At 39.8% G+C, this 72089-nt stretch overlaps 2 protein-coding genes across 3 annotated transcripts; both read left to right on the plus strand.

Moving 5' to 3' along the window:
* Nucleotides 1-11811: 11811 nt before the first annotated feature.
* On the plus strand, nt 11812-51031 carry LOC117382700 (receptor-type tyrosine-protein phosphatase epsilon-like). 2 transcript variants are annotated; one of them, XM_033979930.2, is made up of 21 exons: nt 11812-11863; nt 19574-19802; nt 34414-34485; nt 35098-35194; nt 36184-36257; nt 36669-36805; nt 37987-38077; nt 38227-38303; nt 39307-39343; nt 39428-39525; nt 40494-40613; nt 41905-42068; nt 44094-44229; nt 45085-45234; nt 46316-46409; nt 46737-46813; nt 46936-47070; nt 47769-47894; nt 48078-48229; nt 49383-49518; nt 49601-51031. In XM_033979930.2, the coding sequence occupies exons 3-21, from the start codon at nt 34419-34421 to the stop codon at nt 49673-49675; spliced, it is 2043 nt and encodes a 680-aa protein (XP_033835821.1). In that variant the 5' UTR covers nt 11812-11863; nt 19574-19802; nt 34414-34418; the 3' UTR covers nt 49676-51031. The 2 variants fall into 2 exon arrangements, with proteins under 2 accessions (XP_033835821.1, XP_055083376.1); XM_055227401.1 differs by lacking the exons at nt 11812-11863; nt 19574-19802; nt 34414-34485; nt 35098-35194 and adding an exon at nt 36058-36109 and having other exon boundaries at nt 49601-49885.
* A 147-nt stretch (nt 51032-51178) lies between these two features.
* On the plus strand, nt 51179-52343 carry gnrh3 (gonadotropin-releasing hormone 3). The gene is made up of 4 exons (XM_033979931.2): nt 51179-51313; nt 51513-51661; nt 51828-51908; nt 52206-52343. Exons 2-4 carry the CDS (start codon nt 51518-51520, stop codon nt 52257-52259), a joined length of 279 nt encoding a protein of 92 aa, XP_033835822.1. The 5' UTR covers nt 51179-51313; nt 51513-51517; the 3' UTR covers nt 52260-52343.
* The last annotated feature ends 19746 nt before the right edge of the window (nt 52344-72089 follow it).

Here is a 72089-nt window from a genome sequence, read left to right on the forward strand (position 1 = left end):
TCTCTTGGTGTGTTTATATTCAACGTCCCCGTAGAGCTAGCCTGGGATTTGGAGATGCAAATTATTTTTAGACATTTTCATCTACAGTTCACTAAAAGTTGCATACTTGACCTTGCAAGACAATTTGAGGTCGCAATTTTAAGGGTTGAATATATTACTGAGAATCTGTTTGTTTCAAAGACTCAAAAGACTGATTTATTTATTAATAGAGGACTAAAGCTGGACTGATCCAGGACTGGACCAGGACTAAACCAGGACTTGACCAGAACCAAGCAAGGACTGAACTAGCTTTTATTATTTATTTAAAGCCAATATGGTGGCTCATTTAAGAATTTATCAGGAATGACTAAGGCAAATCAGACGTCAGATCACAGAGAATATTTTAAACACAGCCAAGAGCTTAAACATGTGACATGTGAGAAGATGAACTAATACAAAGATATGCATTTCAGAGCATGTTTGTAGAGATAAATTGTGTGTGGACACATGATACTGATAAAGGATCAAAAAGTACTTTCTTTCATCATACAACACATTGATAGTCTATTTTTCTTTAATATTTTTAATAACTGCTTTATAATGAAAACAATGACAGGTAGGTACCATTTATGTTGTATGTTTCAGTACAGTTTAATATAAAACACACTGGTCTCAGTATTGAAACGATATCACATGCCATCTTACAAAAGTGGTATCGGATCATTCTTAAAATGACTAGCATTGCTCTTATTGTTTGTAGAGGACATTTCATTTATATATATATATATATGATAACTGCTTTAATTAAAATAGTGATTTTAATTAGACTGTGATTAACTGTATAGCCCTACTTTGTGCCAAAACAAAAGACACTTTCTATGCCAAAGACATGTTCATATCAAAAAGCTTGTCTTATGCAAGCTTGAATAATAATAGAACTATTTGTCATTGTCAGTATTTTTCATTTAGTTATGGTGAGATTCAAGCAAAAAACAGTCGTCAGTATAAAAACAAATGCAACAGATTTGATTTTCACAAAGACAAATGCCACGCTTTCTGTTTCAAATGACTTTTATTTTTATTACCACACCAGCATTTAGATATTGGAAAAACACCAACTCTCCGGTCTCAACCAGATGGCCTCCAGTTTTGACAGCGTTAGCCATCCTCACCTATCTCCTTACAACATGCACCTGTAGTTGTGCCGAAAGGTGATCTGCTGAAATAAACGATCGCTAGAGGAGCCTCTATCCCAACCCCTCAAGCACAAATGCCTTTATGATAATATCAAATCACACTGAACACTGGAATGGGACCCCAATAGCTTTGTAGCAGTAGAAGCACTTTATGTCATATATATATAAAATGTTATAGCAATCTCGACAATAGAACAATGCAGCCAGTCGTCACTGTGTCATTATAAAGCACCAGCCTGTTACATGAAGTGGTCCAAAGCTCATTCTCAGAGGAGGAGATAAGCTAGTGATGGATGCTACCAGATTGTATAGAGATTTCTTTGCCCCAAACAATACTCTGACTAACCTTTAGCTATCTAGTGTATTTATATTAGCCATAGACCAATCAGGGTCTACATTTTGACTAACGGAATCGTATCGCAGCTGATAAAGTTAAATGTTAAGTCCAGGCTGGTGTAGAATGCTTTTTGACAGCTTGCTATCTGAAGAGGCAGTACATTTTTATAGTCATTTGAGATATAGCTATAGCCTTTGGTGCACACATACACCAGTACTCATTCATTTCATCATGTTTATACTGTAGTACTAAACAGGACAGACTTGCAGATTTCATATAGAATCCTTTCAAACTTGATTCTATTATACGCTGATGTATAAATGTATAAATTGAAGACTTCTGATTCTGAAAGTTCTTGATACTTTGTGTACTTGTAACAACAGAACAATCCAGTGTCACTTGTGCGTACAGATACATGTCTCTGCACACAGCCCCTATATGTGTGCACTGTGCCTATATTGTGCATGTTAAATACCACATCAGTGCTTTGGGATAGAAAAGCTGTCATATTGGGAAGGGGATGTTCCAATTGGAAAGGTCACAACTGTCTATAGAGAACAAATGAGGCCGCTAATGGTTTTCGCTGCCAGCCTGCTCCTGCCACAGAAAACGAGCAGGTGCTGTGTGAATCCTGATCATCCTGTCTAAGTGAAATCCCTGACGCACATCCAGGACAATTAAGCAGCCTCTACATAAGAGCGAGAGGATAGTATTTAGTGGAATATGTCGAACTTCAGGCAAATTTGGCCTCCAGAGTTAGAGGGATGAAAATTTGGAAGGAGATAAACAGTTACCTTGAACATAGAAATTTGGATTAAAATGAGACTGACTGAAAAAACAGTGATTTATGTATTTATTTTGCTTTCTGCCATGTTATAATATTGTTCCCTCATCAAAAATATGCATGAAGAGGCTTTAAATGTCATCTATGCATGTTTGAGTAATTTAGTGATCTCTCCTGGGCCCTTGCTCAGCTCAGTCGGCAAACCTACGTCACCCATGCTCCCACACGATAGTTCTCCATAAATTTACAAAAGTATCACACAAAATTGTACACAACAACTTTTAAAGTTTCTAGCTGTATGCTCACTGATTGTGTTAATAATAACAAAAGGAAAAATAACAAAAGGAAACATGGTGATCTAAATATGTTTTGTATTGGCAGTTCATACCCCACAGAAGTAAAATAACCCCTCTTTAATAAGTGATATTCATTTGTCAAGCTATTATTCTGACATTTCATAACACGGCACTGTCCTAAACTTGCTGAAGAATAACATTTTTTTTGGACAGTACACACCTTCACCAAGGAATTACACATCCAATTTGTATGCAAATTATGGACTACTTTTAATAACTGTCTCCCTGCTTTAAAGGTGCTGTACCCAATTTCTTTCATGAAGTAAAGTCAAATTTGTTTTGGCCCAATAGAGATAAATTGTAAAAGCTGCTCATGGGGTCAATATGAGACCGCTATGCACTGTCTGTTATTATCGTCTGTAAACCAGGAAGCAACCTTGGCACGCTGTTAGCATACTAGTTGTTGTTAGCAGTGGCATGACGCCCAAACTATTCTCTGCCCTCTGAAAGTTATGAAATGCATTTGTAAAATCACCACCGTGAAGAGGATGGTAGGACATTTTAAAATGAACTAGTCAAGTTTTCTGTTTTTAAGACAGTAAGAATATGGCACCGCGCCTTTAAAGAAAATGCTGTTGTTAAAATTAGCCGTGCTGTGAAATTGATTGTGGAATGAGCATGCATATTTTTAGGTATACAGGGAGCTCTCAACATTGACTTCCCAAAAAAGCATCTTGCATAAGGCTCCCACAAACTTTTTAAAAAATGTCCCTTTGTGTAACAATGACACTTATATCTGGATAGTTATGTGGCTACTAGATTACACACATCCAATGTATACATAATACCTTTTACTTACTGACTGCATAATTTTATAAAGCAGATTTTTTATTTGTTAACCAAATATTATTTCTGATTTTGAAATATTTCTACTTGCCCTCATCATCGCAGAACATCCCCAAAGAGATTTCAGTGAAAGAATGGAGATGTGCACCAGGTCTACACAGGTTTGTATATATCCTTATATATCATTATGAAAGTATACTGTGACCACTGTCATTATGCAATGGATTTATAAACTGCCTTTCAAGGCATCCAAACTTTTGACAATGTATTATTCATTCACTCTATACTCGTCGTGGTCACCCTGGGGCAGACTGATGGAAGTGAGGCTGCAAATTTGCACCATCGTCCCCTCTGATCATCACCAACACTCACGCACACACAACACATTCATACTTGGCAATGTAACTGAATTTGGACATAATAACAGTTTTTTAAATACTTTATTTATTCATTTAACCTTGATTTAACCAGGGAAGTCCCATTCAACGATCTCTTTTTTAAGTCCTGGCCAAGAGGCATCAACAACACCCACAAACAAAGCATTTCATATAAACAAACAATATAAGACAATATAAAAGTTTGAAACAGTGACAGGTCAATGATTGCATTTCCAGGTCTTTCAAGAGGCCGTCAAAGTGATGACCGTTTTCTGTAGGGAGTTCCAATTACCAGGAGCATATTTTCCCCTCTTTGTCCTGACACTAGGGACAGTGTGTAGACATCCTAAAAATGCAAAGTGTGAGGTCCATGATGCCTGCGCTGAAGATACATACTTGGGTATGGAGGAGGAAGACCCACAAGTCCATTATAAATAATCCTGTACCAGTGTGTGAGCTGCTAGTTGCTAAAGCTAGCCATACAACACAGGAGAACAGTTCACAATGGTGGGTCCATGCCCTGCAGCCTGTTATAAAGCACAAGGAGGCATGAAAGATTGAATCCAGTGAACATAGTGCTTGTGCTGGGGTATGCATATATTAAAGGCCCTTGTAGTCCAACACAGGAAGGAAGGTTGCAGCAACAAGTCTCTGCCTGCCATTGAAAGAAAAAGACAACTTATTTCTTAAGAAAATTCAATCAATTAAAGGCACATCTTTTTGACAAGGGAGTCTATATAGGTTTAAAAGACAGTGAAACATCCATTATGACACCCAAGTATTTAAAAGAGTTTACAACTTCACTTACAGAGCCATCAGGTGTTTGCTTTTACTTGTACAGAAAGGCATCAGTTAGTTTTGTTTGCACTGAAAGTTTCAGTTCAGGAAAGCTGTAGCAAACAACAGTCAAATCATTTTGTAGATTCTCACTGACTTCTGTAAGTGAAGATGTGAATATATGAATATATAAAGAATATATGATCATGTCATCAGTGTAAAAATGACAACTTGCATTTTTAAAGTTCTGTCCTACAATATAAATTGTAAAAAGAAGTGGGCCTGGTAGAGACCCTTGTGGCACACCTGGAGTAACTGGTAACTCATCTGAAGACCCTGTGAAATCTGAAATAGTGAAAGAAAAATGTAATTCTGTCAACCTGACAAAAAGTATTTTGAGTCCAAGTCACTTCTTCAGTTCTGGTCAGATTGCAGGTGGACATTGCCTTTTTTCTGTCTGAATTAAGGAGGTTGTTTATTAGACTTCATAAAATCTTGGACAGGTTTGACAATTTAGAAATTGGTCTGTAATTATTTAAGACATTTGGGTCACTTTCTGTGAAACTGCAGAATATAAAGGCAGATTTCAAAATGTTTCCAAGGTCAGATTCAAAATGTGCAGGGAGGTTCTCTTATAAAATTAGCTGCTATTTTCGTAAAATAGGGATCCACTCGATCTGGGCTGTGTGACTTTTTTTGTGTGTCAAGAAGTTTGAACTCTTTATGCACCTCCTCGACTGTAAAGGGTGCCTCGATGCTGGGAAAAAGTTTTCACCATTTGGAGCTGCATTAACATTTGGGTTTTCTGACGATGCAGAAGAAATAAAATACTCGTTAAAGCAATTTAACATTTCATGTTTATTTCAAATAAAGGTTGATTAAGTAACAATGAAAGCTGGCAAGGACTGAGTTTTATCATTTGCAGAAAGAGATTAGATTGTTTTCCAAAAACATTTCAGGTCATTCAGGCTGTCAGCAGTATTTGATAACTTATATACTGCTTTAGCATTTTTGATTAAGAAAGTACATTCATTTCTTAACTGACTAAAGGTGAGCGAATCATGATCAAAACAGGATTTTCTTGCTTCTACCCCACTGTGGCACCTGGTGTTCCCATCAGTCTCCCATCCAAATACTAACCAGGCCCAGTCTTGCTTAGCTTCAGAAATTTGACAAGATCATCCTTGACAAGCCGGTGTAGTCATGAATAATATCTATACCTTAATACAATTCCAAAACTTGTAACTTTCTGAAAAAAGGGTGACTGCTTATTAGAATGACCATTTTCCATTTTTAGAGGGATTCACACCAGAATAGATCGAGAGCAAATATTATGGGTAAAATCCACATGTTTACAGTGCAACTCACCTATTATACTAGGTGATGTCTGATACTCTAGTATCAAACCAAACCTTTTGACCATTAACCAAATCTAACTGCATCATCACTTTTCAACAGAAAAATAATAAAATAACGTTTTTGAAAAATCTCTGCCTACAGTGAAAGGGTAGCACATTAAGATAAATAGATAAAGATAAATAAGGCTTCAAATAGGTCCATCAGGAAAAACATCTTTATAGAAAAAGTACTTGACAGAAAAAATACATGACTTTAAAACAAAAGTATAGAATCAATCAGTTGAGTGAATCACATTCTTTACCATAGACCATTTACAGCCCTGTTCTGGACCACTTCACTACTACTGTATATTTATGTTTGGACTGTGTGTGGAACCGCTTCTGAGTCAGCATTTTTCTCCTGAGCCCAAATGCGAATTGAATTTCAATGAAAAGTGTGATATCATTCATCATTTTCTTATCAGAGGTGGCTGTCTTATCTGCAGAGGCTGTCAGGCGCCGTTAAGGAATGACCCCAAGAGGAAGAAGAGGAGGAGGAGAAGAGGAGAAGAAAGAGGACACTACTGCAACCTGTCTCCTGTCCCCTCACCTACTCGTAGCGTGGCCGAGCTCAAATCCCTATGATACCCACTCTATGAAGGTTAATGAGGGATAAAGCATTTTGTAATACAGCTAGCTCTTCTGTCCACTGTGCTGTGAAAGCCAGCAGGCAAGAGAGAGGAAGAGAGATTGATACTCTAGCCAGCGGTCAGTACGCACCAAGCAACCTGTCATCAAATAAGGCGACTTCAGAAGGATACTACGACAGAGGGCAGGCTGCTTCATGGTCAAGGGTGGTCGATGATGAGTGTTGGACAGAGCTGTCATTGTACAAACATACATTATATCTATTTCGCTGTGGCCTTTGAATTCAAGTATTCTAGTATGATGCTCAGTGGCTGGTGGTACGGATGGAGCATAAAGGCACTGGCCCCATCTTGTGACTGAAAAGGGGATGTTGTAGATTGGGAAAATCTACAACATCACTGTAATTTATCTGCGAGTAAGTCTCATATATCCCATAAACAGCATATCCTTATTTGACCAGTTACTAAAAAACAATATCCCTCTCCCCAATTTTTTTTTTTCTTTGTATTTGGGTGAATGTGTCTTGCCCCAGTACAGCTATAGTGTATAAGCAGCTCTTAAGATCAAAATAAGTTTGCTTTGTACTGTCTGCATCTAATTAAACAGTGTTTTACTGTTCAATAATCAGGAAGTCCGTGGTTAGCATGTTGTTGTTGCTTTAAAGTGATGGAAAAACTCTGCTCCGGTCTCTGAAAGTTGTGAAAAGCGCTTATAAACTCATCACAGTGAATAATTAGGATGCTTGGAATGCATAATGTTAGTGAGTATGCAATAACTTTGGACCAATGCAAAACTTTTGCAAATGAACTAGGTCTGTTTTCCATGTTTTAAAGACTGAACAGTGTGTAAATCATTAGCGTTTGCCAGTGTTTTAATCTGCAGATAGAGACACATATAAGTTTTCTCAGTATATGGAACAGCCATGCTTCATGTGAAAGCTCAGAATCTCAGAATTCAGTCAGAGGCTACAGTAGCAACTGAATTTCAATTGGATTTCAACATTGAAACTGGCAACCCAAATGTGATGCCCATTCCACTTTCTGATTGGACTGAGAATAAATCAGCACTACAGTCGTTATCAGTAAAAGAACATTTTTACCTTGTATCTGGGGACATAGATAGGGCAAGTTTATAAACTGAAAATGTAAATAAAATGTAAATCTTACATTCAGCTCTTTAAATTCAGAGTAGCTCGTTTTGTTTTATTTTATTGCATTGCTGATTGGTTCCTTCTTTTTTTTAAGATGTGCCAGACTATCAGATTTATTTCTCAGCCTAAACATATACAAAGAGTTTACTCCTGCACGTGCATGCTCAAGTTGTCAATAGACTTGTGTCACCTTTTGTGGCCTTACCGCATACCGTCTGATCTAAACTCACCAGATGACCACCAGATGACCCTTGCCTACTATGTGGTTTGTGAGTGGTTGGTGGTAGTCGGAGGGGCCAGTGGAGCAGATCTATGACTACAATAGTACCTTAACACCATCATATTGAATGAATGAATAATGCACAACATTTTTAAGTGTTTTGGGGAGATCTGGAAAAGCTCTCTATATATATTAATGTAATGTTATAATCATTATTATTATTATCCACTGCTTCTAATGAGTAACTTAAGCATTACTGATGTAAGTATAATCATAGACCGTATGAAGAAGTGGTTTAAGTGAGTGTGACGTCACCACAGCGTTCGGCTCCAGTCAAATGAAACTCTTTAAGGCTGGCGGTTATAGGGGCCACATTGGAGCTGAGTTCTGGAATTCTGACGGTGAGTATCATAGCAACCAAAGAGCCAATCCAGAGCAAGGCTGTTAAAGGTAACGCCCCTTCCCGCCCGCACTGCTGGTTTAGCAGAAAGCAGGCGCTGTCAATCAAACCTGTTGCTAACGCAGCGAACACGAGGAAAGAAGGCGCTTCATTGATCTGTTATTAATGTTCATATCTTGATTTAGAGACACAATAACCAAATAAAAACTCCAGCATCATGTAGAGCGGGATAATGCGAATATTTTAAGAGCAAATGACGAATATGACAGCAGCAGTTACAGAGAGGGGGGTGACAGGTTTTACAGAAAAAGTGAATTGGAGCTAGAGTTGATAGAGCCGGAAGTTCAATTCAATTCATTTTATTTTTGTAACGCCCAAAATCACAACAACAGTTGTCTCGAAGTGCGCCCATGTACTTCCTACTTGGAACGCAGTGGCTAGCAGGTTGGCTATGTCCATTTATATATATATATATATATATATATATATATATATATATATATATATATATATATATATATATATATATATATATATATATATATATATATATATATATATATATATATATATATATATATATATATATATATATATATATATATATATATATATATATATATATGTATATATATATATATATGTATATATATATGTATATATATATATATATATATATATATATGTATATATATATGTATATATATATGTATATATATATGTATATATATATATATATATATATATATATATATATATATATATATATATATATATATATATATATATATATATATATATATATATATATATATATATAGTGTATGGGTCAAATGCAGGGAACAAATATTCTGAACCTTGATCTTAAGGATGAACTACACTTGTCACTCATTTGTCTGTGTCTATTTCAGTCACTCCTGGGTAAAATCCAATGGCACACTGAAGTTAACTTTCAACCAAACTTCTTGAGCCTAATGAGTCATTAGTAAAAGGACAAGTCAACAGCCCGCTGACAGAGTAATGCCTGAAGAAAAACAATTGTGTTGAGAGCCCATTAGAACGGCAGCCGGCTCACACCTTCCATTTATTTTGTCTGATAAAATAAAGATATGAAGGCCAGATTGGGGAGTTTTCAGGGTTGTTTTGGGACAGGAGTCACTTTTATATTCAGGTGCAAACATCCTCCTCCATAAAGGTCTCATCAGCCTTGAACAGCCAAATGGGTGTAGCTAATGCATGTGGCAGCTTAGCCCATTCTGCACGCTAATGGACACATGGGTTATTTTTGTCATTTCTTTAGAACTACTTATCAGGGACGTAACAGCACTGTAATATATGGTATCATAGTATCAGAGGTTTTATATGATAAGGTCCTGGGACTATATATATATGTAGTCCCAGGAGTTTATATTTATATTTATTATTATTATTATTATTATTATTATTATTATTATTATTATTATTATTATTATTATTATTATTATTATTATTATTATTCTTTTGGAATCAATCATGATTAAAAACTATTTTTGTCTATCCAAAATTTCACTGAACTACATAGGCCTACTCATTAATATAAGTGTAATGACAATTGTACAGTTTTGTTTAGGTTTATGTTACCTACTTATAAAACTAACTGTTGAAAAAATATGTCATTTTACAATAATACCATTTTGGGTTTCTTTTTCCATTGGTAAGTAATAATAAATAAAAACCTAATGTAAACAGGTGGATATGGCAGTTCTGATTGAAAGTATGGGAGTATTTATATATCTATAACCAGGTAAATGGACCAGGTCAGTCCAACACTGTGGCCATGTCTGGGACAGTGACTGCGTTGGAGCAGGATCAAAACTAATTGGTACAACACTGCCCTCAGGTGGCAGGTACAGTGTGCTACTGCTCCTCTTCAAAGTCAAATGCATTTCTCTATATTTAGCTCAGTATTTAGTGCACTGAATCCATTAAAACAAACGTTCACTGGCTTTATATTGTTATATCATTATGGACAAATGTGCATATTGTTTGAATCCTTGTTCACTTAGACTTGTAGGTTTTATTGGGTAGTGAAGGGAGATCTAATTTTCAATTCCATTTAATCATTTATTTTGAACACTGCAGAAACACATACAAGAAATACTTAACATTTTAATCATGAGCAGATTTTGTCAAATCAACTGTTTGCAAATTTGTGAGCATTAGAATCAGTCCTGCTTTTTTTCTGCATTCTGAGAATGTAATGCTAAATTTGATGGCAACTTATTCACTAAAACATAACACAGAAACAATTACTGTGACTAATGACAAATATTAAAAAAATAATAATATAACCAAGATAACATGTTGTTCCATGCAACTGCTGGTTACATCACAACAAACTCAGTATAAAAACTTAAAGTGTCTTAAGTGTGTCTGTGGCATAAAATAATAAATAAATTCAAAGAAATCTTTTTGTATGAGGGAAGTGGCCTGCGCTGTGGCAAACTTGAAATATGCATGAGTTGTTTGTGAGAAGAGAGGCTTTTAAACCATGTCCTACCACACTGCCCCCAGCTTCTGTTATTTTTAACCTTACAAAAAGCACAAAGGGCTGCCCAATGTTTGCACAATAATAAATCTTATATGAGCTGCAATGGCCATCCGATTCATGTCTATATTACAGTATCCTACCACAGAATACAAGGCATTATTATTAATAGCCTAATAATTAGCTTGTTTGGTTTGACGCTTTAGCCTACTTTGTCCAGCAGGGGGCGTTATTCAATATTATGCGAAATCCTTGAATGGCCTTTTTACCCTGAGGGGATTTCTCACTACCTTTTGTGTTTCTTTTAAAACACAAAAGGTTGTCTCTTCGAAAGTACAAGATAACTGTAATATTTTATAGCTGATATAAACATAGGTTATGATCTTAAAATGCCATGAAAATATGAACTTACATTTAGGCATATGGATAAAGCAACGTCTCTGGTGGGAATACTTTAAGGTCAACGTGAATTCAACGTAAAAACCCTTGAGGAACACCAGTGTCAGAGAATTAAAGCCCTATTGAACACGTCACATCCGAAAATGTCAGACAGTGTAAGAAAAAGAAACCACAGGGGATGAAAAAACGCACAAAAGGACCAAAGCTCCTCTCCTTTCCTCTGCGCGTGGACCTGGCCTTTATAATGTGTCCGGTGGGCTATGAAGGAATGCGATGCTGCTGTGGTTAGTGTGTCCACCTGATCCATCCAGCTGTCCGCCCCGGGGGGAGGGTCCGTGTCCGCAGCCTCCACCGTCACTTCTCCACACCGCTCCACTCACGCGCACACGGAGGCGAGTGCAAACACATCCTCTGAGAATTCACCGGGAAACGTGAACCGTAAGGGGCACACAGGCTTGACGCACTCCGGACGCACGCTCTTGACAACTTGTCTTGTTTTTTCCACCCCCTCCATCCGTCTCCGCGCGCGCTGTGCTGCGAGGCGCCGGCATCTTGGGCTCGATGCGAGGCGAGGTCAGCGCTGTAGGACGGTAAGATGCGGCACTCATGGAACGTGCTTTTATGTGATTTATTACTGTACATTTAGCTTCATTATATGCACTGCGTATTTGCCTCTATCTTTGCTATAAATGTGTTTATGTGCGAGGCTTCGCTTGTGCCATTCCTCAGCACAGTCAGCATCATCACTGGCGTAAATATGGGTTAGTAGAGCACATCCTCACGCCTTTTCGACCACCAATAAAGAGCATGGCCTTTTTCGTTCTAGCTTGTGTTTAGAGTCGTGACAGCCACAGTGGCAGACAGTGCGTAATGGACAAATGCTGTTTGAACATTTACATTCTAAGCATGTGCTGTGTGGGCGAATAAAAAGAGAAAGGTTTGGTGCAGGGGGCTGAGGATGTGCAGGCCTGCTACTGTACTATAGTAAACTGCAATAGATCACGTGTGGAGAGTAGCAGTGCAAGGCTAGCATCCTAATATTGATTATCACATGCCTGAAGCACGTTCAAGCTAATGTACCAGCCAGCAGTGCCCTGTGGGTACAGGCTACACTGTGGATCATTCTGTAGGCCTTTAGCCTCATTTAGAACTGTTCACACCACTGCTAATTTTAGAATGAGCCTCATTTATGAACTGGTCTAATTAAAGAGTTACACAACCTACATTTAGGCCTAATTGCAAGGAGAATACAAACTGGAGCTGATCAACAGACTAGTCCACAGTGGACTGAAATAGTTCTAGTTTAGATCTGGTTTAGTAGGCATAACCTGGATCAGTTCGAGTTTGGTGGTTTATCCTGGTATTGTGATTAGATCTGGTGTACTCCCAGTTAGATCTTCTCTTTCACAAATTTAGCCCTGGCTTGGTAATGAATGGTTCAGGGTTATTTTATTTAAATAAATAATTTCAGAAATATTAGCTTCTTTTGGATAATACATATTTGGTGAATGACATCCCCAGAAGGTATTATAAAGCACATTTTATCAGGAATGCCCAAGGTTATGACTTTTCAATCTGACTGGGTAGAATTTCTCAGTTGTAGAGGCTCTATTGATGCCACAGAAAAGCCAAAGTGATCCCAATAGTGTTTGACACTTGACTAATAGCTGTTGCTCAAGGTGTGACAAAAGCAATAGTTGTGCCAAAAACTGTCAACATGATTCACCTCACCTGGGCAGTGCTGTCCATTATAGCCATGTGTGCAAGTGACAAAGATCAGAGGCGGCTGGGAAGAGTATAGCCCAAATTTGTACTCAAACTGGTAAGAGTTAGGCTACATTACTATTTGGACATAACTACAGATTAACTAAGAACAAGAAAAAAAGTTATTCCAAATAATATTGTTCAAGTAAAAAGTATTAGATATTAAAACTACATAGTATTGAACTGCAATAGAAAATGTAAAATGTCTTTGTGCAAATTTGCACTATAATAAACATCATCACATTTACAGTAATGGTTACTCAAAATACAGTACATTATCATGTTCTTGTTTAAATATTATTCATCTTTCAGCAAAGACCAACTCCTCTATTTCACCACTCCTCTGTCAAACTTAAAAACAGGGATTCCATATGTAACACCTTACAAGCTTTTAATTGAAGAGTATTGACTTTCCACTTAACGCTTCAGTGCACAAAATAGTCCAACCTTCCCTATCCTTAATCAATAGCAAAGTAATTGTGTACCAACTACTCGGCATTACCTACAGAAGTATTCAGAACAGAGACATATAGGTTATTATCAAATTTAAAGAGCTTTTATAGACAATACAATAGCGCACATTGCACCATATGCATTAGATCCATGCAGGTTTAACATTGTATTGTCCTTGTCACACTTTGCTGGAGAATTAGCATTTCTATCAAGAATTAGCATATGTGCCTCACTGCAGCTGGCAAAGCATGTTATTGTTGTGAGATACTTTGGAGAGGAGATCATTCAGGTCATTCTACCACACTTTATACAAAGTACCAATTGTGCAGGCAACATCTACTTTGAAAACCACACTCACACATGTTACTTTTTATTCCTGTGCTACATGCGGGTGAGAGGCAAAGATGTAATGACTATGATTCAGGATTGACCCTTGATTCACCTTTATATGTGTCATTTTCAGTTTCAGTTGGAGACTTTCTATCTGTTAATATTCATATGTAGCAAGGTGGGTGAAGTGTCTTGCCCAGGGACACAAGGACGGAATGTACCAATCAGAGCTGGATTTGAATCACTGACCTTTGTTACTGCAGCCCTTATAATGTTTTGTTGGTTACTATGCTAATAGTCTGTACCGACATAACGTTGTGTTGAAGCCATGTACTGTGTATCATCCAGTTCCCAGTGATTCCCATTTCTTCTAGCAGATGAGATATGTGTGCATCCTATTTCTGCACAGACCTAGATTTGCCTTTATATATAAAAACTCATCCTCCCCTAGACGCCCGTGTGCCCCTGGGGTTAAAGACGTCACCGCTGGATTGGACGCTGTTAGGCCGAGTCCACACGCTTGGCTAAAATTAGACACTAAAATGTGGTGAGAAGATGACACACTGATTTATAAACAACTTCACATTAACACAATTCTTTACTAATACTTTACTATGACATGAAAGGAACTGACTTCAGCTATGTCTGTTTTGGTCTAAATTCAAGATTGAACCATAGAGTGCGCGGTGATGATGATGGCACTCCTCATAAAACATGAATGACTTCCATGTTTCCTGTTTTAGTCAATGGAAGAAAGCCACAGAATGGAAGTGCATTTGCTGGCAGTAATCACAGGCACATCTTTGCAGCCAATTTTGATAGAAGAATAATAAGATGAATATAGTTTCATTAAATATTCCCCAGAGAATTCAAGGAGAAATACATTATGAAATGAAATTAACATGGTTCATACATGTCTTTATAGATATTATGATTGTTGTTCCATCATCAGCTCTTACCATTTCAAACATTTAACCCAAATCTGAATTTAATCGATGTCCCACATTTGATTTGTACCTTTTTTGTAACAAAACTTATCATGAGAATTTATCTTTTAGCATTATGTTGCTAATGGTAGTGCTAAAATGTCATTTAAAGAACTGTTGTGGAATTTCTAATAGGAAAAAAACGTAACAATATAAAAATAAACAGAGAAGTTGTCTTGAATCAGAGAGTCTAGTCTGAAAGAGTCTAGTTTATTGAATCAATTGTGCACAATTGTCAAAGAGCTGTTGTCTCTGATAGTGTCGTCTCGCCCTCAGCTCACAAATGATCATACATACAGTATATGTACCATCAAAACAATTGTACCCGTTTAGTCTAGTCCAAGTGGCTCGAGGCTGCTGGATGCATCTTCCCATAGGAATGCAGGGACTAACAAACAAGAGATACACCCATGTATAACAACAGATGGTATTATGAAGGTTGGGTTAAAGAGATCCATAATAATACAAGTAAAGATTTAGGATAAAGAAGGACATAACAGAACACATACATGCATTCTTGTGACTTGAATTCCTTTTTAAACATGCGCTTGGTCCTTAGTATAAGTATTTCACATTTTCTAAAATAATGTCTACATTCGGAAGATATACTATCTAAACTTCAGCACGTCCATTTCCAATGAGGCATTTAGGCGTTGGTGCTCCCTCTGTTGTCAGCAATGGGAATCAGAGATGAAACAATAATGTCCTTATCCTTATGAATGCTATGCTAATGGAACCATGTGAACAGAATTTGACTGTAGAATGAGTGTGGCGATGGTTATGGGCTTAAAACTGGGTTGAAGTCCGGATTTTTACCAGTGACGCGACTAAATAGGCCAAATACAAATGGAGCATTTTTAAGTGCTCAGAGAAGAAGACTTTGGAATGGATTAATGAAACAAATGTAAATGTACAAAATGTACACTACAATTCCAGGAATGTTTTTGATGAGAGGACAACAATATAACGTGGTTAAAAGCACACACAAAAAAAAAAAGTCAGATTTGCCTAATATGTGTTCTTTAAGGCTCTGTCAAGTGTACCAGTAAAAAGCATGTGAGAAATAGTTTGGCATTATAAACTGTGAAATGTCAAACATATTGAAAACATGTGCACTTGAATCCATTCTCCAAACATAGTCTAAATGTGGTGTAGTTAGACGAGGGTACCTAAGGGAAATGTGTCATGTTCATATGATTATTTTCTCCTCAGAGATTTGGTGAGTCAGCGTGAGTTTTTCAGATGTGATCGGTGTCTGCGCTCCAGGTCAAAAGTCACATGGTACTGACGCCAAGCATTGACTAACTGTAATAATTTTCTTACAAATACATTTGTATGAGATGGAATAAAACCAGACATGTTTATAAATGGAAGAAAAGCACATTGGGGCCTTATTTTACTAAGTATCAAATCTGTATTTTTCTCACACTCCATTCAGTCCATTTGAAAAATCATTTGGAAAATTGGTTCCCTCTAGGTCTGTTCATATATCTCCACTGAGATAGATAATGAATAATCATAATCAGTTGCTGAACAGACCAGTACTTATGCACTGTTTTGGCAGTACTGTACTGATCTGACAGATGGATCGTCTGCATGCTGAGTAGAAAAGTAAACACGTGTTGAATGAGTTTATTTTGTGTCCAGTTGCATATCAGTTTAACTTCATTTGTTACTTACTATCAGGAGCGGCACCACACATTTTTGGTCGGAGGAGCTCATTTTTTTTTTCAGTGGGGGTGCCCACTTAACATATTAATTCAGAGTCTTATATGAATGTGAGCGCACTAACACCATGTTTGCTTTGCTGTTTTAAACCGGTTTAAATAAGCTCCTGTAGTGATTTATGAAAACAAATTTTGAATTCTCTTTTTATTGTAGTCTCATTTTGAACTGTTGCCATTGCAACAGTTTTAGTTGGGACTGGATGTGTTATGAAAGCTGTGGGGGAGCATTGGCCACTAGGGGAGGCTAGGGCTCCCTCAAGCCCCCATCCCCTGGCATCACCCCTGCTTACTATTGCATATAGCACCCACATTCAACATATGCACAAAATCAGAAACATTTACACATCTGAAATCTACCAGAATACAATCGAATCGAATATTAAAAATGATATTGCACTTTTGACTTTTGTATTTGTGCATATGTTTTTTTTCATTTATTATGTGAACAGCTACATTATACATTTATACTACTAATTTACAAGATGACCTGGCATGAAGTATTACTATATAAACCCTGCTATATTGAAACTTCCAACATTAAACCTTTTGAGGAAACAGTGAGTGCCCATGTTTAACCTCTTGCCTCTTTTTATGTTTAATTTCCTTGTTATTGACAGACTGCTCCAGCTGGGCTTTCTGACTAATTCACTTCTATTACTAACTTCTCTGTCAACTCTCCCTGGCCGACAGTTAACAATATGGCTTTGTGCATCACACCTGTGGGCTGTGGGAGCGGAGGAGCGAGTGGGCTGCCTCTCAAAAGTCGATATAGAATAACAGAACAGTCTTTGTGTAACTAGTGCAGATTACAACTTCATGTAAGCCGTGTGTTTTGGTGGATGGATTCATTACTGTTTGCACAAGAGGGGCACGTAAAGTGGTCATATAAAACATTATTAGACCAGGTGTTGATGCTGACTCAATGTGACATTTATGAAGATGAGGTGCAAGCTTGGAATAGCAGCCCACGTGCTAAGTTAACAGTGAAAATGCTTTATTACTGTGGATAGTCTGTGATTAGCTTGGAGATTGTTTTTTTACAGTAGGAGCGGAGAAAGGAAATTGCAAATAAACAGACTGAGAGTTTGCAGACAAGCTGATGTTTTGGAATAGCCTTATGATGTTTAATATGGCAGTGCTTAAGTGGTTGGTTTGTTATAAGTAAATTGTAAGAAATGGACAAAGTAACAGTAGAGCTGTGGGTTGAGTTGTGTCCAGAAACTGCAGCCATGTTCAAATCCCAATAGTGTTATTGTGTCATTGAGCAAGACATTTCAAATTGTGTATGTGTGTGTGTGTGTGTGTTTGTTTGTGAGTGCGTGTATGTGAGTGTGTGCGTGTGTGTAGCATCTGGTATAAGAATCCGCTAAAATGTGACTGAAAGGCCAAAGTATCAGTAATAATAATATAACAGTAAAAATAAATAAAATATCACAAACTCTGCATTTCTTTCACGTGAAGTACAAAGGTTTCACTTGCCTTGTTTTGGCTCTGGTTTGATCTGGATTTGGTTTAGTCCCGTTCCAGTCTTGGCTTAGTCCTTTACTCCTAGGTTTAGTCCTTGTTTATTTGTGTATGTGTCCACGTCTGAACGCAGCCGAAATAAAACACAAAATGTGGCATACTATTACCTAAATTACATGATTAACTATTCACATCAGACCGCTTGTATCTTGTCCTTCCGGTCATTACCCAAAGATTATGACCATAGGTGAGGGTAGGAATGTAAATTTCCCAGTAAAGCTCAGTCACACAAGAGAAGCTTGGAGTAGAGTTGCTGCTCCTCCACGTCAAGAGCAACTGAGGTGGCTCGGGCATCTGTTCTGTATGGCTCCTGGACGGCTCCCTGGGGAGGTGTTCCGGGCATGTCCCACCAGGAGGAGGCCTTGGGGTCCCACCGGAGGAGCTGGAGTCTGGAGTAAGGGAAGTCTGGGAGTCCCTGCTGCCCATGTGACCTGGCCCCGGAGAAGTGGAAGAAAATGGATGGATAAACTATTCAAATCCACATAAGACAATTATTAAAGACACTCAAATGGAAAATTTACTTTTTGAATGAAAATGATACAAAAATAGTTTTTTCTTCTACACTGTCTCACAGAACAGCATGATCTGAAGGCTCACAGGAGCAGAACAGCAGGCTGTAATAGCCTTTGGCATTGGTTTACACAGTGGAGCATAGAGGAAAATGTATGTAAATCATCTATCCCTGCATATTACAGCTGCTGTATAGGAGTTTATAGACTGCGGATGAAATGAAATGCTAAGTCATTGTGTGAGACTGAAGCCGTGCACAGATGCAGTCGCCCACTCAATCCACTTATCTGTGATTGAGCAGTGGAGCAGTGCAAGAGCAGAGTCCAATACTGGATTAAGATGTGAAGCTGCACTACAGGACAATGCACTGGTTACTTTTAATCACTGCAATAACAACAAGTCCCTATATGCAGTTAACAGTTCATCAGCAAACTGAAAAATTATGACAAACTTTTGCTTACAAAAACATTAAGGCCAAGGTCAAACATGTACTTGCCTATTGTGCTGGGGCTTCTATGTAATAATTACATATACTTTGGTTCAGTTCATTTGGGGTTCAGTTCATGCCTGTTCTATATTCATGTATACTTATGTTATGCATTAGTTCAGATTTAGGAAGTCCAGATTTTATTATATAATATATGAGGAGGAATATGCTGTGAAAAGTTTGAGAATTAAGAAAGCCAAATGTAGTTATACTGTACTTCTTTTGCTACCTACTTACTTGAGTCTTACTCACGCTCACTCACACACACACATTAAGAAGGCATGTTTTTCATTTGATCTATTTTACAATAAGAAACACCTTTATTGAAATACAACACAGGTAAGTTTAATGCTATAGAACACCACTGGCAAACCAATAAAATTTCCAAGGAGACTAGCAGTTGTGGTTTTGATCCCTGGGTTGGTCATGGCACAGTCAGTGCCACAAGAGTTTATTTGTACTTCAAAAACACACTAAAACCTTCTAATCTAACCAGATTTGTTTTGCTCTGATTTCCAGTCAGGTTTCGACAATATCACATGACTCTCTGATTCACTGCTCCTGAACTCATCACCCTCCCTGAGCCTCTGCTGTGACTGGAGAAAGGATGTGTTACTGGGGCTAGAATCCCCCCGAGCTGCCCCCTCACCACCACACTACCAGGAGCACAGCCGCTAGGATTACCCGGCTGGCTGCTATGGACTGACGGGTCAAACGATACCACAGTGCACCCGCTCTGCTTGGACGTGTAAGTCACAGTATTTGTAATCTCTCCCACCACACACCGGGTCAATTATGTTCCCAATCAATACACGCAAATCAATGGAAATTTCATCCATTAATGGGCGGTAATTTAATATTTTCTCTGTTCACCTTCTAACCGGATTTACAAGCATTCTACTATGGATGCATTTGACCTTAAATAGGCATAATGCTAGATAATCCTATACTTTAATCTATAGGATAGATTTATGATACAGGGAAACTTAATCCTTTTTACTGGCATTGTGTCCGATGGGAATTATTGTTGCTGCTATCCATCTATACAGACTTTCATGTAAGATTTCAATGCAAAAATGTTATATGACCTCAAATCACTTAATTTTGACAAGTTTAGGCTATATTTATTAACTATGCAGATATTGGTAATTATTATTTCAAAGCATTTCCAAATGGCATCTTATTATTTCAAACAATATTTGCTAATAATGTAAGAAAATTGCACTTTAGGAGTGAACAAAGACATTTATTTATTTTATATACACATATTACATTTGCTTCAGACTGTGGCAGTGTATATGGCTCATCTTAATGCCGTCTCTGACTGTCCATCTCTGTGGATCACATTTTGTACGTCCGTGCTATCTTCATTTATAGCTCTGATTTATAAGACAGGGAAACTCAATCATGTTACCGGCTCTGTGTTAGGACAATGTCATCTATTATGGCTCTTATCTCTCTAACCCAATCTCCTCATTCATCTTCTTCTGTACCTCTCTTTTTCTCCCCCCTCCTCTCTCGCCCTTTCTCTGCCCTCTTTTACACTATTTTTATACCCTTCTCTCTCTTTCTTTCTCTCCTTTCTCTCTTTCTCCCTCCATCTCTCTCACTCCTTGTCTTCCTCTCTATCTCTCTCTCTCCCCTCACGCTTTTTCTCATTCTGTCCCTTGATCCTCCCCCTCTCCCTCTTTCCCTCCCCTTCTCTCTCTCTCTCTGTCTCTGTGTCGTCTTTCTCCCTCTCTCCTCTCTTATCTGACATGTTGTGGTGCTTCCGTTCCATCTTTCTCTTTGACACTCGTCTACAAAAGCGCAGTGTGTTTCTGTTATTCTGTTTTTGCTCTGTGCTTTGTTCCCTATCTGCTTGGAAACCAGAGAGATCTTTTATCTTTTTGGAGAACAGCGCATGTCGTTTGCTGAGTGCCACAGTGGAGCTGTTAACATATCTTTTTTAGGACAAATTCCAAAACTGAAAGTAGATTATTTAAAGGGAAGATAGAGCTCAAGACATTGGACCTGTCTGGTATTGAATATCTCATTTTCCGGTCTGATTGTAGAGTTGAGCTACAAGGCATCTGTAAGCTGGAGGTGAAGACTATTTCATTCAATCAGTGCTATTATCTTTTGTGATTTTCTCAGGATGACACAAACACTTAACTTTTTCATCTTGGATATTTTTACACTCAAATATGAAGAAAACTATGTGTTCTTACATGTGACCAGTGAGAAAACATAGCCTATGAGACAAGCAGAAGGTACTAACTAAATACACACATTATGGTAAATTATAAATGGCATATTTTCAAATAAGGCACTTGTTTCTGGAGCCACATAACAGGTTTTGAATTCAGTAGTAGGAATAGTGTTTTGTTGTACAGTTGTCCCTCACTATATCACGGTTCACCTTTCGCGGTCTCACTGTTTTTTTAGTGCAATTTTGCATGCTTTTTTACAGCATATGGGTGCATTGTGTTCTGGGTCCTATTTGGCTGAGGGACTGTAGACCATTGTCCATCAGTCTCCTCTGTGCTGTGTCTCCTGTACAGTACAGAATGCATTCAGCCAAATTTACATAAATGTTGGATCACAGTGTGACTCTGAAGTGCTGTATGTTTGCAAGTTTTCTCTCCGACAAAACCCACAATGTCGATGAAACATTCTGCACCGACAAAGGCACCTACGGAGGTTTGAACTCTTAGAGTGTTTAAACAAGAGAGAAATGTGAGAAAATGTTTATGCCTGTGTGAGAAAAGTGTATAAAGTGTGTGGTGAGGGGTTTTTCAGATTACAGATTTCACCTATTGCAGGTTATAGACATAACCCTTGCGATAAATGAGGGACTATCTCTCCAATCTACAAAGATACAGAAATGCTGATCTAAGCAGTACTAACACTACTGGTAAGTCAACTTCCTCTCCTTGGACCTGGGCAGCCAGGCCTGACTTGTGCTGGTGGTTGTGGGGAAACCTCCTGTTGCTGGTGGGCTCATGGACCTGCTTTTCCATGTAATCGCCCTTAAAAATACTCTCCAGGTTTGGTCTCTGCGTCCTCGTGGCACAGGCAGAAATGGGATTTGTGCTGGTTGTCCTTGGTTGACAGAACATTGCTCACCTTAAAATCTGCTCTCGATGTTGTAGCTCCGCTAAAACAGAAAAGCATTAAACCAAGAATCAAAATCAGAATTAAATCAAAAATCCACAGTCGTCTCTGGCCTCTGGAGATGTGAGCTCTCCTCCTGAGGACCATCATGTGTCGTCTGAACCTGAGGAATCTGACTGGTCCTACAGCCCTGTGACTGAGACTGACAGACACTCTGTCATGGGAAATGACGATGTTTCCTTCATCATTCAGCCTGTGGAGGAGAATAACCTGTGCATGGACACAAACGTCACTGACCCTGATCTGCTCTGGGACAAAGGACCCGTCCTGTTCTGGTTTGAGATGGACCAGGGTGATGAGGTCAGCTCCTGTTTGAACGAGGAGCATACGGCTGAACCTGAACAGGCTGAGATCGCTGTTGGTGACTCTTCAGAAGAGGCAGATGCTGCAAACAATGGTGTGGACAAAGGACCCGTCCTGTTGTGGTGCGAGATGGACCAGTGTGTGTGCAACAATTGTGTCCACAAGAGCACCTCCGTCTGGTCAGGCATCAAGAAAAGGTTAAGAGATGTCATGGCGCATTTATGCAGATCCATGGCCCCTGTGCGTCGTTGCTTCACCTTCAGAAGGCGTTAAAAGGCGCCACTGTAAACTTATTTAAATAAAAATTGTTCATTAGCATTGAAATCTATTTGTATTTTGTATTTTTTCTAAAATTCAACTTTACAATTTTAAATAGACAAATGACTACAACATATGCTTGAAATGCATTTAGCAGGAAATTGTTGAATTAATATAAAAATAGAAAACTGTAAATTGAAGATCTGCAACAGAGCAAATATTAATTCATATTATGTTAAGTGGCACTGACCACTTTATAAAGTTGCGTGCACCACAGTACTGTAACAGTAAATTTCCCTCAACCAAAGCTGATAGTATTACATGTTGAGGCAGTTACACACAATGTTTTGTGAACATAGAACATATTCAGTATTAGGGCTTGGACCATAAAGACAATTCAGATGTGAGCTCATACCTCCAATACTCACTACATCTATAGTACTGTTATATACATTTGCTTTTGGGGAAACTGGGACTACTGTGTACAGTACTTGAATAAATGTTTCTATCATTTTGTGTAGACCATTGTCCATCAATCTCCTCCGTACATTTTAACTGCTTAAAGAATTTCAGATAATTCTTTTTTTTTTTTTGCAGAAATGTTACATCAGCAAACCATCTTCATTATTGTCCTCTGCACAATGTCACTTACGCAGCCCTGCTGAATAATTTATGAATGGCACATTTTTCATCAGCCCTTATCACAATTACAGACAACTGCTACTCTGTAAAGCTTCATTTCATAATATCTACTACAAAATCCACTCTTCATTATGTGCATGGAAAGGCTGTTGATTATGCTTCACGACACAGTGTATCAGAGCAGCCCAGTACAGCAGCAGATAGTAAAAGTACATACCAGTTAGTGAGGGGGAACGTTCAATACAAGTGGGTCTGTTACAATGTTAATATCTTAAGTCAATATTAACTCAATTCAATTCAATTCAATTCAATTCATTTATTTTTGTAACGCCCAAAATCACAACAACAGTTGTCTCGAAGGGCGTTCATGTTTTGGTTGATGGGGGAAACCGGAGTACCCGGAGGAAACCCATCCAGACACGGGGAGAAACATGAAAAACTCCACACAGAAAGGCCTGGTGACCCGGGGATCGAACCAACCTTCTTGCTGTGAGACATGAGTGATGGCACTCAGTCACCGTGCCGCCAAGACACAAAAAACAAAACAACAGGAAGAATCAGACACAACAAGAAAAATCAGACACAACAGGAAAAATCAGACACAACAGGAAAAATCAGACAACATAAGAAATCGGCCAGGAGACCAGACGAGGAGGAGGAGAGCCGGGCGAGGAGGAGGAGAGCCAGGCAAGGAGGAGGTCCAACTGTCATCGGGGCATCTGAAAGAGATACACTCCACAGGGGGAGTGGGACAGGGGACAACATGTGAATAGCATTGCTGATGAGAAAATAGGGCAAAGTAGAGGATAGTGCTCAGGTTGCCATACTTCCCCCAGCTAGTTACTCCTACTGCAGCTTATCTTATCCCGGGTTTTAATAACCCTAACTCCCTCACTAAGTAACCTGGTCATACGCTATACCGAAGAGGAAGGTTTTAAGCCTGGTCTTAAATACAGAGACTGTGGGGGCCTGTTTAACATCAGCAGGGAGTTGATTCCATAGCACAGGAGCTTGGTAACTGAATGCTCTCCCTCCCACTGTACTTTTGGACACTCTAGGAACCACTAATAGTCCTGCATTCTGAGAGCGGAGTGCTCTGTTTGGCTGGTACGGGACAATAGCATCTTGCAGATAGGATGGGGCCATACCGTTTAGGGCTTTGTATGTCAGGAGGAGGACTTTGAATTTGATTCTAAGCTCGACAGGAAGCCAGTGCAGATATTTTAGTACAGGACTGATGTGGTCTCTTCTTTTAGTTCCTGTTAGGACTCTGGCCGCTGCATTTTGGACCAACTGGAGGCTCCTTATAGTACTTTTGGGGCAGGCGGCAAGCAGGGAATTACAGTAATCAAGTCTGGAAGTAACAAATGCATGGATGAGTTTTTCAGCATCGTTTTTAGGTAAAATATTTCTAATTTTAGTTATATTTCGCAGGTGAAAGTATGCGGTTTTACAAGCTAGGTTTATATGGGCTGTGAATGAGAGATTATGATCAAATAGGACTCCAAGATTTTTTACAGTAGGGCTAGAAGCTATATTCACATTGTCGAGTGAGAATATCTGGTCTGACAGAGAATCTCTTTGACCTTTGGGACCAACGACAATGACCTCTGTTTTTTCAGGATTTAAGAGCAGGTAATTCAAGGTCATCCAGGTTTTGATGTCCTTCACACAGGCACTGAGTTTATCTATTTGATCAGTCTGATTTGGTTTCATTGATAAGTACAGCTGAGTGTCATCAGCGTAGCAGTGAAAATTAATGCCATGTTTTCTGATAATGTTACCCAATGGCAACATATACAGAGTAAATAGGATTGGACCAAGCACAGATCCTTGTGGAACACCACAGGCTACTTTAGAACAGGGAGAGGTGCTCTGGTTTATACTAACAAACTGGTACCTATCTGATAGATAGGATTTAAACCATTTGAGGGCGGTCCCTCTGATTCCAATGTCACATTCTAACCTCTGCAGTAGAATGTTGTGATCAATGGTGTCAAACGCTGCACTGAGGTCCAGTAGGACCAGGACTGAAGCCAGCCCGTTATCAGCAGCTAGTAGTAAATCATTTGTTACTTTAAGCAGTGCAGTCTCTGTGCTGTGGTGAGCTCTGAATCCAGATTGAAATTTTTCAAATATATTATTGTCCTGCAGGTGGCGGCAGAGCTGTTTCACCACAACTCGTTCTAGAATTTTTGAGAGGAAGGGAAGATTAGAGATAGGTCTATAGTTGACTAATTCATCAGGATTTAGGTTAGGTTTTTTCAAAAGGGGTTTAATCACAGCATACTTAAAGGACTGAGGAACGTAGCCATTTTCTAACGACATATTTAATATGTTATGGATGGAATCTATTATTAGGGGGAGGGCTTCTTTGAGGAGTCTGATTGGAATAGGGTCGAGCAAACAGGTTGATGGTTTTGACGACATGATGACTGAGGTAATCTCCACCTCAGCAACAGGAGTAAATTTATCTAATATTATTAGAGGGTCCATATGGGATATTGACATTACAGACTGGATTTGCTCAGAGCTGATTTTTGGAGTAGCTTTGTTAATTTTGTCTCTAATGGTTGTGATTTTGTAATCAAAGAAGTGAAGAAAGTCATCACAACTAATGTTCGAGGGGATAAGAGACTCATTAGCAGTGTGGGAGTTTGTCAGCCTGGCTACAGTGCTGAACAAAAATCTGGGGTTATTTTTGTTTACTTCTATTAGATTTGAATAGTATCTAGTTCGGGCTTTCCGCAGAGCGGCCTTATAAGTGAGCAGGCAGAGCTTCCATGCCTTCAGAGACTGCTCAGAGCGCGAGCGGCGCCAAAGCTTCTCTGTGCGTCTTACATGTTGTTTGAGTGTCCTGAGCTGTAACGTGTACCATGGAGCCGGAGGTCTTGGTTTAATGCTTTTCTGTTTTAGCGGAGCTACAACATCGAGAGCAGATTTTAAGGTGAGCATTGTTCTGTCAACCAATCGATCAGTGACAATTGGATTAAAATTATTGCCATTGTCACATGACATATCTTTCAGTAATGGCTCAATAATTTCTTTAAACTCTGTAACCGATTTATCTGATAATGTTCTTTTCATTATAGTTTTTTTCTGTGGGGCTGGATAGTCTTTTAGTATAAATTGAAAGGTAATTAAGAAATGGTCAGAGAGTATAGGGTTTTGAGGAAGGACAATTAGATCATTAATCTCAATACCATAGGTTAGAACGAGATCTAGAGTGTGATTGTGACAGTGAGTCGGCTTATTCACACTCTGGGTGAAACCGATCCCATCCAGGAGTGCACCAAAAGCATTACTGAGGCAATCACTGCCGTTATCTACATGAATGTTGAAATCTCCGACTATAACAATCCTTTCCCAGTTCAAGACTAAACTTGAGATGAAATCAGAAAACTCTGTCAGGAAGTCGGCATATGGACCAGGAGGTCGATAAATTATTATAAATATAACAGCTTTTTGGTTTTTCCAATTGGGGCACGTAATGGAGAGTGCGAGGCTTTCAAAGGAGAGGTAAGTATAGTTGGGTTTGGGGCTGAGAATTAGACTAGAATGAGAGATGACGGCCACACCACCACCTCGACCTGTGCTCCGGGCACTCTGAAAGTTCATGTGACTTGATGGTGTAGATTCGTTTAGTCTAACATAATCATTTTCCTGAAGCCATGTTTCAGTTAGGGCTAACAGATCAATATTAAGGTCGCCAATTAGTTCATTTATTAAAAGAGATTTGGAGGAAAGAGACCTGATGTTTAGCAGTCCACATTTTACACACTTATCATTTTGTTTATTCGCGGCACATTTATTTATTTTTGTTAAGTTATGAGATCTGACAGCTTCCTTGTCAGAGTTTAGGGGTGTTTTATTTGTGCTTTTTGTACGTGGGGCACACACAGTCTCTGTCTGTTTGGAGCTGTTCCCTCTGACTGAGTTGTGCTCAGGCTTCTTGGTTTGCTCTGAAATCAGTATTTATAGGCTGCACAAGTGTAGTCTGTATGTGACGGTCTTATACTAGCCAGTGGTTGACAATTGTTATTTTGACAATAGTAAGCCAAAAATAAGAAGGGCTTGACCTCAAAACATCACGTTGTCCTGATATTGATTTTTATTTTTTATTTTTTTAAAGGGGGATTTCCAAAGAAGTGCTCACAGATCAGCTTTATCTTTTCTTCAATAGCAAAGATGACATGACATTTTCACTTATTGATCAATGCACTTTTTTTTTTTTTTTTTCAAAAACAAATACAAATGGCTAACTCTTTTCCCATCATCTCTTAGCATGATATGATAATATCTAAGAGAAATACTACAATGATTGCCCAAAAAGGCTTGTTTAGAATGTAAATGTGTTTATGGTTGCATATAATGTGATACAGACATAAAAGGCCAACATAACTTAACCCATTTGCACAGATTGGTTTCCATGTGACAGGTATAAAAAGTCACCCCAGTCCATAAAATGTACTGGACTGGGGTGACTTTTTGTGATGTGTGAATCCTGACTGATTGTACATTGTGCTTTTTGTCTTTTGTTATTTCATGTCATATTTGTATATTAATGCTACTGACCCCTGCCCCGAGCCAAATTTCTCCATAAGGAGACGAAAATAATGAAAACCTGAAACCTGAACCTAAACTCCAAAGATTCCTGGAAGTCAAATGCATCTGCACTCTAACTGTCACTGAAGCTGTGTCCCACAGAGCTGCACTGTGTATACTTTGTAATATTGCAAGGAGATTGCAGGTAGTTACACCATTTGGGTTGAGGTGGAGTTGCCTTTTATTCAACTCAAAACGTTCCACTGTACAAAGTCAGCAGAAGTACAAAACTAGCATACTTGTGTGATTAGCATTTGGATGAGCAGATTTCATTGGGAGCGTTGCAACCTTTATGATATAATGAATGCAGTATAGATAACCATCTTCTTTGTGCGCTGGGGTTAGGCGTGGATTTATGCTCGGATGTTTACCGTGACCTTTGCTTCCTGAAAGTGTCAACATAGATCAGTCATTAGAGGAGTAATGTCTTTTTTATTGTTAAAACAAAACTTAGCGACAATGCACATTCATCAGTGGTAATGAAGATATATTCAGCGTTTTCAATACGGCTAATAGTATCCATTCATCACTGACCTATTGCATCTGGTACATAAGGGTGGAGGCAGAGTCAATATGTTACACAGCACTTATAATTTCATCATTTTGAACCACAAATGCTACTGGTGTTTTAATAGGTGTCACTCCGCAACTTAAATCCTAATTAATATTGAAAAATGGGCACATTAGTGTACATAACATTATCCCGAGCAGAAGGTGGGGGCCTTCCTGGTTGCTGTACAGCGGGATCATGCCTGAGAGGAGTAACGCGTCTCTGATCTCCCAGCTCTAGTGAAGCAGCATAATTGAATTCACCGAGTGCATTTTTGTCAGGCAGGTGCAGCTGGGAGAAGTAATGACCAGGATGTTATTTAATGGCTTGAGTTATTCGGATGACATACATGGGACGGTGAAGGAGGAGGTGGCAGGGACATTAGGATAATCCCATGAAATCTGAATGCTATTATTGCCATGATACTAAAAGTTCAAACTCAATTTCAGTATTAAGAAATGGACTCAATACTCGATACTGATTCTGATTCCACGATGATAATAAAATCACACTTTTTCTTTAGACAGTTGAACGTGGTTTTCAGCATTACATCATATTACTTTCTTTTATATTCCCATGTGTCCTTATATTTGTGTAATCCCTCAGTCGTCCAGGTAGGTCCCATAGTGGTCCATGGGTGTATACTCCTCTGTGTCTTATACTTGTGAAAGATACAGCTCAACATCATTCTAAACAAATTCAGGAAGGGTTTATTTCTGTTCTGTGAATGTGACTGTTTTAGTATCGATACCTGCTCAAATGAGTTGATTATCTGACTTTAAATACTTTTACCCTAATGAATAGTATATGGTTATGATACAAATTGCCCTTTAATTATAGGCTTTTCAGGTAAATGTACACCCACAATAATGGATTTCTTTTGGTTCCGATCCTGCCTCCATTTTATATTCATAAAGAATACTCTATAGTACATTTAGTAGTAAAAACACTGTCAAAAACATTCACCCAAAAGGTGGGTGAAGTGTTTTGCCCACGGACACACTTGACCCTGTGCTATGCCAGAATTTGGTATGCAGCCTATACATTTTTGTTGTTGTTTCTATTCTGATCAGTTTCAAAATCTATGTTTTTAATAGTGTTGTACCAAAAGTGTCACGATCAAATTTCAAACTTGATTTAGATGCTAAGGAATATTGTCAGTACTCGATATTGAGCAAAATAACAAAACAAATACCATCCATCCATGCATTTTCTTCCACTTATCCGGGGCCTTCTCCCGGTGGGACATGCTAGGACAAAATAAATACAAAAATACTTTTTCTTTGTTAACATGTGGTCTTATACTAGTTCTGATTAACAAGATATGACATGACGTTTTAAAACTGTTCAGGAAAAGGTTCAATTGTGTCCTGTTTTGATTTTCTTTTTAAGTATCCATTAGTATCTGATTTTTTGATACTTTTGACAACCTGGAAGCTACTGACCCCCTGTGGCTGTACTTAAAAATGCCACCTCTTCTAACACATCTAACACCACCTCATTTTCTCACCGTCTACATTATTACATTGAGAACCTCAATAGAAAAAAGCACAGTGTCATCCTCCATCCTCTAACTCCATCTCCGTCTGCCTCGGGTATCTTCCTCCTCGCTCCTCCATGTCGCTTGGGGTTGACAGATCTGTCCTGTTCACTGACCCACACCGGCAGTATGTCTCCCGCAGTAGAGCCGTGTCAGTGAACGCCACACGCCCTGCACTGTGACTGTGTGTGTGAGTGTGTGGAGAGAGGGGTGCTAGACAGGTGCTCACTGTCATCTTGTTAACACTGGGGAGGGAGGAGGAGAGGTGGTTCAGTGATGGCACATATGCGGCGGCACACAGCTTTTGGCACACATACTGCTGGCATAGATGCATGTGACGTGTGGGGAGAGCCCTGTGTATTAGTATGAATGATTCCATGGCTTTAAATGATGCATGGGCCACTTTTGGTGCAGCATCTGTGGAGGTAAACATACTACGAGCAGTGAGTTGAAGACAGTGATACATCATTTCAAGTGGCTGGGCTGTTACGGTGTAAAAATAGTCATCTTTATTACATGTGGAGAGTGCGTCCATATGTGGGCCCATTAAAACACACATTTTCTACACTAATTGATAATGGCTTTTGGCATAAATGTGGTTTTAAGTACATGGTGGCTTTATTACAGTGTTTATCTGTTCACTGCTTGTGGCTTATTTTCAGAGTCGCTCGTACATACTCCATGTCTCAGATAGGACAGCCTACATAATACTGCACCCGAAATATTTGCAAGTCCTTTGTCCCTGCCATGAATTAATTAATCTTAATTAGATGTTATCGCTACCACATAACACCAAAAAAGTTGCAATCAGTTATTTAGTACATGCTTTCCTTTTAAGTTTTGATCTATGTCGCATTAATTGAACACTAATGTCTCTGATGGAGGGTGCAATTACGTTATTATGTTAAGCCTGTGCCAGTATTGTTCCCCTGTTTGGCCTTAAACTTATATATTTTAGCATTTTGATTTAATTCATACACTCATTTAAATAGAGCTGTTGAGTTCTTACTGTGAGTGTGCTCGCCTCTCCACAAATAGGACCAGTAACGTGGCTCAGTTGCAAAGTTATAAGTGTCTTCATGGATATATATAAAAGCTAAATGCCATACTGTGGAACAATAGACAATGTTATAACATCTCCATGGAGACAAGCAGCAAGCAGAACTTCCACCCAGAAAGTTACTGTGCACCTTTAATAATACCAGTGTGCAGCACATGCATAATATAGTGACTTTTATTTACATTATATTTGGTGTTTTCTTTCAGGCAAATCATGTCCCTATTCTCTCTGGTCTTTGTCTAGGGCTCCATCTTTATCGAAAAAAAAAGAAAAAAAAATCTTAATTAGATGTTATCGCTACCACATGAGCAGGCCCTTTAATTCATAATATGCATATCTCATCTCACCACCTCCGCCCCTTCCAAATAAAACCAAAAAATAAAAAACCAAGCCATACCCCTAATTTACCATCACATTATAACTTGTGACATCAATGTATTTTATCGCTCATTGTTAAAGCTTTAATATGTGTCCGCTCCGAGCAGAAACATAGGGAGATGTATTCATTGCGAGCCCCCCTAGGGTTATATGCGGAGAGATTTTCGCAAACATCACAAATTAGGCCCCTAGATGACCCATTTCCACACCAAATAAATTGACACAATGAATTATTCCATCCAATCTCGCAGCCCCCATAACGAGAGAGAGACGGAGAGGAGGGAGAAATGAGGGCGCTGTGATCGGCCGCGTCTCATTTGTACCATCAAAGTCATTTACCAACATTTGCTCTGTTTGCCCAATTTATTCTGTGATTTCTTACCCTCTTATGTGCACAAAAGGAAGAGAAATAAAGCGATAGAGCAGAGAGGAGGAAGTGGCTGCAGGGTTTTTTCAGATGGTTTCATGTAAGCATAATGCACCCGGGTCAGTTTAGGTCTTGTCTTTTCAAAATCTTTTATGAATATCTTATAACTTCCATCTGTAATGAGGAGATGCCGAGGATGAAGAGCGAAGGATGTTCTCCAGTTGGATGACTGTTGCTTTAAAGTTCTATTATGAAATAAGTTTATTTTTAGTATGGCAAATTGGCCTGTACAAAGTTAAAGAACTGAAGATTGATGATTGAAACGAGGAAAAAGATAGAAGCAGAGCTGGAATATAGTGAAGTAGAAGTAGTAAAGTACAGTACTTGACTCATGTAAATTTTAAGTAGATACTTTTTACTTTTTACTTACTACATTTTTGAACAGGACTGAAAAGTAAAAGTGTTTTTATTATAGTTTCAGAGCTGCTGAAAAGGCTGAGAGTTTATTTTAAATATATTCATAGTTTGAGCAAATAAAAATATACAAATAAAACAGGCAGACAGAACTATTGATTCAGTTGTTTCTGTTGAATAAAATTCAGCACAAATCTGTATCAGAATCACTACATTTGAAGCTTTATTAAATCTCAAATCTGCACAAACTACTTTTACTTTTTACTCTTTAAGTACATTTTTAAATGGGTACTTAAATACTCTTACTTAAGTAGATTTTTTCATGTGATACTTTTCCTTTTACTCGAGTATTTTTTTTGCTCTGGTATCTGTACTTTTACTTAAGTAACATTGAGTACTTCTTCCACCACTGGTTAGAAGCAAATTACCAGTAAAAATAATGAGAGGACATGGATTGTCGCTGAAGTAAGTCATGTGCAATGTTAAAGTAAAATGATGCTAGTAAAATAAAGTTGAAAAGTTAAGACTATTGTCCCTATTGGGAGCTTGTACTCTGCATTTGACCCACTCCTGCAACCCGTCAGAGTTTAACCTAAGAACCTTTGTGTAGACTGGGATCAGCTGAGGGTTAGGGTAGTCTTCCTACTTAAAGTTCCACTTTGTAACTTTTCTAGTAGAGGGTCTGCCATCTTTTCTCCAGTGAGATGTTTTGTCTGCCGTGTTCCATAATGCAGCAATAAACTGATCTCTATGAAAACAAGCAAACAACAAGCAACAACAACAAACAACAGCACATCTCCATCAAGCTGCGAGTTTGATCTGATCTCACTTACAGCAATAAAAAAAAGTATTTTATAAAACACACAGTAGGGCACAGAATAAATGTTCAGTGCTGTACTGTGGCAAAGCTGTCTTCATGGAGACAGGCAGGTGGCAAACCCCCACCTGAAAAAACACTGTAACATTTTATAATGTGAGTTTAATAAAACATTTTGACCTAAGATTTTCTACAGAAACACCGCTCCTCTCCTTATCTCTGCTTATCTTTGCTTCACTGACACATTACTGTACTTTGAAAAAAAGCAGGTCAGTAAGTTGTAGTGTCTGTGCGCTCCTCTGGAGTGTTTCATATCAAAGACACACAGCGCAAAACGAGACACTAAACCCAGAGTGAAACCTGTATCCGAGTACTCCAGGGGGACGGGGAGGGGGGGGGTCCCTGTCACCTCCGGGACAACGCGCCGCAGACACTTTTGATCCAGTTTACACTCTGTGCTGCTTTCAAGTGCCTCTGACACGGCTGTGGGCACGTTTCCCACAAGGAGCCTGAGTGTAGCAGAGACACAAAGCAGCTCTTCAAAGCGCACACTGCGCTGCACACTGCGCTCTGCAGACTGACGCACAGGAGCGCGGGATTTGATGTGGTTTGGCGCCGTCTTGTGGTTGAAGTGTACAAAGGCAAAAAACATAAACCGCAATGTAAATGTTTCATTGAAGGAGGCTCACGGTTTGATCCAAACACATGTTTATTTGTTTCTTTTGCATAAAACATTCTGTGGACAAATATATGATGTTAAATATTTAGTCATCTGTCCAGAGCATCAGGTCTAATTTTGAATAGTTACACTAAAGTGCACTAAGGACAACACTAAAAAAGTCTTACTTTTAAGGTTCACTATGGAACTTGATGTTCTTGATTTAGTGCTCCACATTAGCAGTTTAGGTCTGTGGAGAGGCGAGCCACGGGGAGAATGCATACAATTCAAGTTTTCTTTAAACAATAACACCAGTTATCAAACAAATGCAAAATAATTATAAAAAAAAAAAATAATTAAAATACCAAATGCAAAGGAATTACTTCAGACCTTCCATCTGAAAAGTTACATAATGCATCTTTACTTTATTTTTTATTTATTTTGCATTAATGTAAATGTGAAGCACTGCTTTTTTCATCTGATTATTATCATAAAATTGTCAATAATTGTGGCAACACTTAACTATATATAAAATACACTTATCTTTAGTTTTCATTAATACGACATTTATACATTTCAATATTTCTTCTCTGTTTTTTGTTTTTTTCCAGTGACCATGGTGTTGTTTCTGGTCGCAGTCTCCACAGCCTTAAATCATTCAACTCATGAGAATCAGACGAGTGGTAAGTGCTGCCGTTAAAGACCTCTTTGTTTTTATTTCCCACATCTTGCTCCAAGCTCAGGCCTGCGTCCCAGTCTGAGGTCATGGGTTATACAGTCCAATGATTACTATCAACCCTCTAAGCCTCATACATTCGCTCACTGTGCCAAGCACATGGGCGCTGCCTTTAATGTTACGACTTTACTGCTGTATCGTTGGCTCTGCAGACTTGGACATAGAGTTTAAATGTAGTCTGGTCTTTGATTGAACAGTTATGAACTAATTACAGGCTGTTTCATTAGGAGCTTGGATCTTGTCCCGACTTGGTCACATTCATTTTTATTTATTTTTTATTAGTTTACAATATTAGTTTAAATATCCAGACATTAAGTCATATTTTTAGTTAATGAATTACTGTTTTTGTTTAGTTTTTGTCAGCAAAAACATTATGTTGAGAAATCAGTGCAGTCTGTTTTGTTAAATAAAGTTAATACTGCTAAGTGACTGTAATATGCACATCATTATTTGCTAATCTGAATCAGAAATAGCAAGTTTTCTGTATTAATTACAATCAAATCTAAGCCATATGAACATTTGTGAAAGAAGACATGGCCCTTTTTTCCTTTGTTCACAGAAAACCCCACTCACCAAGGCGCTCATGTGCTGCCGTCCACTCTGATCATCTCCCTCCTCCTCATCATCGTCGTCCTGCTGACCATCTACTGCCTGAGGTAACTCTTTCTATTTAACCTCTCACCAAACATACTATATCCTTCTCTAAATCCTCCTTTTATAACATAGATAGATGATGCTGTAGGTGTCTTTGTGTCTTTCTGACCCCAAAAACCAACTAACAGTGAACAGTAAACCATTGAGTACTGTAACGGTGTAGAGTGCCAAAGCATTTTATCCCCCCCCCCCCCCCCCCCACACACACACATATATATATATATATATATATATATATATATATATATATATATATATATATATATATATATATATGTATATAGATGTATATGTATGTATATAGATGTATATATATATTTTACCTTGTTGTTTATATCTTCATGGTACAGGCCTAAACAGAGGGAGCTATAATACAAGTGTAATTGCTTAAGTTTCTTCCAGACACAGGGATTATCTTGAGTATCTAAAACATGAAATACAAATGCCAAAATACCAAAAGCTTGTTTAAAAGCCAATTGAGGCCAAAATAATGCATAATTCCACTTTAATGTTTTAAATGATCACATCGATACAAAGCCCAGGTCATATAGATACAAAAAGTAACAATTTAAATATTGACTTATTTATTTAGCAAAGCTCAATTTAAATTTTTGAGCAAAGATGATTTTATTTTTACTTTGTATTTTGACAGCGGTGCCGATATGAGTGAGTGCAGTGTATGTGTGTCATGTATGTGTGGGTATAGGTCAGTGCACAGAGGAGTGGGGAGGGAGGAGGAGGGGGGGGGGGTCGGCGGTTTGGGAACAGGCGGTCTGCAGTGGCTTATGGGTAAACAGCTGCACCTCGAGGAAGACAGCAAACAAACAATGTGAGGTCAGGGCGCACTCATATGGAGAGGGAGCGCGCGTGTACACCAAAGACAACATGAAGAAGTGCCGCTTTGCCTCTATCCCATGGTCCATATTGGTTTTGGAGATTTGTTGGCTTGAGATATTTACCCTTTAATCACTCTCTTGTCCTCTATTGTCAGGTTCAAAAACCACAGGAAGGCTCTGGTTACCTCCGTGGATAAAAAGATCCCCAATGGCTTTCTGGAGGAACAAGGTACTATTGTGCATTTGCCTTAAAACGTAATGCCTGCTTTTAATTTTTATCCCCGTTTTATTTGATTTTGGACATTCTTTACGGCGCTGGAAAGTTGTGAATGTTATGAAGTTCAGCTGGAACGCTCTGCCGGTAGACCCTTCACTTTCCCAGCACACAGGGACCCATATAAAGTTTCATTTAACAAAAAAATAAATAAGTGGAATTCTGAAAGGTGAGACAGCTTGGTGGAGCCCGCTATGTGCACCATGTTTATGACTCCAGAAATCATTGCTGTCAGGGAGATCTTAATGGCGAGCGTGTATGTTTTTGCAGGTGCAACGTGAGGGCTGTGTAATGCTCTCTTAAGGGAGACGTTAGCATTGTGACGGCTGTATTTTGTGTGTGTGTGTTTTTTGTTTTTTTTTACAGGGGAGCAGACAGTGGTCCTCCTCCCCAGATCGCCCTCTCCTTCCAAGAGGTACTTCCCCATCCCTCTGGACGCGCTGGAGGAAGAGTACCGGATACGCTCGGCTGACGACGGCAAGCTCTATAGAGAAGAGTTCAATGTAGGTTTTTCCTCCAATTCTTTTGTCCGTGCCAGTGGTTTTAAAACTTTATACAGTCCAAGAAAAAAATATATGGTTTTGTGAGTAATTTAACAGATAACATTCAGTCATTCATAACATGCACATACAGTCTGGACACCATGCCCAGCTCAGGCCAGGACAAAACATGACAGTGCAGTCAGATTTGTTTTTTTTTCAGTGATACATGTAAAACAAAGTAGCTCATTGGTCATTTACAAACAAAATAAAATTTCGGTCACTTCAGATCAACAGAGTTTAGCGCTGCACGCATTGATTCTGTGGAAATCTGCAGTGTTTTTCAGTTCCTTGTGACATTTTTTTCCACTTTCTTTTTTCCTTGTAAGCAGGTGGACCATGTGTGTCCCTGATTGGCTAATCTACTTGTCAATCATGCCCATCTGGACTTACCAGTATCACAGGCAAATCATTTGACCCAAATCAGAACTAATCTGAGCCAGTAACAAACAGTTATTCAATGTGGAGACATGACACTACAAAGTGACTTAGGGCGACTTGCGGATGTGAGGAGCACTTCGGTCACATGCACAACATACTTTTTATTTGACTGTAGTGGAGCTGCTGTTGTGTTTTTATGTTCTCAGCGCAAGAGCAATTCTATAGGGAGCAAAAAAGAGTTTCCTTCATTCACTATATTGCTTTTATGTCAATAAGAAATCAACTTTAACATAACATAACTTCAGACATAAAAATCTCAATTTTAAGGCCACAAATAAAAGACAAAAGTTTCTGTCTAAACCTGTAAATTCCTACCTGTCTTACTATGGAAAATGTGGTGTTTTTAATGCAACAGAAATGTCAATATCAAATCAAACAAATTCAATTCAGATTCATAGATTTATTTTGTGTGAGGTTAAATGTGTAAATATTTAAAAAAATATATAACTTGTGCAGTGCAACTTTAGGTATCACTACACCTAAACTGGGCCTATCCATCTCCATTCCAAACAAAGTAAATATAAAGTAGCATCTCTAGTACGTGCCCCACATATTGAGACCGCTGTGTGTTCACCGCAGCAGCAGTAGCACAGGTCCACCAGAACCTTTGTAACAAGTACAGAGAGAAGTCGTAAAAATGTTATGTCAGTGGGCTGCCAGATATGAAAGTGTAAATCTCCTGAGATCTTCTGTCTTTTTTATAGTCGCTGCCGTGTTACTACCACCATGGGTCCTTTGAGGAGGCCAGCCGGGAGCACAACCGCGAGAAAAACAGATATCCAAACATTTTACCATGTGAGTGATTATCCCAGTTCTCTGCCATGTGATATTATTGTAACCTTTAAAGCCGAAAGTTTTATTGATCACTAAATCTAAGGGCAGCAGATGTGGGGAAAAATCAAAGTGTTATTTACTGGTCTTTTCTTCGCCCCTGTCCTCCGCAGATGACCATTCCAGAGTGGTGTTGAGCCATATAGACGGGCACCCATGTTCAGACTACATCAACGCGTCGTATATAGATGTAAGTACGTCAAAATGTGATAGGGAATACTTGCGCAGAGGGGATATTCAATCAGAAATGTGTGCATAGTACTGCAGCTACAATTTGATGCTGTTTCAAAGCAGATTTGATTCTTTTAGGTTTAGTAAAGGGGTAAATTCTCTATTCATTGAGACATCACCAAATATATTTTATTAGTGTATTGAGCTAATTGCCGTATTTCCCAGACTATAAGTCACACTTTTTTTTTCTTTTCATAGTTTGGCCGAGGGTGCGGCTTATACTCAGATGTGACTTATATGTGGAATATAAGTCACATCTGAGAATATAATTTCACATCTTTGTTACGGTCACACTGACAACTTGACAAGCGCGTTATTTCTTCTTTTTTGTTGATTTTTTTTTACTTTTATTCCAGAGCGACTTGTAGTTCAAAAAATACGGTATGCTTTATGTTTTGTTCAATTCTGCTTACGTTAATATCTTTGGTCCTATCTCAATTTTGTAACGAAATTTTGAGATTCAAGGCATTCTTTTGTGTCTGTGTGTGCGGATATTTTTCACATGCTAAGAACTCAAATCAGTATATACACGAAACATATGTCCCCATTTATTATTAGATCAACAACACGGTTAACATACAAGTTAAATAGGTTAAGCTCAGGGTTTAGGTTAAGTTTAGGCAAGGAGTGACTATAGTTAAGATTAGGATCAGTCTATGTAGAGTCCCCCAAAAGGATCAAAACCTGACATGTGTGTGTATAACAAACAAAACGAATATGGCAATTATTTAAAGTTTAACAAATGGTGAAAGATATTAACATACTAACATATTGCACTGATTTAAATTCAACTTTCTTTATTACATCCGTATTCTGTGGTGAATACATATGTCATTATTACTTTTACTCTTAAGTAATATGGCAAAACAACAGCCAACACCACAACAAAAAAGTTAAAACTGACAATGCAATCTAACAAAAGTATAATTTACCAGAGTGTAATCCTTTTCTTTTCATCTCAGGGTTTCAAAGAGAAGAACAAATTCATCGCGGCTCAAGGTAACCACCGCTTGCACTATTCCGCATCTTGTTTTGTTTTATGCAAATTACAATGCAATTTTAATATTCTCATCTGCTTCTCAGGCCCCAAGCTAGAGACGCTGGCCGACTTTTGGCGAATGATTTGGGAACAGAAAACCGCCACTATCGTAATGCTCACCAATCTGAAAGAAAGAAAAGAGGTTAGGCCGTACATTGTTGCCTGTTACAGCAATCTTACAACACTAATAAGCAGAACCAGCAAAAGAATTAACCTTGCGATCCATAGGGCTACCATACACAATTACGAAAAGCCCTTTTGTGATCTCGTGACCCAAAGTCAAGTGTATAATTTATTTGACCCCTTTCACATCTGTGGATCTATGCAAAGTGTCACCGGGCAGATTACTTAGCATCACATTAAATTTAGCCTCAAAGGAATGATCAATTGTGGGCTTAGCAGCAGGTTTGATATGGAAGAATAGAGGCAAAGTGGATCAATGCGGGAATAATTGTTGATAGATCCGCAGAGGGCACATGATAATTAGTCTGAGAATCTACTTAATGAGTTGAAACGTCACCAGCGTGATGCTATTGACTGACAGGGGAGCACAAAGTCGCTTTGATTGCCTCGGAATTAGATGCTGAAATATTCACATGGCAGATACAGATGAGAGGAGACTTTGAATGCAAACTCAGCTCCACGGTTTGGCTTGGAGTCAGTGCATTCGTCTCTCTACAAACAAACTTAAAGTCGTTTTTCACTAAATCATCACTTTGGTCTTCCTCTAGGTCTCCTGCCTGGCACACGAGGCGTTCACTGTCACTCCTAAAAACCCAATTTATAAGCTGGTCTGGTCACACAGCAACAGCTTCAAAACCTGCATCACTTCCTACATTGAAAGTGTTTTTTTTTATCATTGGCATATATAGTTTGCCTTTTATACAACTGTTATTTGTAAGTATATTTCAAAACATAGCTTCACAATTACCTTACGACAGAAAAAACACTACTTTATGTGGGTTCTTGGGTTACTTTTTAATCCTACTGTCTCTGTCTGTGATACTGTCTGTGCATGATTTTTTTTTCCAGATTTGCATATCGTAATCCAACCTTATAAAACAGTGAACGCTTGCTAATTATGATGGTTTATTTGTGTCTTTGCTTCAGGAAAAGTGTTACCAGTACTGGCCCGACAAAGGCTGCTGGATGTACGGGAACATCCGCGTTGCCATGGACGACGTGACTGTACTGGTCGACTACACTATTAGAAAATTCTGTGTTCAATATGTAAGTAAAGTCATCTGATTTATTTTCCACAAACACACAGCATCTTGTTACTTAACATGTTTTAATTCACCCAGCACTAAAATGTAATAACTACTATGATACTAAAATGAACACACAGATATTTGTGCGGTAAATATAATAAATATAATTAAATTGTTTTTTTAAAGCTGTAAAAAGTGGATAGTTAGGCTTCTCTATAGTTTCAATTGTTATAAATCCATTCACATAATAGCTGTTTTGTAATTAAAAATGTAACACAAAGCGGGTGTGGAAAAGTAATGCCTCCCTTGGGAACTTTCTGGAACATTCTGCTAAACTGTAATAGGATGCAAACCGTCATAAATAAATGAAAAGCAGTATGGAACCACATTAAAAGGCGGTATATAGTGCACAGTGTGAAAATTATCAATAGGCAGCGTATTTATTATTCACAGTTTGCAAATGTGCACTGAATCTGGGAGAACGGCTCGATGTATTTTTCACGTCTTGGTGAAACGTGTCGCAGTAGATAGAGAAATTGTTTCACGTTTGAAGATATTCTGTCAAAGTTTGGTTTGAGAGTGACTGCTTTTCTGTGTTATTCTTGTGTTCAATAGAATAGACACATATTATTTTATAGATTAGAGTGCGGTGGAGATGCAAAATAGGACATTTATGGTGAAAACATCCTAGTTTTATAATAGATTTTTGGTATAAAATGTTCTACTTTTAAATAATCTGGATAGATATTATAGAAACATTAAGTGGACAACATTTTTTAAAGCTGGTGGATTGGGACCTATAAGTAAGGGAGATTATACAATAGTAATATTTGGCATTTTTTATTATTATAAATACTGAATACTATGAGAAAAACATGCAATATCCAATCTTTTTTTTGGAATAGTGTTTTGTTTCTGTTTCTTTTTTAAATAATATTTTGTGGTATGGATGAAAAACTAAGAAATAACCTTTAACAGCAAAACGAAAATTTTAAGTCAACAAGAATTTTTAAAATAAATTCATCATTATTGCACTCCATATTGTATAACTGTTCTGTTTTTAACTCTTTGCTATGTGAATATATTGTCAGAACTATAATTTTGAGACTTTGTGCAGCTCTAACCCTTTTAACAAATGAGACCATTAAAAACAACATTATCACCAAACGCACTGCTTAACTTCCCTCCAGCTGCACATATATTTAAGTTGATAAAAGGCCTCAGCCCTGCACTGATCCATCACTCTGCCCACTTCAGTACTGTGCCTGTTCCTATGCTGCAGTGTATGACTCTGTGTTATTGCATCACAGCAGGGCAGTGATGGTCTGCGCGCTCCCAGACTGGTCACTCAGCTCCACTTCACCAGCTGGCCAGACTTCGGGGTGCCGTTCACGCCCATTGGCATGTTAAAATTTCTCAAGAAGGTCAAGAGCATCAATCCATCCTACGCCGGGCCCATTGTGGTGCACTGCAGGTAAAATATAGCAGGGTCTCACTCAGGGTTTTCAATGGACAGAAAGGGACATTATGTGGCAGTGTTTGGTTACCATCATTTGTAGAGCAGTGCTTAGTCTTGAGAGCATCAAAGGAAGTCATTTGGATCACCTCCAATGTGACTGCTCCAGCTGTACTCAGAAAGATTTTCCTTTTCAGAGTTTCAAAAGATTTTTTTATACTAACTATATGCAGAAATGTGTTGAAGGGCTCCTGATGCAAAAAAAAACTGCGAAATGAATGTATGTTAAATGTATCTATCATGTTACACTTAAGATCTGTGCAGTGGTGATCTTGCTCCGGCAGCAGAAATGTTGATTTTTCAATACATTATTAAGCAAAAAAAAAACAAAATATAAATAATTAATTAAAATGCAAGATAAATTTTGTTTAATACCATATTATTGTACATTCTAGGTAAAGTAATATCATCTCCATGGAGACAAGCACCCCCCCATCTCCACAAGAAAATCTCCACAGTCCATCTTTAAGTAATTAGTGAAAGTGCTTGAACATATACTCAACTTTGGTGGTTTGAGTTCACCAAATTCCTGTTCCCTCTCATATAAAACTTAAAACGAGAGGGGAAATTCATATAAAATATCTACTTACTTGTACTTGATTCTGTACATTTACCAGGGCCATTTTAGATGAACTCGTGTAATTGGTCAGGCAGGATTTAATTGGATGGAAATAGGTTGCAATGGGAGGAGTTCCAAGACCCACTCTGCTAATAAAGTGACAAATTCTCACTGGCCAGTCTACAAAACATGAGGTGTGTGCATGTGAAACTCAATCTGCAATTTCCTCAGCAGATCTCACTAAAAGGCCAAACACTTTCACGTCTTGCTTAATATTAAAACGCTGAGTCAATAATGATGGCTTTGTAGCTCCACTTTTACAACTGAATTAGATCTTGGTGGACAGCCTGTTTTTATTCCATAGGGCTTAACTCAATTTCCATCTGTTCCTCTGTGCACGTCGTATTGTTACTGTAAGGGAGCCTGGTGGTACAGAAAGTGCTGCAACAGGTGCTGAGGGAGAGGGACTGTTGTTCTAGAGGGGCCCCCCAGAAAAGAGGCTTCAACACCCCGCTGTGGAATCCCAGCTCTGACCTCCCCAAGGCCCTGGCCGCTCAAATGACCCCTGTAAATCTATTAGAAGGCTCCGAGGGCAGCAGAGGTGAAGCACTTTTACACATGCTCAGGGCTGTCCACAACTCTGCACAGGAAGGTTGAGGGAGGTGGACATCTCTATTTGATATGTAAAGATAGAAGTATGTTTCTAAACTATTGTGCGTCATGAAGATAGATGTGTGTTATGGTAGTGTTTGGTAACATAGGGAAGAAAGGTAAGGTGGAGCTGCCTGATGTCCTTTTTAATAAACGCTTTTTTCAAGGCGTCGAGGAAGTTTTTGCATGATCGGAAATGCTTAAGTTTTTTAAAAGTTAAAAAAGCACTATGTGACTTTTCTCTTTTTTGTTTTGCTCTCTACACTTATCCATCTTGCATTTATTTAATTTGATGTTTTAACTGCTAAAGAAAAACATGCATTGTCAGTGTGAGCAGGGTCGCCTCTCTGCAGATCTGTCCTGCTCCTCTCCAAGAAAAATATAGCTCTATGTCATGCTCTTGAAAATTCTATTCATAGCAATTTATTTCCATGGAGATAAGTTGGTGGTGAACCCTGCACCAGAAAAGTTTCTTGGTGCACCTTTAATGGTTAGTTGTGTAATTATAGTCTGAATGTCGTATTGGCAGTTGTCAGTGTTGGTCTGCATCGCTTAAATTGTACCAGTATCATGACAATTTGTAACTGCGTTTTGTTTCTACTTCTTTTCACATTCAGTCATTGCTTTTTAGTGCTCTGTTAGATCCCATTGATGCTGCTCTGCTCCAAAGTTTCCAAAGCTCTGCAGCCTGACACTTGTATCATAGCACCTTGATCCAGCGTCCCCTGTGTCTCCCCCGTGACTCTCCTGTGCCCTCTGTATCTTCTCCACAGCGCCGGCGTGGGGAGGACTGGGACATTCATCGTCATTGACAGCATGATGGACATGATGCACATGGAACAGAGGCTGGACGTGTTTGGCTTTGTGAGCAGGATCCGGGAGCAGCGCTGTCAGCTCATCCAAACAGATGTAAGTGTTGACCCGCTCTGACCCGCTGCACCGCGCTCTGACAGCTCCTCTCACTCCTCTCACTCCTACAGCGTACACGTAAACAAGCCACAAAACTATCCCCGAGGTCACGCACAAATTGGGTGTTTTCATATTCTAGACTGTGGTGATGTGACATTATGAGATGGAGGGAAAAAGACAACGTTTCAATTGATAATAGGATATTAATCAGAAATATTCAAAAATATATACAAGCCTGTTTTTCAGCTATATTCTTCCAACCAACTACTTAAAACATACAAAGGACATTTTTTAATAGAGTAGAAACAGCTGTTAAACTGTTAAATAGTTACTTCCATTAGGTCTGAGGTACCAATGTCCTGCAACTTTTAAGAACAGGAGTAGTTTGTCTTTGTGCCGTAGGTAATTGAACAACAAAATGAACAGTAAAAATCTGATTTGTAAATTATGTTATAGGCCTTTGGTTCAGTAGGTCTGAGCGCGAAACTCTAATGTCTTGTCTTGTCGTGATATTGCTCGATAAAACAGGACTGACTTTAGATAATACCCAGGCAAATGAAAGGAATCTATTGAGCGTTACTAACCTTATCCATGGTTTCATATAATATCACATTCTGTTATTGTGTATGGGAATTTTGTGATGTTCCTGGACAGAATAAATAAAATAATCAGATTCAACATTTGTGGATTTTCCTATTGCATATAACTGCTATAACTTTCATTGAAAAACATTTGATTTCCATTATCCTAAAAACAACCAATGAAATGCTGCGATGTCATGTGACGCCCAGCCTCGGTGACAGTGGAGGTCTTTGATAAACTCACTTTGCTCCTTCCCGGCTGTCTCCCCCTCAGATGCAGTACTCCTTCATCTACCAAGCTCTGCTGGAGTACTATCTGTACGGAGACACAGAGCTGGATGTGTGCTCTCTGGAGGGCCATCTACACCGCCTTCACAACACCAGGGCTCCACACGACAGACTGGGCCTAGAGGAGGAGTTCAGGGTACGTGGAGATAGAAAAAAACACCAAAAAAGTCAAATATTTCACTGTAACGAATCGTCCCGCACAAGCCTGCTCCCTGCTATGGAATATTTTTTCCTGGAATACTTGCCTTGGGTGCTGCTCTCGGCTGTAAATAACGGTTCTTTATATCAGCTGAAACTTTGGGGCGTATCCATCTGCCACATCAAGTTTACAAGAGATACTTTATTTTAAGCTGCGTCAGTAGCTCTATAAATAATAAGTACTGCTGCATTTAGTATAGTTCCAATTTATTCAGCCTCAACTTGGACTTTGTATTTTCAGTTTCTCTGTTATTCAGTCCGGGTTGCCACAGTCCCATGGTGATTTGGCGGTGTGTTTTAAAATTGATTTTTTATTAAAACAGTGATGACAACGGCATGTACTTCGCATATAACTGGTTACCTACCAGTTGGTGTGCGAACATTCAACCCACTTGCGCACTGTCCACCCTGTATTTTCTGTATTTTCATTTGAATTACCTAAAAGTTTTTTGGGTTTTTTTGCTGAATGATGTGCCTAAGGAAGCAGTTGTCAAAAAAATAAAATAAAATAAAATAAAATAAAATGGAAACAATGCATGTGACTACTCCATGTTCTTCACTCATGGTTCAAAGTTAGGTACCGGCCCTTTAATAAGTTACAGTATTTTCAGTGCACATTCTGTTCTTGTGTATAAAAAATAAGAAATATTTACTAATTGTCCAACTTTTAATCAGTAAGACATATAGACCAGTTATTTATACTTGCAAAGCGCCAGCATCTTCTAAAACAACCAAACAACCACTAAAATCAATATAGGCATTTGGTGTTAATCTATCAATAACTAATTGTAATTTTATCATATTTACATTATCACCATCTGTCTTCTTACATTTTTCAAGAAAGGGCCAATTTCTGATTTTCCTAGACAATATTCCTCTAAATACAAACCATTTGCTCAACCACCACCAGCTCTTTTATTAGCACTTCCTTGTATAAACTTTTGCTGTCATTTTTAATCACGTCCGTTGGTTTTCATTCCGCTCTCTGACCCTCCTCCACCTTTTCTCGCCCCCATTAGAAGCTGACCAATGTCCGCATAATGAAGGAGAACATGAGAACGGGCAACCTTCCTGCCAACATGAAGAAGAACCGCGTGCTTCAGATCATCCCATGTAAGGACTCCTCCACCACTCTCGCCATTTTTATTATACATCACATCCAAGCTACTTCAAACGCCCGGCCTCGCGTGTGATTTTTTCTCTTTTTCTCTTTTTTACCAAACATAGATTTCCTGCTAGTCAATCCATGTCTGTGTGATCAGCTCTACTTAAACATAACTTGTATTTCGACTTGAAAGTTGTGACTGTGGAAAAAAGAACGCAACTTTTTATTTTTGATTTTATTTCACAGTGCTACTTGATATGAGGGCTGGCGAGTTCAAACTTAATAACTTTGATTTGATTTTACTTATGAATAACTTCTGTCTTTTCTCCTTCCAGATGATTTTAACCGAGTAATTCTGTCAGTAAAAAGAGGACAAGAGTTCACCGACTACATCAATGCCTCCTTTATTGATGTAAGCTCTCCCTCAGCGCTATATAGATTTCCCATAGAAGTATATTTAAAGCTATGTCTTCACAAACAATGCAAAATATGAGGTTTGCTGTTCTCCTCAAGTTGTTGTTTACTTCCCTGCAGGGCTACCGGCAGAAGGACTATTTTATCGCGACCCAGGGCCCCCTGTTACACACGGTGGAGGACTTCTGGAGGATGGTGTGGGAGTGGAGGTGCCATTCAATCGTTATGCTCACCGAACTCAAGGAGCGAGAGCAGGTAAGGCACGCCGCAGCCTTGGAAAGAGAACTTAGGAAAAATGTGGAAATGGTTTATTGGGTTGATTTTATGGAGGTGCATGTAGTCCTGTGCCAAAGACTGACTCAGGTTTTACAGAAAGACTAGGTAGAAAAAAGTGTTCTTTCAGTGAGGGTAAATATATTAAATTGTATAAAAGGGAATTAAAATGAGTTGTTCTAAGGCAATGGTCCTACCTATGCAGCAGCTACAAACTCAGGTTTAGTGATTTGAGAAGAATATCTAATGGCGATTACTCTCATAAGCATTGCAGTTACGTTTAGATTTACGATTTATGTTTTAAAAGTTCACATTTTAACTAGTTGACAAAATTGACAATATGAATGCATAAACAATGACAACAATGACTCTATGGGTTGCTTCATATGGACCCTAGGGAGAATAATTATTGTTGTGATAACTAAATGGGATCCAGAATACAGAAATTATAAGAGGTTTTGAATTATGTATCTAAAAATGATCAAGGTCTACACCCGAACAAATGATTTCTTTCTGATTTCAGCATAGACCTAAAAACACATTTTATTAGCGGTCAGATAACAACCCTTTTCACTCTTCATTAAACATTTTGCACATTATTTTTGGGAGGGAACATTTTAAGGGTTGTTAATCAAAATAAAAAACCTGATGACTTTTCCATGTGACCTTTGTCAAACCAGGAGAAGTGTTACCAGTACTGGCCATCAGAGGGCAGTATGACATTTGGAGATTACACAGTGGAGCTGACTGCAGATACACTTTGTGACACATTCTCACTCAAAGACTTGGTGGTCACTTATAAAATGGTACGTATCGCTTTCAGAACAACATTTAACCAAAAATAAACAAAATAAAATGTGTCAAATGCAAAGTTTTATTATCCATTGCCTTCACTTGTCATATGCGATTAAGCTGTTGACACTTGACATAAGTATGACAGTGATGTTTAGCTGCATGGATTTAACTGTCTGGATTTCCCGTCATGCCAGGAGAAGCAGTCACAACACGTTCGACACTTCCACTTCCACGGATGGCCTGAGATCGGAATACCAGCGGAAGGAAGAGGGATGATTGACATTATTGCTGCTGTGCAGAGGCAGCAGCAGCAGTCTGGAAACCATCCCATAATTGTCCACTGCAGGTGAGGAAGTTCATTTTAACAACACGACAGCCGCCAAAATCCTACAACTAAATACACCGTCTTTCTATTTTCACTTCAATTACCTGATCATTACACCTCCCGAAAATTATCACATGGAATTGCAATTTTATCAATCGTTTCCTACAAATGTCTGTAACAATGAAATGTACAGTTTGCCTCGGTAGACCCGGTGTTCTCTGCCTAAACCACTTATGTGATCCCTTATAAAGACTTAGCAGAGAAAGCTTTGATCACAACCTAGCTTCAGGTGAAGTGATTCTAAAGCAGCATGCCCCGCTGGGATTGATCCAATCCACTGATTCACAGTCAATTAAAACCTCTCAAAGTGAAATCTCCGCTGACTCCCACTATGATTAATCTGATAAGATGAGCTAACGACAGGAAATGGTGTCATCACTCTCTTCTATTCCTTCATCACCACTTGTCTAAGAGGGCTTTTTAAAGCTTTTTCTGCTGCCTCTTGGGAATGGGGCTAACCCGCTGCAATCCCAAACGTCTCTCTATGCTCCTCTTCCGAATTGTATACCGAATGCTGCGCGTCTCTCTCCGCCTCCGCCCGCCATCATTGTAAACATTGACTCAGTCCAACAGCAGCCACCAAACTGATTAGTGTTAGCATTGGATTAGTCTCTTTAAGTGAGGGTGATTATTACCGCTATAACACAGAGGTCACCTTTTCTCTGATAAACTTTTCCATTTAAAAGAAACAAATGTGTAAACTAGCGGAGCTGAGAGAGGGTACAACCAAATCTATGCAAAATTGATTTTAACTAGACAGTGATACAGACCCACACATAACAATATATTACTCATTTCCCCTGATTTAAAGTAAAATGAAGAAAATACTGATTCTTTGATACTTACTAATCATTACAGTTGGGTTCACTGCACAGTAATACTGCTGGCTTAAAATATACTAGAAAGCAAAGCAGCTGTTAACATAAAAAAACTGAATAAAAAACTGATTAAATAAATTGTTCTGATGTCACACCTTTTTAAGTAGTACCCCCCTCTATAAGTATCTATGCTGCAGGGCAATTGGAATTCTGCAAGAAATCCCAGAGTTTTCCAAGGTCTTCCAGTGGGCATTGTGGGATGTGTTTGCTGACGGATTTGTCCTTGGTGTGCACAGTGCCGGAGCTGGTCGGACGGGAACCTTCATTGCCCTCAGTAACATTCTGGAGAGAGTGAAAGCTGAAGGACTCCTCGATGTGTTTCAGACCGTCAAAAGTTTACGCATGCAAAGGCCACACATGGTTCAGACTGTGGTAGGTGCAACATACAAACAGTCATTTAGTCAGACATTTTAAATGCAAATGAATAATGATTCCTCTTGATTGGTCCTTTCAGGAGCAGTATGACTTCTGCTACAGGGTGGTGCAGGATTTTGTTGACATTTTCTCAGACTACGCCAATTTCAAGTAATATGTGCTCCCACTTCATGGTACCTTTTTAACTTATGCAATTTTTCTGAATGTTATTTTCTAAAGCAAGTTCTTTTTAAACTCGCCATTGTCAACAAGCATTGTAATATACAGTAATCTATTTTAAATGTGCTCCTAGAAATTGAAGTAGTACATTGTAATTTACTACTGCGAGGGTTTATTTATTGGGATAATATATTTAAACACTAGGTCGTGTTGCAGAACGCAGCATTGTAAGGGATATCCATGTAATGTAATGACTTTATCTATGTATACATTATATTGTACTATGGTATCATTTTATTTAAATGAACACACATGTATATTATCTGTATTATTTATTTGAACAACCACAATGCCTTGGTCTATGTTACATCTGCCCTCATAAACAGGAATTCAATGAAACACACTATTCCATTAGACACACTGCAAATGACCTCACTTCTGTCTGTGAATAACTTAACAGCAGCTGCCTGTTGCAATTTCATTCAACTTCACCAAGTTTCCTTTTGCCGTTGGCAATATGACTTACCAGTTTGTGCCTGATGCTGCAAACTGAAAAAAGACAAATGAAACAGGCTACATTATTCTTCTACGAAACCAGAAGCATCAGACAAACCTGAAAGGTTTTACACTAACTTTTGTACACATTATTTTACACTCCTGTCTGTGAATGCAGTGCCATATGGATTAGAATGGCAATTCTAATCATGTGAATTTGTCACCAAGTGACACTTTTTATTTCTTCAATGTTTATGTTTATATTGTTTTTGTGAAAATAGTAAAAACTAGCAAATGTGCTTTACAATGACACTTGTATTTATGCATTGCATCTTTTGCATCATTAAGGAAAAGAGGGTACTACATTATAAAACTAGTTTTAGCAACTGTAAACTTATGTTATCGGTAAAACAGGCTACTATTAGAAAAATCATTTTGGACTGATAAAGAACAGTAGATATTTAGGGCTAGAATATGAGCCATATCTAAGGTCATTCTGAGAACTTTTGAATATGTAGTCAACTGTGGTAGCTTTTCTGCATAATAAATAATATATTTTTCCAACTGATTTCCCACTTTTAGAGGCCTCGAGCATCTTATGACAATAGAATGTTCATCAGAAAAAAAATACATGAGCCAACATGTATGTGGAAATCTGATCTTGTGTTAATGTTCACTTCAGCAACTATTAAAAACTGAACATAAGTTTTATAACATGTATGTGAACCTCTGAGCTGATGGTTGACAGATCACCCTGTTTGAATCCTGCCCTTTGACTGTGTTTGGACTTGAACTCCTGTTTGTTGCTAAAAGCTGACTCCAATAAATGATAAATGGGCAGAAATGCCACATTACATCTTGTTGTCCTTTTTATGTGCCTCTGTCAGGATGCGTCCAATGGCCTTACAAACAAGTGAGGAAGATGATGTTTTATATTTAATGCTGTTTGAACACCCGCGGTGATGTCAGCATATCAGAGCACTTAGCCGGCTCCATTAGTAGTATTTTGTGTGCCATTAGTCCCTGAATGTGTCACACACCTGCAGAGAGGGGATTATGGTCCTGACAGCTGCCTCGTGCGACACCTATAAAACCCCCTCTGGCTAATGCACAACATGCTAACAAGGCAAACACAAAGGTGAGTGACTCCTCCGCAGCCCAACTTTCATTCGATGGCCATTAAGTTATAATTACGCACTTTATTAATTACCGCCTGAAGTATTGTTTAGAATATATTTTTATTGCGTTATAATGTACTTGGTGTGCTTTGGTGCGATGAAATTAGAGGTTGTGACATTATATAGCTCATTAAAAAGTTTGTTTGTATCCCTCCGCAGCGCAAATGGAAGCTAGCAACAGTAGCAAAGTGATGGTGCAGGTGTTTGTGTTGGCGCTCCTGCTTCAGGTCACTCTGTCCCAGCACTGGTCCTACGGCTGGTTACCGGGTGGGAAGAGGAGCGTGGGAGAGCTGGAGGCGACCATTAGAGTAAGTATATTTTTAAAAAGCACAATTGTGTAAAAAGTTGTTGGTTGGCTACACTTGGGTAAACATGGCGCGTAATGCGTAAAAAGTTGGATGCGCGCGCCGGTTCTATTTGAAGGCCTTCTAATTTAATAATGTCTACTGGAAATGTCCGTTTTATTGTGCTTAGATGATGGGTACGGGAGGTGTGGTGTCTCTTCCTGACGAGACAAGTGCCCAAACCCAGGAGAGGCTCAGACCATACAATGTAGTAAGTGGTTATTATACATAATTTATGACCAATGTCTACTTCAATTGTACAATATTAATGTGCGCAATAGTTGTGTGTGCCACTGTGCTTCAAAGCAGCAATGACAATATACAAGCCGCCCAATGACTGTTTTTATCTTTCTCTTTTTGCATGATTGAGCACGTGCATGCGTAATTGTGCCGTTTTGGGTGAGAGTGGGTGCGTTCTGTCCAGCCTTATTTAGCGGAGCACTTATAATGTTTGCGGAATGAAATATTTAAGATGCAGATCAAGCTAACAAAATTTCAATCTTTTTAGATTAATGATGATTCCAGTCATTTCAACCGAAAGAAAAGGTTTCCCTCTGAATAAAAATGAGACAAACTAACAGACTGTATTAAGATGGGAATGCTAAGTGAAGAAAGCTGGCTTCATATATTTATGTATTCATATTCATCACAGAGATGTCGATGTTTATGTATGTTACATTGATATCAATGTTACATTGTAATAAAGTTTTTGAATCAGATTTTTTATTTGCTTGTTATGGGAAGAGTGCTGCCTTTCCTTTCCAGTCAGTGCAATCATAATGAAATAATAAAATATTAATCATATAAAATGCCCTTTTAAAAGCCTTTGAATAGATTCAGTTGTCTTTGTAAAGCAGCCACGACCGACAAGCATGACAAACTTGTGACACAACAATCTTACCATGACAACAGCTGGCGATTAAGCCAATTTATTAGAAATCAATGAGTTAATTAAATTTGCTCCACTTTTGGTAATTCCATTTTCTGCCACAGCAGTCAAGTGCAAACGCCATGTGGAAAATTACACCATGTGATCTGGATCTGCTTGTACCTGACTGTTGATTAGCCCCACACAATTGAAATGTTCTATCCACATACAACGTCCACAACAACAAAAACAGCTTTACTCTTAATTTAGGATAGCCGCACTCATCCAAAACAAAAACTAGACAGTGCAACTTTTCCCCCCTCTCCGTGCAGGAAATTGGTGTTCATTATAAAAATTGGAATTTCATATCAGGAAAGGAAAGGGAATCAGCAGGGGGCATATGTTTTAAAGAGAACTCATTTTCTGGCAAAGCCCCACAGACAGAGCACCATACTAATCGCCTAGTGCATAAGGGGCCAGGATTCATGAACTGTGCTGACACCGGGGAGGGCCGTGCATTGTTAGAGCGTGGTTGTAATGCACACCAATGAACCCAAAACCCGCTCACACAACTGGGAGAAGGTGAACATTATAAAAAGCACATAGAATTAAAAGAAAAATTAAAAAACACATTCCCTTGCACTTCCAGAACAATGCCCGTTCATTTTCACATTTAATATTCATGACTGTAATTTGCATAACTCACTCAGTCCCCCTTTGAAGCATAGTTTTTGAAAAGTACCTTATACATTTTTGACAAAGTTGAATGAAATCCACCATAGACCACGTTGTTTTGCCCCTACCTTTCAGCAATTTTGCAACATCCTCATGAAAGATAATTATGCTTTTATATTATTTTTCTAAAATATGAGTTTAATTCAATTGCAGAATAATTAATGTTTACAGATAACACATGAAAAACCATAAATTCCCTTTTTAAAAATCCCAAAGCTCTTGGCGCAAAACTCAACTTTCTCTTTCCCAGTGTCCTCATCAAGGACCTGGCTAATTGCACGTACATCAGGACAACAAAACCTGCTGGTATCTATGTTTCCAAATTTGATTTAACCTCACTTTCTCCTTCCCAGACCCCCTAGTGGATATTCACTTTGTTTACCTCAAATTAAACTTCATATTGTTTACAGCCTCCCAGTCCCTGAACATTTTATAGCATTTTAGAATTATTTCTTTATTTATTTTTTGTAATGATTGTAGAGTTGGGATTCATTTGAACGTTTCCCCTCATCTGCATGAAAATTATATAATTAACTTTTGATTAACCAGCTCAGTTGAGTTGGTTCCCCATGCACACTGGTGAATAGTACCCACCGCATTTTAATGACTGTTTTCCAATTGAGTGGCGACCTTTTCATCAAAGAGCCACAACTGGGGCTAAACAACGGTAGAAAATAATCACGGCGAAGACAATAGTATGGGGGCCGGTGTCACCCTTAAATATAACAGCGCACATAAAAAGGCAACGTGGAGCCCTGCCAAATGCCCGTGTTCCTGGATGCCCCATTGTCAGAGCTGGGGAGGTCACATCTATTGGCATATAGAGAAGGAAAGGACAGGATACTGAAAATGGTCCATTGTTAGCCGTCCTTGCTCTGAGGGAATTCCATTATGAAGGGCAATACATATTTGATACTTTGATTTTTGTCCCATTCATTTGCTTGTAAAAACAGAACATATTTGGTTAATAGCTGGAGGAAAAAGAAGGGAGGCGTCCAAGGCTACCAGCGGCTGCCGCGTTAACGCACCTGCCAATCAAGTCGATCCCAGCAGCTGTGTTTCCCACCATCCAAATAAGCATTCTATCATATGCATAAAATTATACCTTTTCATTTCATCACCATTATGCTCCATGTTTTTCCAATGGGTCAGGAGGAGGAAACTTTTATTGAAGCTCACTGTATAATAAAGTCATTTTGCAGGTGCTTGTTGTGGCTCTTATTATGAACAGAATGATAATTTACCCTAGGGGATTCCGGCCCTGCATATCAATTGAAGTTTAGTGTGGGTCTTACTATGTTCCCGCAGGCTATAGTAGAAGGCAAAGTCATCTTCAGAGAGAGTCTAAATGTCAGGGAGGTCTTCAAACCCTTTTTTCCCCCAAGCTTTAGTGAAAAGGCCCTTTGGAAGAACATTGTCTTGGAACTAAGATTTGGCCGAGGTGATGGAGAGACGACAGACTCAATGTAAAGCAGTTGACAAAGGCGTTAATTGGAGGATATATATAAATAACCAAGACAGGGTAGAGAGAGCAGGAGATATGAGAACTGACTGCTTGCTCCTTGCTGTGGGAGGCAGTGATGTCATGTCTCAGAGCAGCCACATGGTGACACTCTTGAGCTGTGAGTTTTGCATGTGATTGTGGCTGTCAATCCTGCAGCAATTCCATCAGTTAAGTTGGAGAAACTGTATCAGTGTAACTCTGAGAAAATCTCACATCAATCAAATGTGGCTCTGTGAAAAATACGTTAATTTTATCTCAAATTTACAGATGGATTTTGGAGCTGATTATAATGTTGTTTACGCTTACACATTTTGTCATAGTAGATGGCATTAGAAAAGAAGCAGAAAGTAAAAATTTTAAGTAACAAAAATTATAATTTGTTAAAGTGTCACATTATAACAATTTATTTTTTATTGAATTTTTTCCCACAGAGGAGTTGGGAGTTGTATGGAAGCATGTACAGTAGAATTGGCCTTCACTTCTTCGTCTTGGCTGGCAGGGAACCTTCCTGTTGTGATCCGACTTCTTCGCTTTGATCAAAGAACAGTGTTAAAGCACTGGGAGAAGGAGAAGGTATGAAATATGAATGAATACAGCTGTGTTTTGATGGATATGTCTCAAAGTATCCCAGTAAGAGACTGCTAAAGGCCAGGAAATCTGTTTGTGTTGTGGAAATAGACTCTTCCTCACTTGTTTCTTTGCCGGGTAGCTTTTCACTTCATATTTGAGAGATCCTTTGTTAGGATAGAGTCAACCCGTTACCATGCATTTGTCTGAAAAGCCTTCTAAGGGGGCCTAGTTCATAATATATATCATTAATGACGCCATTTCCTTTGTTTGGTCTTGGAACCACCTCTTGAATGACTTATAGGCTGCTACAAGTGGAGGGATATTTATTATTTTTCTAGGCTAGACCCAAAGTTCTCACAGATGGAATCAGATCTTCTACGTGCGGTGATGGAGGCTTTGTCACTAGTTATGTCTATGATTCCATTTCTTTTGCTACAGGCCCATTGGGGAACGGTGACTCATTTTGAAGTTGGAAGTTGATACTGTGGTGTAAAACTAATGTTCCCCTCTGAATTAGGAAACTATCAGAGAAAAAGTAGAGTTAGAAGAATGCATCCCTCGAATTACTCTGACTTTAATAAACAAAGATAATAAAAGGATACGCTCATATAAACAGAGTTATTAGGATAGGTTTAAAAGGGCCGTACATCTCTTTTATATGGCAGTGCAGTCGCTCTGTCTCATTAACAGTAATTTAAAGGCTTTCCTTTGTCATTTAGGACAGTATTAACAACGGGGCAGCCTTCCTGGACCCGTGGCAGGGCGGTCTCAGAAACTTTGTACCAGGGCTTTATTACCCTTACTAATAGCCGGGTCCCCAAAATGCAAGGGTTCGCCTCTGCTGGGACCAAGGGCTCAGATCCTGTCAGAGAGGGGTCGTACTAACCAACTGTAATCTTTAGGGTACTCCACTCCTGCCGACCTACATCTAACACAGGTTCTATCCCCCCTCGCTTACCCCCGACCGATGTCCTATCCCTCCCCAATCTGCTTCAGCCATCCCACCTAAGTTATGCCACCCTTGGCTCCATCCCTCCCACGTCTTACCGCCCTCGTGCCATAGTTACCCCCACCCCGCCCCTACCTCAACCCCACTTTTTTTAACCACCGACGTCCGGCTGTCCACAGCGAGGAGTGTGCCTGATCCTGAGCTAATGGCAATTAGCAGTGTACGGCAAGCTGTGGAAAAGACTGGATCCCTGTCCACGTTTCAACCCTGGATCACGAGTCTCCAGCACGACTTCAAGGCGAAGCGTGCAATTAGCTACAATAATGATAATGTGTTGTATGGGAACAAAGAGAGGGTAAAACAGACCACTGGTGTGAGAGAGAGTGGGGTGCTAATAGTAGGGGGGTTATTTGAATGCCCTAGTGCAGATAGGAGACCAAATCAGACTGATTATCAAACGTATGATGAATTACATTTTTCCTCTAATTATCCTTGCCTTTTATGTGTAAACCAACTGAGTGAATTTTGCATTCTAGACATCTCTGGTCAGTGGTCTTTTGGCGTCACACTGGGGTTACGGCTTTTATTTCCTCCATGAAATATACAAGGAGTTACTCATGGAGCTAAGCTGATACACTGCTGACACGTTTTTTTCCTTCGACTTAATTAAATACTTTGAAAGAATATTTGGCAGCAGAACAACAAATGGGGAACACAGAGAAGTACACAGTTTGATGGTTGACTATCACAGATGTGTTGACGCAGAGTCAAAACATGCTGGAAACAAACCACAATACGCAGACCACAAATAAGAGCATTTCAACTCAATGTTGTGCACAGATCCAGTCGGGAAGCACACTCGCATGCCTTGCTTGTTGGAACACAAAGTGCAACGCCTATTCTCTCCGCTGTGAGCAGAGACCATTCCTACAGTCTTACATCCAGAGGTTTATAGAGGATATTTTGCTGGGTGTTGTGCAAAACGAACCGTGTCCCCAGAGCTGCAGCAACTTCACCTTGGCGGAGTAATGCTGTGATATTCTGTTTATTCTTCACTCACTTCATTTTACTCAGAGGAAATCCTCTGGAGATGGCTTATCTTGGAGCTGGAACAGGTGCACTCTAATTTACTCCTATTGCTTGGGGAGCCCAGGGGCCCCTGTAGAGAAGAAAGTAGCGATGTAGCACACTCCACTGTAAAGCACAAACAGCCAGAGAAAGAGCATTTAATCGAAACTGAGGAAAGCTGTGAGCTTTGAGCGAAGCCATATCATTTGGATGCAGAAAATCCCATTTTTTAAAACACATTTTTTTCTTGAGGAACAAAACTCATCATTTCATTTACCTTTCATTTGTTCAACACTGTTTACTTTACTTGAAACTGTCATGCTACACTTGGCAAAGCACCAGATGATTCCTGGGACCTGTTGTGTTGCCCCTGCATAATTCTACATTTCCTCACCAATCCACCTTGCCCATATTTAAACCTAAAATAGTTTGGATAAAATGTACATAAATGCTGGTACATTTGCTTATTTGTTTTGGTAATGCTTCACATTTTCAGTCAGGAAAAAAACTAAACATTGTTTCATCTTTCACCCTCATCCCTGCACTCTGCAAAACAGCTAAGCTTTCAACTTTGAATTTACTCTCCAATTCCTTTTCTTTAGAGAACTATGGTTTTGAAGAGTGGAGCTGTATGTTATTTGTTCGGTATATTATAAGTCTGAATTCAGTCAGTATTTTTGTTTTGTGTTGTTCGTCTCTTGGGAATTATGCAATCAAAGCAGATGCCTCAAGCAGTCTAGAAAGCGCCCCTTGTGAATAAGAGAAAATCTTGTACACAGCATTTTTTGTATGTGTGTATGAGGAAGGGGGGCATGGCAACAAAGCAAATATATAGCATTGTTCTCTGTATAATATTACCTGTACACTGTGCCTTTTTAAAGACATTGTAACCATCTCACCTGGATCCATTTTTTTTAAAAGTGACATCAATCTATTCTGTTCCAATAGTACAGCACTGCTAAAGAACTAACTATGTGACTGATGCAATGGAGGTTCAACAGTCATTGCTCTGAATCTCAAGTCTATTATAGTGAAAAGCGTGGAGTTGCTGGTAGATATTTACAGTGTAGAAAACCGACATCTCTCCCTCTACAAAAACAAACAGACTGAGAAACTGGCGTAGGAAAGACGAGAGCGGCAAGGACAACAAGAGAAATATCATATACACTTTTAATGAGTGTGCCTGCCCCGAGCTGCTGTTTTAATCACCTTTCTGTGTGACATAATTTGCTGCAAGATTGTATATGCTTGAGGGACTTTCAGTTCTTGTCAACTCAAGAGCATTTGAAGCAATCAATACCTGTCTATCCTGTGGCACACTCATAGTTGGCCATTAGGAAAGAGCTGCTTAAAGTAAGCTCAGCCAATACCATTAGCCCTAGCCTAAGGGCAGTTCCATGCCTTAGTCAGGGTAGGCACCTGCCCCCATCACCCCCACCTCACCCCCTTAACCCCCTTGCACCCCTCCCCCTACCATTAAGAACTTCCCCTGAGACATCATTTGGACACATCGGCCAAAGAGCACTTCTTTATTCCCTCTCTTTTCTTTGCCTGGCTCCAACAAAAATCAATACATCTCCCCTTTTTCTTATTTTCACAATTTTGCCTCAATATTATTCTCCACTCTGCCAGAAACGAATGGAATACACTGTTTTTCCCCTTTCTCGCCTTTTCATCTACAATTTCCTGTGACTAATGTATTGGTGACTTGCGCTTAGTGGGGCAAAAATTGGGAAATAATTAAATTATCTTTTGAGGAGGAGGAGGGGGGATTCAAACGGGGTCCCACTGTGAGTGCAAATATGTTAAAACTGTTGGGTCATTGTGCATTTAGCGGATCATTTCAGCTCTTAAGCTCACTGGATCTTGTCTCATTTTTTGGTTACACTGCACACTCAGCAAAATGTTTTGCTTGGCATAATGTTGGTCTTGTTCTGCTCATTTGTTTCTGACACTCACTGAGGAAGACATCAGGGCTCAGATATGTCCAGTGTAATGAGTCTGTGAGTGCTGTTCTGCAGCGACCATGTCATAATACTAAACCCTGGAGAATACAGCCGCGTATCATCCCACAACTGCTTCTAATTTTATCCTCAGGAATGAAGTTTGAGAACAAGTTCTAATATAACCTATTTTGAAGGCCTCCAGTCAGTCACTCACTGCCCTCACTGCTCTCTATTTCCACTGGTGAAAGTGGGGTGCTGCCCTAAATCTGGGCCAGTGCTGTTTACGATAATAACTCTGAAGAGTGATAGCCGGTTCCGCAGCACTGGCGATTTCTGTGGCCGCCTATATCGATCGGGGTCCTAATGAGCAGCAGCAGAGCTGTGGCTAATGGTGTTGTGTCTGGTGTCTGTGGTAAACGCCCACGTTGAGATTATCATTCCCAGGGGGGGTGCAGAAAGGTTTTGCCAGCCCAAGCCCTCAGGGTGCGAGCGACACACTTCAGGGGTCAAGGTAAACTATCAAATGAACAGCCCGGCCTTCCTCTCGCCTACTTTAAGGACTATACTGGACTGCTACAAGAGAGACTCACAGCCATTCACCAGCCAATACAGTGTAAACAAGAAACACATTTTAGTGTGTTTTCAGCATCATACCAAACTGTTGCAGCACTTTGTCACTTCACTTTGTCTAATTCCTCTGCAGTAGTTGTAAAAAGCTATTACTGCAGCTTTCATGGAGACTTCACCAAACTGCCTAACTGTTATTAAGAGACCACGATGAGACCTGGCTTGACAGACTGATAATGGCTTATTTGACTTCAGAGATCGCCCTGGCACAAACATCTAACCCCCTTCACATACCCATGGCAGTCATTGTCCTTCGCTATACGCTGCCATTCTGGCAGTCTTGAGTGACATCCAACAAGTTCAGCAGAATCCCATTCTAAGTACACACCAGACACTACATTTGTATCTTCAGAAAAAAGGACGTTTGCATTGTAATGATGGGAGCTGTTGCTCCCTCCATGAAGCTGGCAATGAAATGAAAACATACACTTTTGGGACACACAACTCGTAAAGCAACTTAAGCAATTACGCTGATAAAACCACAGCAAGAATGCATCTTTACTACTGCGCCTAGTGCTTTGATTCAGCCGACTGTACCTCTGTGGATTATCCTTGATGGTATTCAGCTCAGAGGATGCGTCAAGCATTACTATGGCCCATTCTAATGAAGCCGACCCAATGCACGGAGCCTCTCGGAGTCATGCCCTGTTTGGAGTCACACTTCCATGTCCTGGCAAATGCTGAGCATGTAAAACAGAACTGTCAATTATTCAACATGAACAGGAGGATGTATGGAGTGACACAGGGGGTGGACAGGGGCCGACTAAGCCTCAGGCAGATAGGGGGTACCACTTTGATGTTAGTGTGTGGGCCTGCAGAGTTGAGCAAGGTGCACTGGGTAATCTCCTCCAACAACCCCCTTCAAATCCGGTACTCCTTCAATTCTTCCTCTCTCCTTTCAAAGCACGCTGCCTGTTTTACCCGTCCGCTTTATTACTGTAGCACATAAACATGATTGTAGCTTGCACCGCTCACATATTGGCCAACACACAATGACATGAAAGGAAAATCCTTTGTCCATTAACCAAACAAGAGCAGGCAGCAGTTGTTAAAGTTAATAAAGTCGTGAACAGTTGATTTTGGTGAAATAATATTGTTGCAGTGTCACAGGAACAGCATTACTCATTTATACAGTGAATAGCAAAAGTTCTCCTCTCTAGAGTCTCCTCTCGTAGTCATACAATAGCAAGCTTAATTACATTAAGTTCTGTGAAGAGGGAAGTTAATGGATGACATTTTGCTACACCATGAGTGCTCCTTCCAATAACAATAGAAACCCAAATAAGACCTAATTAATATGCATTGCAGAACCAATGAACTTAATTGTCAAGTTGCTTTTATCAACCTGTCAAAGGATTGACAATTAAAACAGCCTCCGTTAAAACTTTAATGAGAAGCAAGTAGGAGAGAGGGATGATGAGGGAACAAAAAGATGCAAGCTTCATCCGTCATGAAAGACGCTACAAGACAACTACCCATTATTATTTCCTATCAAGATAAAACTATGCAAATCATATTATGCATTTTTAAATAATGAATCAATGAGTTATATTTAATTTATTACCTATACTCTTAGAATGAATATTTAACACTGTTTTGAAGCTGATGAATTCATTAGATAATTTGTTAATGCGCTTTACTAGCTATATTATTTTTTACCTCCTGGAATGTCCTTCATACCAAAATTCCAAAAATCTTGAATTTTAAGTTAAACAAGTAAACTTTGAGAAGTCTTATGTCGAGAAGAGGAGGAGGCTTGTGCCAAACCAGGGTGCAGAAAGAGGCAGCATTTTGACTGTGTTTCTCTCCACATTGACACCAGCATGTCTATGTTCCAGTGGGGCTGAAAAGTGCTGACTCACTCCCAGTGTGCTGGTTGTTGTTCTCCCTTACAGATGTGACCGTTAATAGGCCTGCATCCATAATCATTAGTGTGTCTCAGTGCACAGGTACCCGATGGGCCCCGTGCGTCTGCCATTTGGTCTCGGTTCACTGTGCTCGCCTGCAGATGTGAGCGAGACACACACCTGCTCAGGGGCTCTCAAACAGACCGCCGCCATCCGTCACAGCTCACGCCGCACGCGCTCTGTCGGAACAAGGCCTTGGTTCTGGTCCAGTGGCCCTCAGACTGTAGGTCAGCGGGCGTCTCTCGTGATGAACCCGCCCTACCATGAATCATATCCTCTCATCCCTCCATACCCTCTTCACTCCATCCAGTCCCAACCCATGCTCTGCGCTCCCCTCAAACAACCACTCAAGCGCAATGAGGTCCTTCAGGTGAGCCAGGTAAAGACAGCACCTTAAAGAGAGACACAAGCTAATGATCATGTTCTCCCACATCATGCACCCTCTCTGTCAATAAGCCACAGCACACTTTGTACAAAAAAAAAAAAAAAAAAACAGGAAAGAGAAGAGGGAATAAAAAAAACTTCCGTGTGGGTCTTTCACGGGCATCAGGCCACGCTTCACACTACATTTGTTGATGTGCGCATGCATGTGCACGTCTCATGCCAGCCCGCCTCCCATCAAGTCCTAATGAGGCCAGCTGGCTCTGTGCTCGGACCAAACCAAACTGGAGACGGCATCGTCCTGGCTTCCTCTGCCTTGTACACCCCCTCCTGCCTAACACCCACCCCCTTTCCTCCAGATATCTTGGAGAACCATGGACGGCTGAGCACACACGGCACATTTGGAAATGGCCAGTGTGTTTGTTAAAATCCACCATGTCTCCCAGATCCCTTGGCCGGGGCCCGAATTAGAAAGTCCGGGCTGCAGCCTCAGACCTGCCTCCCCAGTTGCTTACTTCTACTACAGTGTTTTCTGCATCTACAACAGCAGCGGTGATGTTGAGGTCTGCTGTTGAACAACGGAAAGGAGGAGATATACCCCGAGGCACAGTCAAGGGAATATTGTTTCTGACTATGGAAAGAGAAGTGCAGCCAATGCTACATACATCTACAGTAACTACAATAAAAATGCACACATGAAGCATATCTCATGCAATGTGTCATTTTGAAACCTTTTAAAATGCACATCTGGCTCCATATTTCCACCACGCTGTGTTCTACTTTCTTTAAACATTTATTATCTGTGAGATAATTTCTTATTAGTCTACAGCAGTTAATTTCACTGCAGACTAATTAGAGCCATTCCATGTTATTAACAAGAATTATTGGTGATAAGGGCCAAACAGGTCTGTCAAGAGACTTGTATTGTCCAGGCTGTTATTTGGCTGCAGTTATGTCCATGTGGGTGAGTAATTCCTCCCGCCTGCAATGTTTCCTTGACAACTAATAATATAGCGTCTCTGAGTATCAGAAGAAAACCTGTGAAACGTTTTATTTGCACGCTGAGAGCACATGCGTATGCATGCATTATCACATGCCCAACACCACAGAGTGTTTGTCCTTGCACATATGTAATGTGCCCAAACAGCCACAATGTCTATGTCGAAATACATGTGTACACCAACAAACCAACAATACACAGTTCACATGGCACACCTTATAGACTCCACTCTGGAGACACGGCAGACTTCATGTGAGTTTTTTTTTTTGCCTAGGAAGAGAGCCCAGACCAGGGGGAACACCTTAACAGGTAGCCCTGGGGTGCTCACCAGAGTTGGGGCAGCCAGGGGGAAAGAGTGGCTGTGGGAAGCTGTACCACCACTATCCTCTCTGTCCACTGATTATGAAGCAGGTCCCAGACGGGTGCCTTCAGGAACCCCCCAGGCTACTCACAGCCTCCCTCTCCTCTGTTACAGGATCAGTCGCTGGGGGATTCGACTGAAGTGTGAACAGGGGTGTATGTGGGAGACGTGTAGAGAATTCTAAATAGGTACGTGCCCCTTTCATTTATTGTCTGTCCCTGTTAAGTTTAGTCCTGGTTACAAATTCAGTGAAAAAAGATATGCATTATCCAACAAATTGTGATTTCTGATCAATCTGGTCTGACTTGCGTATTCCCCAGACTCCTCAGCTGGGCAAACTTGAGCAAAAATAATAAAACCATGACTCAAACAGAAAAGGAGCTACTTTGTATGTGCTGTGTGTGAAAGGATAAGGTTTCAACACTCGGGCACTACTATAACCCCGTCTTGAGTTATGATGACGTCCGAAGTTTGCAAAGCCCTTTGACTTTAGCCATCTCTGACATGACGTGCACATGCATGTGAGTGTTTGTGTGTGGCCAAAACTCCTATCAAAGTCCAAAAGAGAAAGAAAAAAATCATAACTAATGAGCCCATTTAGCGCCCAGCACCTGACTTTGGCCCATGATCTCCGGGAGACATTAGAGGCAATTTGCCATCGACTTCAGGGCTCGTGTCCCAAACGTTATCAATGAGCTTGTCAGGTAGAGACCTAACCTCCCTTTGTTTCCTCCTGCACCCCCCTCTCGGCAGCAGTCCCCCAGCCCGCTCCCTAGGCCCCCGAAGAGGAACCAGCGGCATGATGTCACACACCTGTTTGGCTGGAGGCTGCGGCCCGGCGATGCTTACAGCCGTGGGTGTCACGTTGGCACCCCTCGCTCCCCCTTGTCGCTGCTTGCTACGCCCCGTGGATGTGTCAAAATGGCAGATGATGGTTGGGGTGTGTGCAGCTGCTTGGGAAGAGGAGTGCCAAGGGCGCTCATTTCCTGCGGTGAGTTTTAATTTGCTCTACGCGCGTCTTCTAAAGAACCCCCCCACGCACACACATTCATCTACTCCTATAAACAGCCATCTTACCTCAGTGAAGACACACAGACAATCCTGCTCCACCCAAGGGGCTGGAACCCCACATGCCCGAATAGAGGTGGGAGCACGGGGAGACAAGATGGTGCCAGACTGGAGTTTTTGGAAACATACTTTTTGAGCGACTTGAATAAAACTCCAAACAGAATGTGTGCTCAAACGATCTAAGTAGTGCATGTACAAATCACTTCTCAGAAGTGTTCAGGTGGTAAAAGAGAGAGTCACAAACCCTGCTGGTAGAAAAGGCGGCTCGCGTCACTGTGGAAAGCCAGGGGTCTATGTCTCTTGACATCTGCTATGCAGTTGTCACTGGTAACTTAAATCCCCATTGATCAGACAGCTAGAGTGAATTTGTGTTGCTGTTTTTTCCTAACTCCCACTTTGCGAACAAACCCATTTTCACACGGGGCACACGCATATACCTGACAGTTACACCCAAACAAGGCTCGCTGTTTACTCGAGAACAAACACATAGATGCCAACCAGCAAATCTATTCTCAATACACACATCACCCCAGACGTAAAGAGATTCAATTTTCGCCTACCGGGAGTGTTTCCATTTTTTTACGCAACATTTTTTTTCTTTCTCTCCTGTGTCAAGACAGCTGCTTTTGATGTTAGCATCTAATATACAGGGCTAAAAAACTATAGTTTGCTGTGAGCTGACAGATAAAACAGTGCAAGACGCCATTACCCTGCAAAGCGGAATAATGAGGAGACCTGAACACACAGAAGACAGGAGCCCAGTTGAATTACCGTGGTCTCTCATCCAAGGTGGGAGCTTTTTGACAGCTTTCCAGGCAGCACAACACATTACCATACTGACGCTGCTCTGTAGTGCCAAAGAAAAGCTTTGATGAAAACATAACTGGGAAACTGGGAAATCTTTATATGTGATGTGTGTGTTGGGTGTGTGACGGGGAGTGTGTGTTTATGTGCAGATATACATGTTGGGCCGATATAGGAGTGTGTCAGTGCTTAAAAGTGTGTGTGAAACAACAAAGACAGGACAACAATGGGAAACCAAGCAGTGTCAAGCTGTAACTTTATGTTCTCTAATTACTAAGTGGATCCTGTTCTTGAGCCTGCTCCTATTGGCCGCAATACAAGGACTTATTTTTTATTTATATTCATGTTGACGATTCTTGAATTATCAAAGTATTAAACCCAACTGACAATATGTCTAAAGAAATTGTTCAAGTGGCGAGTAATACTGCCAAATTTACTCTGCCATTTCATTAATGTGGTTTGCTAGTTAGTTATCCATATTCTAACAGAGTAGGCTTGATGTTAGATCTTTGGCAAGGACACCCTGTTCTGAGTTTTGGCACGGTACTGTGCCGCAGTATGCTGCTGACTCTGGGTCTTAACGACAGGCTAAACGAAGCGGGCGTTACGGCCCCCTGGATAGGTCATTACTCGTCCGTGGCCAAGAGCTAAACTGGAGCAGGGCTTTTTAAAGAGGGGAGCAGGTGTGTTTCACCATAGGGGCTGGAGCCGGCCCAAGACCAAACAGCCTTAACGGTCTTTATCTCCTTCATAATGAGGCCACGCTCTCCACACACCCAACTCACCCACATGGGCTAATGCTGGAGGTATGGAGACCCGGCCCTCCCCCTGCTTAAATGGTGACACTTTCAAAATGACCCGTGCCCCGAGCACTGGAAGATGGCATGTCATGAATGTAGATCCATGAAGTGCTGCTATAGTCACGTTGACAACTTGACCCGTCTCGACAGTCCAAACTCTGCTCTAAAATATCAGTGAGTGTGGGCAGTGACTTGACTGTTTCTTATTTAAAGGAAAAGTGTTAAACTAAGTGTGTGCAGTGGTAAGAGACCCTCAGAGGAGTGTATATGTAGTGTGTGTGTCTCTATGGTGTGTACATGTGCAGTGCGTGTTGGCTGTGTGCAGTGAGTGAGTCTGAGTGCTATTGTCCCTCTCCTCTTTCACCTGTCTGAGTGGGTTCTCTGCTCTGGTCCCTCTGCTCCCCACAGTCTTCTCAGCCCTGTCAGCCAAGTTGAACTTGATCAACATCAAACAGCATAGCATTCAAAAGTATTAGTGTTCTCTGTTGATGGGCCCTCTTGCTATCACAAATCAGTCCCTGAGCTCCTTCATTATTTATCTCTAATTCATCAGTGTTGTCTCCTCGCACACAGGCAGTAATGCACACACATAAAGTGGATGTGAACACACTCAGAGGACACATAGTGCACTGCCACTAAATCTCAGCTCACATTTAAAACACCACTTTTTCTGTACAAAGAAAGAATAGTGGACTAGATCAGCTGGAGCTGAGGAACTGCATGTGGAAATAAGTGCAGACTAAGCAGAAAATTAGTGTAAAAGTAGAGTTTTTTTATTTTTAAATATAGCCCATTTATTTATATATGCACACTATTTGATTGCATACAGCATTGAGTTAAAAGGTTGTGTGTTGTTAATGTGTGAAGAGTTGCATTGTTGACTGTTTTTTTAGAACCCACACAGTTAAACTTTAAAATTAACAAACACTTGCCTCTGGCATTCATTTGGACAATTTGTACAAATTCAATAGAGTTCTGTAAATATTCTGGTTACAAGCACAACTACCTTCAGTTCATTTGATTTTTACATACATTTTTCTCTTTTCTTCTCTTCTCTTTTTTTTTACTTTTTACATTTTGGGGAAAAAATCTGCAATGTTTGAGTGGTTAAATATAGCCACCATCCCGAAAAACAGCTGATCAAATCCCGCTTCGACTAGTGCACACTGTCATTCTGTCCTTGGGCAAGACACTTCACACATCATGCCTTATGTAAGCATATGCTGTATGACTGGTGGTGGTCAGACAGGCCAGTATCACACATTGGCTGCCCTGCTTCAACCCTGTCTATCCCAGGACAGCTGAGGCTGCAAGAGTAGCTTACCTCCACCATGTCTGGACTGAATGGGTGATGCATTTTGTAAAGCATGTTGGGTATTTGGAAAAGTGTTACACTACCCCATTTTATTATTATTAATCTGATATTTACATAGTAGTTTCTAGCACAGGAGTTGTAATACCTTTATATGCATTTAGGTCGATTTAAGTAACTATTTGAAAACAACTGTATTGGTATAATTCTGTGACAAATATTGAGTGATACTTTTTGAAGAAATATTACTCTTGAGAAGATTTTTGGCCATACCATCCTATTCTTATGCATTAAAGCAGTGGTCCTCAATCTGGGGCTTGGAAAATATATTCATGGGTCTCCAGGTCATTTAGAAAAAAATATTTAAACTTATGCAACTAGGTTTAAACAAGGTATGTCTCCTTAAATGCAGTGGTAAAGGTTATTTTACCTGGGCCTATAAAATGAAACGTTCTAGGTCTTCTAATAAAAAGAAACGTTTCATATGATTTTTTTAATTTTTTTTTTTTTATCATTTTGTGGCCTACAGTTTTCCTATCTTTAATCTTATTTGGTGCCAGTGGTTGTTATTTTGGGTGTTACTACTAAAACAGATTGAGAACCACTGTAATAAAGAATGATGTGTTGATGAGGTTATTCATATACAGTATGTTGGATCATTTTTCAGCTTTGCTCCTGGCCAGCCCTAATTCCTGTTTATGTGGATGACTTGACAGTTCCTAGCTCCCCCATACGCCTATTAAGATTTCATGTAGAACATAATACCGTTTTTAGATATTACCTCATTCTAAGGTCAGCAGATAACACAGAATCACCAAGGACTGATTAGGCTCATGTTTGTACTGTGAAAATGCTGATTATTGCAGCGTACCCACAAGGCCTTGTGTTTTTCTCGGAGCATTCTGGGGAAGTGAGTCCAAAAAGTAGCCCCCGTGGTGCGGGCGACCCCTGACCCAGCGTGGGCGATCCCACCAGATGTGGAGTGTGTGCTGGGACAGTGGCGAGGGGCAGCCGGTCTCACACGGGGAGGCCCTGTCTCCCCAAACTGCCACAGAGAGCATGGCCAGAGGGCTTCTGTCAGCACCATTATCAATCATAGTCCCAGCCGCTGCATGCGCACTCCTCCGCTCTCCTCCGCTCTCCTCCGCTCTCCTCCGCTCTCCTCCGCTCTCTCACTCTTTCACACTGCCTCCTTTTCACACTGTCTCTCACTTTCCCCCATTCTCTCCACTGCTTTTGTTTTTCTTTCACTTCTCCTTTTTGCTCTCGCAGATATCTTTTTTTCTACTTAAGCTCACAGATTCCTCTTCCAGGCGATGACTGTATGCCACTGTTGCTCTGGCCCCTCCCCCTTTTCCTCAGCATACACACTTTTAACCTTCCTAGTGTGACTTCTCTGCTCTGTTCCACTCTCTAATCTCCCTCACCCCCTGCTTTGCCTCAGTCTTCTTCGCACATACTTTTACTACTTTTACTTGTCCTTTAAATCGACAAAGCAGATGCTGCAGAAGGACGCAACGGTTGTTCAAACCCAAAAGGAATACATAGAGCGTGATTTATCGTGCTCAGGGAATCTGATTAAAGAGAAGCGGAAATAGACAAGTGGACAGGAGAGCAAATAAAAAAGGCACAGAATTTACCATCAGTAAATGTATATATATATATGTGTGTGTGTGTGTGTGTGAGAGAGAGCACCCGGAGGATACATTCCAAAAGATGAGGATTCCTTTTTATCTGGGAGGAGCTGTGCGATGCGGTGGAGCTGCAGGCTGGGGTCAGGACAGTTGGAGAAGTAGATGCCAGTTGTCCCTGCCATCCGGTGTGAGGTGCTCCTGACACATGGCACTGCTCCCATCCTTTACATCTGCAATCAGGGCAAATGGGGAACAGCCAGCACAACACACAACAACTAAATAAACAACATACCTGGGGTGGATCCCCTCCAATGCCGCACTGCCAGTCTGGCTTTGGTGCATTTTTAAAACATCACTAGGTAATTGAACTGGAGCGTTCACACTGACACATTTGCATGGTGTAAAAGGGGGTGGGGGGTGTGGTAAGCAATGGAGCAGCTGGTACGCACCAGTACGGCTCCGGCTCAACCAGTCCTTCTGACTTCATATGTAGCACTTAATTGGTTCCCAAGGCAAGAATGAAATATTTAGCTCGCATGTCCTTTAAAATGCGATTGATTTTGATCTGACAGCTGTGCCTGTCCCGCGCGAGGGAGTGAGAGAGAGAGAGGGAGAGCTGTCTGGGCTCGTTGCCTGAGAATAGCGCGACAACACCCACTCATGCGCGCACAAACACCAGTGTAAGGCCACTGAATGTAAGGATCACTCATATATGCCATATGCTTTAACCAAAGCCTTCTTTGAACACCACATTTAACCTCCACACTTTGGACACTCATGAGTCAAGGCTGATTTATCTCCCTCAAAGTACATGTACATCACTCTTCACAAATATAACTTAAATCATCATTTTAGTTCATTTTTCTGACACAGTGCTACTTGGCTTTATTATAGAGTAGATCAAAATGTGTTTTAGTGAAAATTATATTTTTGCATATATTGCCTTATATTAGCTTTTTTTTTTAATGAATAATAGACTGGGGCCTAATTAAATCAATGGAGCTTTATTTGCTGTATAGCTGTTTTGTATGCATCAAACCAACCAACAGCTTCATTAAAAGTGATTTTAATAAACTTCTTTTCAGCTCATAAAAGGTAATGCAATATAGGTGCATTTCAAAGTAATGATCATTTCAACGCAGGCAAGACATCCAATCAAATTGGATTAATGTCACTAATTATCCGACAGAAGTGAGCAGCACAAGGCAATAGTGCGGTCACGCCATAACATGATAGAAATGCATTAAATGAAAAAAGCTGCTCGGGATCCATGGCTGGGAACCTCCCCCCTGTCAAATTGACTAAGCTGCAAATTACATACAAACGGATATATCCTTTATATAACAGCAGTGATTTTCTGCACTTTATCCTACCTGTCAAGCTGAGAACATCACAGGCTAATTCTTTATTAAGTGAAAGGGCATCGGGGACCAGATGATCCAATTTAAGTACATTGGGCAGAATAGAAGACTAATTAAAACCCATATTTTTACATTATTAATTTTGGAACTTCACTTTTAATGAATGTGAAATGACAGGCCTTCCATTTATACACACATACTCTTTGGGCTGCTCGGCCTGGGAATAGGAGTTACGCGTTCACTTGGAGGGGGAGAATTCTTAAGCATCACACTTCATAGCCAAGTTGAGCCAGAGGTGCGCTATACTCTGCCAACTTGTGCGTCGCAAACACAGTCCCTTAATTGAGAGTATAGAGCTTCAAAAACGCAGCTTTATTTTGGGGGCTGCTGTGAGGCGTGAGACAAAAAGTAATCAGGACGTCTGTAGCCAGGGGTGCAACCTTGTCATTTAGTCCTCATTCCTGCACTCCATACCTGCAGAGGAGAGGAGAGAGGGAGGAAGGAGAGAAATGGAGTGCGGCCCACTTTTCAGTCACCTCTGCATAGAACCCACTCTGAGTTTTTTAGCAGCGTCACCCGTAATCGTCCATTGTGCCCTTTAATCAGACCAACGCCAGCACAACCCTGTTTTAGTGCTAAGTTTAATTATCTCGCCGCTGCAGAGGGCTATCCAAAAATAAGCCTCATGCAAAAGTGTAAAGATGTGATTCATTAAAATGTGCTAAATGAAAAAGAAAATTAAGAAAAATGTGTACTACTTTATAATAACTATACCTTAACTAGCATTAATAAAGCAGTAAGACTTAACTCATAATGAACAAATAGTGTATTAAGAAGGATTCAGGCGTAGTAACTACTTAATTAAGGAATTCTGTTTATAAATAAGGCTTGGAGTATTAATTATTTGTTCACGGTGACTTAAGTTTAAAGCAAATTAGTTATTATAATGTGTTACAGAAAATAGTTTCGGCTTTCAACAATGAAGCTTCCCCGGAGGCCGCTGCATCTTCTCATCCACAAATAGGGACATGTCATAGGCCAGTCAGTTTGTAAAATTGAGTCAAACACACAGAACACTGATATTTAATGCCTTTTTTTTCATATATTTTTCACACTTACTGACCCCTGCATGGAAACCGATTTTTTTTTTTTTTTCCTCCGGTTTCAGGAAACTCTTGGAAGGCAAAAGCAACATCCTGAGTTGGTGAGGAGACAGGAGAGGTGCTGACACGCCGACAGGCAGGGGATCCTGGGAAAAGCCACAGACAGGAAGAGGCTGACTGACTTTGACCCCCGAGGTCAAGGCTGGGGGCTCGGCAACTGAAAGATGTTTCCAAGCCACACTCACAGTATCGCGGAGTTCTACAGGAAATGACCACCAAATACTGTACACTGTGAAATGTGGGAGATGGCTTTTATTGCTCGTTGCTTTTGTTTGCAGCTCTGTGACACAAAATGCACACTGGCCCTGAGCTATATTTGACTTATTTGTTCGGA

This window comes from Periophthalmus magnuspinnatus, chromosome 15 (assembly GCF_009829125.3).
Source record: "Periophthalmus magnuspinnatus isolate fPerMag1 chromosome 15, fPerMag1.2.pri, whole genome shotgun sequence".
Lineage (NCBI taxonomy): Eukaryota > Metazoa > Chordata > Actinopteri > Gobiiformes > Gobiidae > Periophthalmus > Periophthalmus magnuspinnatus.

What these genes read in the sequence shown, in the direction of transcription:
- LOC117382700 (XM_033979930.2), top strand. Translation starts at nt 34,419, where the DNA reads ATGGTGTTGTTTCTGGTCGCAGTCTCCACAGCCTTAAATCATTCAACT. An exon ending in TCTATAGAGAAGAGTTCAAT is followed by an intron (nt 36,806 to 37,986) that starts GTAGGTTTTTCC and finishes TCTTTTTTATAG; the next exon opens with TCGCTGCCGTGTTACTACCA. An exon ending in CAAATTCATCGCGGCTCAAG is followed by an intron (nt 39,344 to 39,427) that starts GTAACCACCGCT and finishes TCTGCTTCTCAG; the next exon opens with GCCCCAAGCTAGAGACGCTG.
- gnrh3 (XM_033979931.2), top strand. Translation starts at nt 51,518, where the DNA reads ATGGAAGCTAGCAACAGTAGCAAAGTGATGGTGCAGGTGTTTGTGTTG. An exon ending in AGCTGGAGGCGACCATTAGA is followed by an intron (nt 51,662 to 51,827) that starts GTAAGTATATTT and finishes TATTGTGCTTAG; the next exon opens with ATGATGGGTACGGGAGGTGT. An exon ending in GGCTCAGACCATACAATGTA is followed by an intron (nt 51,909 to 52,205) that starts GTAAGTGGTTAT and finishes CAATCTTTTTAG; the next exon opens with ATTAATGATGATTCCAGTCA.